Source organism: Solea solea, chromosome 19 (genome assembly GCF_958295425.1).
Source record: "Solea solea chromosome 19, fSolSol10.1, whole genome shotgun sequence".
In the NCBI taxonomy this organism is placed as follows: domain Eukaryota; kingdom Metazoa; phylum Chordata; class Actinopteri; order Pleuronectiformes; family Soleidae; genus Solea; species Solea solea.
Window position 1 is genome coordinate 10,039,280 of NC_081152.1, and position 51,365 is coordinate 10,090,644.

Consider the following 51,365-nt stretch of genomic DNA (forward strand, 5'->3'; position numbering starts at 1 on the left):
TCCTCCTCGCTGCCCCAGAATTCCTTTGTCTCCTTGATCCGGCTCCTCCTCCCCTCAGCTCATCTGTCATTGCTTCTTGTTGAGTCAACAGTTCCTTCTTCTTCCTCCTCCTGGCTTTGTTTCATCATCCCGAAATCCCTAGCATGACTGGGCTATATCAGTCAGCAACAATGAATCTAACCTCCTATCTAATCTCATGTACTGTATCTGCTGCGCTATTGTTCCTCTATTCTTTGTTTCGCTGTATCTTCAAACTGTTTCCCTATTATGTTCTCCAGGCAGTGCTGATAGTCACACCGTAACCGATGGTTTCAGCTCTGGTATTATCTCTCACCTGAAAAAAAAAAAACCCTGACCCTTTTTTGGTGTTAGGTTCTGGGTTGGGTGCTGTGCACGGATACATACAAACACACTTATTAAGGATATTAGGTTTAAATAGGTGCAGGATGGTGTGGGAGAGACCGCCAGCTGTTCTTCGGACCAACTTGGATTTCTCGAACAGTGGCCATCTGTGGCCACGCTGATTGAAATGACCCACAGTGAATTCCCAACATCTACAAATCAAATGCACGGCCACACGTGGACAACACAGCTTCACACACCCTGGAAAATTCAAATCACGGGGGTTAAGAAGCCGGCTTCCTGTGTGTTTTGCCATCTTTCTGTCCACAAGGTGAGCCTCCCTCTACCTCCCCCTTCCCTTCCTTCTTTCTTCCTCTGACGACATTGTAAATGGAATGAGTCTGGTTGCATTGCTGTATTACTGCGGGATAAAGTATCAGTGCTGGTAATCTTCCGTGGATTAATGGCTTCTTCTTTATCTGCTGCGGCTGCTCCGCTCAGATGTCTGGCTGGGCCAGGAGCCTCCTGCTGGAATACTAATGACAGACAGACAGACAGTTCCAGCTCTCCATGTCCCCAGCCTCAGCCCCAGCCCTGCCCACGGAAGCTGTGTATGACTGTGGCTGTGTGTAAGTGGAAGAAAGGGAGCACATGTGTGTGAAGATCGAATGAGCACGCGGTGGAGGACACATAGACAGAGTCTCTCTTTCTCTGTGCACGTGTGTGTGTGTGTGTGTGTGTGTGTGTCTTTAAGTGTGTGTTTTGCCCCCAAGACCCTGTCACCTCCTTTGTGAGGTAGCCGCTGTCCTCCTTGTCCTGGCTGACACCTGCTTTGCATACAGGAGGGGCCAAGTGCAGAGGAGGGGAGGGACAGCGACGGTGAAATGAGGGTCCCCCAGGATGTGAGAGAGAGTGAGACACACAGGAGGGAACGAGGGAAGGAGAGGAGGGGAGAGGAGAGGAGAAAGGAGGAGAGGGAGGAAGATATACAGCAGATTAGCAGAAGAAAACAAAGCGGGCTGATGGAGTGGAAGAGAAAAGATGGAACAATGGGAAATATGGACAGATCCCAGCAACTGGACCACACAACATCATCACTATTCTTCTGAGCAGAACCACTGACAGACTCTCATTTTGTAGTAAATAACCCGCTGTAGGGTGTAGTCATTGTGGTGTGGTAACTCCACTTCCATTCCCTTAGCAAGGTCACATTTACCCCACACAGACCCTGGGCTAAGAATATCCAGTAGGTCCTTTATGAAAAAGAAAAAGACCAACACTAAACACCATCTGCTTCCTCGGTGAAAGAAAAAAAGAAGAGGAGGAGAAGGAAAGGAAGAGGAGGGGGAGTGACAGAAGCACACCATGTACCAACTACTGACCATGCTTCTGTGAACAGAAACACAGAGAACAAAGGAACTCTGTGCAGCCGGAGATCACCACATCTCCAAGGTGGAACTTGAACCAGAATGGGAGCAGAAGCACCGAGTGGAGAATTAAAGAAATCAAATGGGCACCATCAGAGGACACTTCACATTAAACCGTCCACAAGAAATGTCACCAAATTAGCTTCAGTGAGCAACACTGGCAGAAGTTGTAATAAAGAAATAAAAAAAAAAAAATCACGGAAGCAGTAGAATCCTACCGACCTTACATGGATAAAATATGTCAACAGCCTTGGTTCCATTAAAAATAACACTATCACCACTATGCAATAAAAATTATGGCCACAAAAGTGACCATAAAATTTAAATGAAACATCTGTTTGAGTCTCACGGTCACTGCATCATACGGCGATTGAAAATGAAGCGTTTGGCACAGCTTCTAAACAGAGACCATACATTTAATCAATAATTGTCACAGTTCCTAGCACAACATTGACAACCTTTTAAGATGATATAGGGAACTTATTAGCAGACACTTGCTTATCTACAGTTCAGGAGGACGGAAAGCAGAGAAGTACTGTAAAAGGCTGCAGATGTGAGATATTAATCGTTCCAGCGTCCAGGAGTGTTCATGTTTTTGGTGACTATTCATTTTAAAAGGTATAAAGATCATGTCAAATCAAGTCAGGGCCAAGAAGAGAGGGTTAGTCTTGAATTGTAATGCAATTCAATGCAACAGCTGAGCAATAATTCATCATAAAAACACCTTTGTGAAGCGTTTTGTTGGCATTTCAAAAATATTCTTATTTTAGAGTACATTTCCCTGTGTGCTGTGCAGGTAATCTGTAATAAAGTTGGAAGTAATGCTGGATATAGTGAATTTGTGGGAAAACTTCAATCTAAGATGTGCATATTAGACACTATCTGTGCAACTAATTTCAAAGTTCTTGTTCAAAACGATGTTTGTCTTCATGAAGTCCTGCTTTAACTGTGATTCGGTGGCAGGAAATGAAACAAAACCACAATTCTACAAAAGAGCTATTTTATGCTTTATTTTGCCATATAAAATGACATTTGATCCGCCCCATGAACTCATTTCGTGTTTAGCGAGTTTCTAAATTAAAATTCGGCATGATAAGATAACATGTCATATTACTGTAGCTGCTTTTTTTTTGGTGGTAGACATCAGCCCCCTGAATACATGTCCTGAATACAGCACCATAACCTCTGACACGATGTGACTCCTGACTCACGGCCACAGTATTTTTAATACTCCCGTCTTGTTTTTTTCCTCTCCTAACCATCACGACAGAGGCTTTTCCTCTGTGTGTTCCCCATCAGCTCTCTCCTTACTTTCATCTCACTCCAGCAGATAATGAGTTTGATTGCATCATCAGCCCCAAAACTTTGAATTCTCTCACTCACTTTGATCATTTCCAAACACTCACAAGTATCCTCAGTAGTCATCAGTTAAAAAAAATAAGTGAATATGTTGCTGTTATGAAGCACTCATGAAAACACATTACGCTACAATCCACGGTGGACATAAGGATAATCTGTGCACATGGTCTCACTTGAGATTACGTAAAAAATAAATAACGTCCAGCACGTGACATCACACGGAGACACTGCTGAGATGGAGCAGGTGCACGGCCACAAGCCAGAAGATCTGAGCCGAGTTCAGGCAAACATGTCGGTGACACAACGAAAGGAGTTACACAACAACCCACAGCGGCAGCCAAAAATACATTTTGGTTTTGAACGGGATAATGGTGACAACAATTTCCAACAATCCACAGACGTGATTCATGAGCAATAAGAAGAGGGTGTGTATTTGTATCTTTGTGAGGACACCTTTAAAAGGGCTGTTTATGGCTTAAGACCTGGTTTCAGGATTAGGGTTCGAATATAGGCTGTATAGGGTAGGGTGAGAGGTTGGGGAAAGCATTATGTCCATGAGTGTCCTCACTAAGACTACAGTACAACCACGCGTGTGTGTGTGTGTGTGTGTGTGGTGTGCCAGAGTTCTTTGTGCCTTTTGATAGACACAGCCTTTGTTGCCATTCTGTGTCACATCAGTACACAAAAGCACACACATATCCACACGCAAGCTGACGGCTTCTCTCTACTTTTTAACCCCCCTTTTGATTATCGCCATTATTGCAAAAATTAAGACTACAACGAGGCAACATATCTAAATCTTGAAGCTGCTCAGGACGTTTATCTCGAAGCAACAACCTTAGATATAGCTCCCAGGTCCAAAATGACTCTAAATGTCCCCACAAGAGTGGTGCACGGGCTATATTCGGTCCTCACAAGCACAGCTAAACCAGAGCGCACACATGCAGGCAGCAGCCATTGGCTCTGCACAGAGGGTCCCCTCCTGTCCCCATCTCTTCTTGTCTGCAGCTGCTGGCCAGCCTGTCAGTTCCCACGCATCAAGCCATCATCACAGATGACATCTCCTCACGCCACCAAGTGGCAGTCACCTGTCCTGCACCGCTGTTGAGCAGGGGACATATAACAGTATATATACTGTATGTATAGTCCATGCAGTAATACCAGTGGTGTGTTGTTCTATCACACAATATTCTTTTTATGGCACTCGCCCTGAAGTAAACTGGATCTTTTTTGGATGAGGATGAAACAAAGTGCTATAACAAATAAAGCGAAACAAAGTAAGGCGCTCTATAGTTTTTAGAAAACATTCAAATAAAGGAAATCAAAGAAATGTAATAGTGAGAACTATTGTGTGACATAACAACAACAACAACAACAAGTCATTCTCAGAGAGAGAGAGAGGGTCAGATGGTTTGTGGAAGATTTAAAGATTTAAAATAAAAACAAATGTAGTAAAATGAATGTAAATGTGTTACTTACGGATTTATATTCTGAGAAATGGGTCACGAGGGTTTGTCACTTTTAAAACTGGGGAAACTTACTACACACAATGTACTCTGGAGACTTGAACTCTGGCATAGTGTTAGTTGAGATTTATTTATTTTCAATTTTTATGTATGATGTTGTTGTTGTTTCTTCTTTTTCATTGTTTTGTTTGGTCTACACTTAGCCTGTACTATTTTCTCATTATTATTATTATCATCTTCTCATCTTTTTGTTTTTCAATACCCGTGTAATACTTCTTCTGATGAAAACACTGCCTTTCTTCAGGACCAGTAGTCCTTATGTGAGCCAAAACCTGGTCCTAATGGGGCCGAACCTATAACTTCATAAGTTCTGGTCAAAGTTATAATTAAGACGTGAATTGTAGTTACGGTTAGGGTTCGGCATTAACTTGGTTAGGTTGTCCAAATGAACGGAAGTCAATGTGGTGTCCTAGTCTGAGTGTGTGGTGACTTGGAAACAGGAAACTTGGATCATTTTGACCCACAGTTTGCCAAATCCTTGCTATATCTATGACACTCCTGTGGGTGCAGAGTCACGTATACAGGAAGGTGTGCGTGCGATGGATTATCGTCAGTATATCTGAATATACAAGTCAACCTGTGTGCACACCTAAGGATTTGTTTTCTGCACCTGACAACAAGGAAACTAACAGAAGTGTGAGGATAAAAAAGAGGCTGAGTAGATGAGTTGTTGGGCAGGTGAAGCAGCGGGGGTGGGGGTGGGGGTGTTTGGGGTGGGAGGGGGGCCCTCAGTGTGTAATTGTAGTGAGGGTCACACAGGTCTGGACCTCATTAAGTGAAACTGTCTGGGAACCTCCAAGTTCAGACTTGTCACAGGAGGCCGTGTGAGGAAAACAGCTGCTTGTTAATGTGTCTTTCCGTTTTCCAGGTCACACGCAACTCAACGTTAGAGCCAGCAACATCAATGCAGACCAACTCGAGGCAACGTTGCGGCGAACACGCCTCTGATTGACATGCACGCGTGTGAAACCTGAGAACTTTGAGGATAATAAAAGGCAGGTAAGTCATCTCAAGCCCGAAACGCCACTTTTGATCATCTCTGAACATCTCTCCCTCTTTCTTAATTCCTATTCACAGTGGAGGCATTCACCATCTGAGCTTACATAGACGAGAACAGAGGGGATTGGAGGGATATCTCTCCAGCAGCTTTTTAAAGAGGGTGCGGTATCAATCAGGTGCTGATGTTACCCTGATGCAATCTTTCAGCCTATGAAGGAGGTTAATCCTGGACACTGTGCTACTTTCTCTCAGCTCAGAAGCAGCAAATATTCAGTCACTCTTTGCCACAGGATACTGTGTAGAAGTAATGTTTGGATATACATTTAAATATGACGGATGATCTGATGACGTCGGAGGCTTGATATCATAAGCAAACATTTTATAAGGCATTCAAACTTGTTTATTGTCGTGCTTTTGAACGTAATTCGACGCATTCGCAAGAGAAACACAGCAGGAAGTTGTCTTCCTTTTTCTTTTTTTTTAAACATTCTTACGTTCAAGAGTGCAAGTGTTCAGTATAAATAGAATATAACATCTGATTGTCGTAGAATATAATCTCTTTTAAAAATGTCTCAAAGTAGGAAATAAAGCATTTACATAGAAGCAGGATATATATTATATATAAATATATGTAGAAAGAAATATAGAGATAGAGACATTCATAGATCAGCAGGTGCACAGCACTGTTCTGTTCCCAAAACCCGAAATAAAATCATAAGAAACTGGTTCTCATTATAAATATATATATATTAAAAATTAAGCTACACGGTGTACTGCCAGTGTGCAATCAGCCCACGGGTTTCATGATGTTCACATCCAACAGCATAAATACTGCAGTACTTTAAGGATGGGGGTGATTATCCCAGAATAAGGTACAGGGTCACTTCTTCAACAGAAGGCTTGAATTCCGATTCCTGAAAATCAAATCATTATAACAATATTATTAATAATAATAATAATAATAATAAGCGATGATGGAATACAAAATATCTTTGTTTCTGTATGATAGACAGAAGACAAAGTCGTCATGTGAATAATCTGAATCAGAAATGACTCCACGTCCCTGCATAGAGGTGAAATGAAGCTACAGGGCAGACGCTGACTAATTGGTCTTTTTGCAGTTTGGCGTCTCTGCGTTGTCTGATTCCTCTTTGGCTTTAAGTGATTCACTTTCTGTCTTGACAGGACAACCTGGTGTGTGTGTGCCCGCCGCTCCATTCCCACTGGACTCTTTGGCTTTGGCACTGGTGGACGTGCTGCATGTGTTCTGTACATTGTCAGTGAGGGCAGCGTACGGGGAGCGGCCGGCGAAGAGGGTCTTGTAGATGGCCGACTCGATGGCTGCAAATGGCGAGGCGGACGACCGCGTCAGCATCATCCTCGACTGAAAAAAAAAACAGAGTTATTTTAGTGTTTGTTTGCTTGTTTCATTTCATTGACCCAATGTTTTTTCTTCCCCTGTTCTGGACGAAGTGCAATAGAAAAACAAAACAAATATATGTTTTTTTTCCTTAAGCTTTAGCAAAAAAGCACGAGAAATACACAACAGGCAAAGCGCAATAACAGTGAAGCAACTGGCAGCTACAGAGCCAAATATTTCCTCCAGGAGTTGGTGCGCTAAACACAGAATTAAGTGGAAAATGCACCAAAAGAAACAAACCTCACCAGCAGCAAATAGAATCTGGCTCTTTGGCCACATCTGCTTTGTGTGTTCATAATATTAACACTTCACATATGACAAACAGACACACTAAAGGCACCGTGGCTGAAGGATTTTTGAATAAATATCTAATTGCGATTATGGCATGGTAGTTTTTTTACATCACTCTTCTCATTTTCATTAAAAAAAAAACACATTTAAAATCATTACTGTGTGATATTTGTGCAGACCTGCGAGAAAACAAAGACGTCTCCCTCAGTCTGTGGAATAACATGTGTACAGTTCAAGGCAGTAATTCATCTAAAATGATATTTTGACACACGTTTTGGCTTTAACAAATGTTTGTGCAATAGGCCGTATTGCAGTTTCGGGAAGAAAATGGCAAATGCAGTTTTTATCTTAGTTGACAGAAACAACCGTAAAAGTGACCGTAATTTATATTTTTTCCACATAATGACGTCAAGTCTGCACTAATGATCAATTTATACCACTTACTTAAGTATTTATTTCTCCATTTCACGTTGCTGCATCATGTGTGCTGTCCAGTTTAGACATATTATTAAAGCAGGGTAACACTTCAGATTAAGGAACACATATTCATTATTAATTAGGCGCTTACTAACATGCATATAAGTAGCATACCAGCCCTTTATTAGTCATTATTAAGCACGTACTAACACCTTAATCTGGAAAAATCTTAATTCATGTCGTAATAGAGCTAGAATAAGATTATGTAGGATAAGGTGTTAATACGAGCTTAATCATGACTAATAATGGGCTACTTAGGCATGTTAGTAAGCACCTAGTTAATGGCGAATATGTGCTCCTTAATATAAAATGTTACCAAAAGCAGAAACTAAATAATATATAATTATTCACTTTGAATTAGGGATTGAGTCCCAGCATCATGGGGAACACAAAATAATAACAAATATCAGGTTGGACACACATTCCGAATCTGATGAAATGGCGCTGCGTTAATTTGACAGATCAGAGGTAAAGGGAGCAAACAGAATGAGAGTTGAAAGGAAACATGGTAGATTTATCTGTGTCTCAGTCAAGAGCACAAGTTTCCCAGAGATGAGAAGAGGAGGATGATGCAAGCTGATGAAAATGATGCAAACGCTGTAGCCCTATGGGTAATACTCAACTAATGTGAGTCACCACAGCTAAAAGTTAAAAAAAAAAAAAAAAAGAAAAAGGAGGGAAGGTCATTTGGAAGACATGGAGGAAGCCACAGCACCAAATCATGAGTGAAAGCATTGTTGCATGGACTGAGAAGCAAAGAGCGAGTGGCATCATGTATGAGCTGCAAAGACAGACAACAACCACACTGACCTTGTTGACGACGATGAAGATGGTGTAGATGAGCATCAGGTGGTGCTTCTGCACGGGCAGGTAGTGGGTCTGCTGCAGAGCGAAAAGCACCGCCCCTATCAGGGAGATCTTGGTGGGGCTTGACAAACACGCAGTGAGAGATTTGAAGATATTACTAACTATATTTATATTTAATGGGATGTGACGCTTCTTTTACGCCACACACAGAGAAGTTTCTGTACCGTAATCGATATATATATATAAGGAGTGAGAGCAGGTAGTGAGACATGGAGACACATGTCTCACTATGAGTAAGTGAGAAGATGAAGTTGTGTTTACTTTACGTTCCTGTGCCTATTAATCTTGGTTATATTTATTTAGCTTTGTTTTGTTTGTATTATTTACGATAAAACACTTTTCTTTCATCTCGATTTATTGATTTAGTCTCTATATGTTTCCGAGTCTATACTTTTCTCAGTCACATTAATATGTAGTCCAGCACAAACAAATCAAGCACATTAGATATTATTCAAAACAACACTAGTAAAAAATAGAGATTAAGTTGCATCCCCAAACTGTGGCTTTTCTTTGAAAGGTCCAGAGTATAAAAAATAATGACATCTAGTGGTGAGACTGCAGATTGTACCAAAGGAGGACACCTTGGCTCACTCCTCCCTTTCCCAAGCACGTCCGGTAAGTGTGGTGGTTTGGGCATTTTTAGAATGTCATTTTTCTTTGTTTGCACTCGCATTATAAGCTTCTGTTTCAAAACACGCACTCTAGAAAAAGACGGAGGCCACCTTTTACCAACACTCATGTAAAACTACAAAACTCTATCCAAAAATCTAAAGGGTTTATTCTAAGGCCAAAAAAAACCCCAAACAACATTTATATTAAAAGTGATTTTACACCAACCTACTTATGCATGCGCTACAAATACACTCTTATAACACAAGAATGTAAAGTGCTGATAAAATATCAGAAGAATCCTTAAGAAAACTTACTACGACATTTTGAGGAGCTCATTTGTCTCCGGTTTCCAAACACCTCGAACAAGCTGCTCAAAATTACTGATCAGACCACCTCCAGCACCTGGCGTGAGGGGGAAAGAGACACACGGTCAACATAATTATAATACTTTACTCCTTAAAAGCTGAAATGTGACACAGGCACACCGGTCCCTTCTGACCTCTAGCCCAGCCGATGGCAATCATGACAAGCAGGCTGTCCTTATATTTGCTCTGAGCCATCGTGACACCAGTGAGAACCTTCCACGTCCTGGTCACTTCCTTCATCCCTGACAGCACCAGCCTGAGAGGCGGCAGGGCCACACAGCAGTACGCCAGGTCCATGGGACAGTAAAACACCAGGTACCTGTGGAGACACAGACACACGTCGCTCTATTAACTCTATTCTTTACGCTATTTTTTAAACAGGATTCAGGATCATTCTGGATCATTTCATCAGGATACTGTCAGGGTTAAATATAATGACAAGAGCACATTTCAAACAAGCAACAGTTTAAAGGATATGATGGAGGATCAGTATGGATTATTTACCAAGTTATGTTGCATGATAGTAATACCAATATTCAATGACTTTACAATCTAACTAACTACTAACTTCTACATATCTGTGACATTTATCTCAATCCTACAACACCTTTGATTGTCTGTCATTTAACAGGCAAATTTAGAAATCACACCACTAATTCTGGGCCACACGGTGGTGTAGTGGTTAGCACTCTCGCCTTGCAGCGAGAAGACCCGGGTTCGAGCCCCGGTTGGAACAAGGGCCTTTCTGCATGGAGTTTGCATGTTCTCCCCGTGTGTGCATGGGTTCTCTCCGGGTACTCCGGCTTCCTCCCACAGTCCAAAAACCATGCAATGTGGGGATAGGTAAATTGGACACTCCAAATTGACCATAGGAGTGAGTGTGAGAGTGAATGGTTGTTTGTCTCTATCTGTGTGTGGCCCTGCGATGGACTGGCGAACTGTCCAGGGTGTACCCCGCCTATCGCCCGATGTAGCTGAGATTGGCACAGCACCCCCCGCGACCCTCTAGCAGAGGATAAAGCGGTAGATGATGACTGACTGACTGACCACTAATTCTGGAAAAAAAAAAACATTATGTTTTTGTTTAAACTGCATACAGATTTGCCATATCGTCTGGATGTGTTCCAATAAAGTGATTGAGAAATAATAATACTCTATGGTCATTAAAGCACTGCTAAACAGCAAATCTCATGGTGGTTCTCAATTATTTTGATTGAGATTGAATTGAATTGAACTTTATTCCTCCCCCAAGGGGGAAACACACATTCACAACAGCTCAGTTAAGACATGAGAATAGAATAAAATAAAATTAAAATAAGAATAAAAATTAAAAATAAAAATAAAAATAAAAATAAAAAAAATACAATACAATACAATAGTAAGAAAATTACAAAAAATAAAAGTAAAAAAGATAAGATTTTCTGTCATGCCCCCCTAGAGGACAGAAATGTTTTCACGCCACCCACTGAATTAGTATACTATTGAGAACCTGATAATAATTATTTATTAATCTGTATATATAAACCACTGTATGAGTTGACCCGCCCTGCCTCCCACGACCCCCCCAGGTGGACCCGCCCCACTGTTTGAGAGGTACTGGTCTAAGGCCTAATGTGGTTCTGTGCAGAACCATTGCTAGTACTCCCATCACCACTGGGTGCCTCACTCCCCACTCTAGCTGCGCTTTCAACACTTGGTATTTTGAGCTTCTGGTGTTCCTTCTTCCACATGTTGCCGTCACATCTATCACCACTGTCCACTTCCATGTGTGGTTGATTAGCCACCAGCAGCTTTATCCGTCTGGATCTGGAAGCTTTGTAATTCCCAACCACCTTTATAGGCATCTTTCCATCTTGGATATGGTTTTCCACGTAAGCCTTCCCAGCCAGCATCTTACACCCTGCAGTGATGTGCTCCACTGTCTGAGGAGCATCTTTGCACAGCCTAGTGTGGTGGACCCCAGCGTCCACTGAGCATGTGCTTAGGGCCTGCTCCTGTGAGGCTATGACTGGAGCCTCTGTGCTGTCTTTCAGACCATCACTCTCCAGCCTTTAGTATGTTTTTTCTATATATATACATACTTGTATATATATATATATATATATATACACACACATATATACATATACATATGTGTGTATATATACATATATATATACATATATAAACTTCATGAACAAACTATTTCAGCTGAAAATCTTTACGTGACATAAACTGTTGAAATGCTTTGACAACAAAATAATATGACCATTGAGGGTTTGATTCAAAAGTCACACAGAAAAACAAAGACTGTTTTGATTATATGTTCCCTTTATTTATTTTTTTAACTAGTGTATCACATGCATGGTCTCTGTGAGGTGAGGTACCTCAATTCTCCAGCAGAGGGAAGTGTTTTGTTTTTTACAGAGTGCAACTGTATCTGCCACCAGCTGAGGGCACCAAAGGCTTCCTATTTATAGATGAAGGCTCTACAATAACCCCTCTTGTCTCATCTATTCATTCATTCATTCATGTCTCCTGCATGTCATGCTCCCTTCACAGAAAATTTGTTCTACATTTCCTCAATGAGAGAGCTTCATTATTTGGCATTAAGCTGTAGGGAGGCACCATGAAAACCACAGTGTCATGTGTCTGTGAGGGTCTCTAATCTACTGATCCAATCATACTCTACATCCTTTTCCTTCTAGACTATACATTTTTCATTTCTTGGGTATTTACCAGATGATTGAAGCCAGCAGAATGCCGGTGCTGTTGGACAAAGGCGCTACAGGCGGCTCTGCCATCATGATCCCCGACAATACAGCTCCACCAAAACAGAAGAGCATGGAGCTGAACCAGCAGGCCACTGGACTGACTCTGGACACCTCGAGAGCTCCTGCACAAAAACATGCAGACATAAACCTGTCAAAATATTTACTGATTCTTTATTTCTCACAAATAATATAAGACTGTCACTTATAATTCCCTTCACTATCTGTTAATCTGTTGATTATTTTCTTGTTTGGTCCACAAAATGTCAGAAAATGGCCCAAATTTATTCTGTCCATCAACCAAATATATAATATAAAGAAAATATTCACATTTAATGAGCTGAAATCAAAGAACATGCGTTTATTTTTTTCTATTTTTTAAGATTGTTAAAGACGTTCTGATCTAATGTTATAATATTGGTATATTTATTCACTTATTGTAAGTCGCTTTGGATAAAAGCGTCTGCTAAATGACATGTAATGTAATATTGTTGCAGCAGCCATAGTACACTTCACTCAGTGTTCAGTCCTTATTACACTTACTGTTTATATTTAACTACTCGTTAACTACTCGGGCTTCAAATGCCTCAGCATCACATGTTCTACACATTACCACATTTGTCTTTAGGCGTGTGGAAGTGGCTCGTTTAGTGATATATCTGTGACAAAGTGTTTTACAGTTTTACAGACAGAATGAGTAATACAATGTGATTCTTAGTTATATTACAACAAATCCCGCTACTACAATGATGTAAAAAAAAAAGTGCAGTATTGCTGCAGACTGCAATCAAAGTAAAAGGGCGACAGCGACAGCAGCAGCAGCAGGAGCAGCAGACAGTGGAGTTGACACAGTGGGTAGATATGAAATACAACCCCCCCCCCACTCCCTGGCACTGTATAAACATTAACCTGCTCAGAGTCAACCGACACGGGGACGGAGACGAGAGGAAGGAGTGTCGAGCACAGCTCCATTATTTGCCTGTGGGTCTACAGCTCAAAGTGCACAGCAGACGCACCAACTTTTACAGTTACAGCGCTGCAGATACCTATCAGCTGCTTGATACGCCCTCTGTGTCCACACCCTGCTGAAAAGAACACAACATTTACACAATAACTGTGTGACAAGAGCAGTTCCCCCCACACCCCCCGTGAAAGAATTATTTAGTGCAAGCTGTGACACAGGTTTAATTCTTATACTTGACCCAGATAAATGCTGCTACACATATTTGTTTCACTTAAGATGACACAGTTAACTCTTTGTCTGTGTAGTCTATGTAGCTGGACATAGGACCCTACTGGTAATCTGGAGATTACAGGCAGATTATAGACTCTTGTAGGGAGATTTATAGCTTTGGGTTTGTGTCCTCTGCAGACTCATGGGTTCAGTCCGTATGATTTACACGTAACTTCCCACTGAGTTTTCAAAGAATCGGAATCCAAGTCACTGCAACATTTACCAAAAAAGACTGTTTACAGCTATGAATTGTTGTTTTGAGGTTTCTAAATACGGCTGCTGAAATACAGGGTTTCATGTGACCCAATGGATCCTTAAGCAGCACTTTACCTTTGAACTAAGTCAAGGTGGAGCTTGTGATCTAATCAAACTACAGGTACTGTTGTCTAGTGATTTATGCCCTAAGCCTGTTGGAGCTAAAGTGATTCATTTGATTCACGGTTCATTAATTCATGACCCATTTTAGAGTCAAACTATTAAAATAAGTGGATAAAAGTCAGAATTTCACCTTTGCTCCCAGCATTGGTTGTATATTGTGTAACATTCATGAACGTGAACTGCAGCAATAATGAGGCTTTTTCACTTTTTTAACTCTTTCAATATTTCAATATAGAGAAAAGCGGTGACACAACCAGGCAGTTTTTTCTTCATGTGCACAGGGAGGCTGACGAAACAAAAAATGGTGAGGACGTGTGAAGCAGCCAAAACATCAATATGGGAAGAGCAAGTTGAGAAGTGTACTCACTGAATAACACACAGCCTATTTCCCCCTGTGAAAGCCTACATAAAACCAAAGCATTAGCGCTTTGGGTTTTACCTTTTATTTACAGTTCACATGTGCAGTGCTTTGCTTGCACTGTAAACAGTGTTGCTTTGTCATCAGCTTTGGTGCAAAAGCACTGCAGCAGTCAGTGTCTGAGCCCCATCCTGCACAAGCAGCAGCTATGAAAGCAGGGCAAATTATGTTTTGAGGTGGAGAATAGTGCGCAATAAGTGTTACGAGATTTACTTACGAAAGCAAGTAAGTAAATCTTAAAGTTTATTTGCACACATCTGCATTAGAGATGCACAATTGACCTAAGACAGAACACATTAATTACACTCGGATTGCACTGAATGATAAACTAACAACAAACTTGACAAACCAGATTCTTAATCCGGGCTTTCCATTTCAAGGAAATACATTTACAAGTCAAATCTGACAGCACAGGTGTAATATGCCAGTCTGTGTTGATAGTACTTTCTCTTCCTTTTTTGTGTGTTGTTTCTTTCCCTCTATTGCTAAAGCGCATATAAATATTATCTTCTGTATCATCGACGAAAAAGCCAAATAATGTTATTTTAGTGTATACTGTGTGTGACTTTATTTACTTACTGCACACAAATGAAGGAGATTACCGGTCAAATCAATTAAATTTAAGTATCGCACAAAATGCATTATTAAACATCTGCCTGAAACTCAACAACACTCACATTCTCTTGTACTGCATGCCTATAATTTCCTCCCTTTAACCAGCATCATTGCTCTGACTAAATTATCTCAGCCCGCACTTCCTCGCAAGCTGATCTTTACTCATTTTCCTTTTTCAGTTTCATTACAACTTCACGATTCCTCCTCGGCCCTCGCTTCTTCTCTCTGCAGAGCCACGACGAGCAGAGCTGGGTGAGAAATAAAAGTGTCTTGTCTTCGGTTAGTTTTGGCTTTCAAGAGAGGACCACTGACAAATCACCACCGCTTCTCGCCCTGCTTCCTGCACTTGAAATAACTCCACAGTAAAATGATGGTGACACCTTTGCAATAACAATGTATTCTTCAGATTTGTAGTGACACGTGTAGCTCCAACACTGAGGACCCAGATTAGACGCACTGCAGCGCAGGAAGGAGACATTAACACCGGAAAGACAAAAGAAAGGAGGGCTGAATGTGTCACTACATTCCTTTCCTTTTTGGGGAATAAGTGGAGCTGACAGCATGATGTTGTTGTTTTTTTTTGTCTAGACCTTTATTCCAGCTGCATTGAACTCATTTTTAGTGACATATGACATTACAGTACCATAACAATATGATAATAGTTTTATAATAGGGAAGTAATACTGTGGTAAAGATGGAAATTACATTACATATCAGGTGGTATATCCATAATACTACCTCCATGTTGACTTGAAGGGATTACTATGTTGTTAATGTGCTGTAATGAAAGTATTATTCCTTTTCAAATGATCTCCATGTTTAAACACTTCTTTTGCTTTTATCTTGATACACTTTTTTGTGTTAATCTACACTCAGTAAACAAAGTATGGGGAACTACAATGAGCACAAAGCGTGCAGAGACAAACACGTGACCATATGAACCTGATACTGTGCACATGATTCACTCCCTGGTGGTGAATATCTCTCTGTCTCTGTCACCATATGCACAAACACACAGGGGGGAAATATGCACATTTGATGTTGTGTTTGCGAAACCTCTGACACGGGCCATCCATATCTCTACTCCCCGTGTATCTTTCAGCTACAGATACGATGAAGTAGAGGACAAAGGGTTAAAAGGTCAGCGCGGCTCGGATGCTTCACAAGGCAAGTTCGAAAATAGACTGTACAGCGGGACTACAATGGACTGACTATATGTGTGTGCGTGCGTGTGTGTTTAGAGTCCACCTGTCCCTGGAGCCACAACTTAGCATTGACTCCATTCCGGCCTTTGGTCTGAGCAGATACAGTGAGCTGTGAGAGATACAGTGTGTTGATTTAATAAATAGTGTAGATCAGGTCATGGTCCAGGTCACTCCTACATGCTTAATACTGTGAACACCAGTGTTGTTTTTTTGTGGAAATATAGGAATAAAACGAAATTTGAGATCAGCGCACGTGTAAATTCATGCTAACCATGTTGTTTTTATTCTAATCGCCAGCCGAGCATTTTGGGCTCAGCATCGCGTGCGTGGCGCACCGACACATCAAAGCGACACAAAGGGTTGCCATGGCGCCGAATCGTTGCCATGACATCGAAGCGACCCAGACTAAGATAGAAAGTAACACAGACAATGTTTAACTGTAAAGTTTTTTTTACACGTCCTTTCATACGAATCCAAAGGCCTCAGAGAATTACGAGATAAAAGAGAAATGAATTATAAGACCAAAATTAATATTAGCATTACTAAAAATACATCCATAGTCACTAAGAATGTTTTCCAACTTAAAAATACAATAAACGTATGCAGTCACATGATGTCACTGATGTTCAATGCAAGTTTCACACTGTTAAGCATCACATCACATTACATAAGAAAAAATGGTGATGTCGAATCAAACCCACTGATTTAATTGCTGTGAGAGTTGCTACAATTGCTGTAAAAAGGTGCCATATATTCAGTTTATACATATTTATACATACTGTATGTACTTAATACTTAAAAAAGGGCAGAAAATGGGGCAGAAAATTAACCTATGTGAGAAAATGTGACCAATTACTTTTAATTCACTTTTTTTGTTGCTACTGTATTTGCTTGAAAGATAACAAAAAGATTAAGTTGTTAAATGGATTATTGACTGATACAGTATGTTGATCAATCAACTGATTGATTCATTTAAACAAACAGGCTGATTCTGGTAGCTCTAAATCCAGTACATTATATGATCTAAAGTAATAAACTCAGCAACACCAAATAATACAAAATAATAAAACTAAAGGTTACTCATTTAGTTTTCTTCAGTTACACAGATATTGTGATGTATTGCAATAGGATTGTGGCTAATGGCTAATGGATCAATTATGGCTAATGGGTCAATGTGAAAGCTACACGGACTAACCAAAAGTAGGACGACGGGTGTGATATACTGCACCGATATCATGCTTTATGTATGTATTCATTGTGTGTCGTAAAAGTTTGAATTGAATTGAAAAAGTTTGACTTGTTGGCGTTTGACGTCTAAATCTAGACTTTTTGGCAACATAGGACCTAGATTAAAAACAAGATAATCAATATTATTTAGGGATGCACATTATTATCGCCATGTTATTGGCTTTAAAATGTATTATTGATATTGGCAAACACTAAATAGGTCGCCCTCTACAACTATTGTTTTTTTTACATTTATTTATTTTCTCAATGAAGAAAATCTATATCTCCATCTGTCGTAACATAAGTGGGCAAAATATTACATTTATTTGAATACAGAAGAGACGAAAAGACTAAAACATAATATTGGTATCAGTTATCGGCCCAAGCACTCCCGATATATCAGCATATCGGCAAAAATTCCAATATTATTCATCTCTAATATTATTAATAAGTAGCATTAATGTTTGTGTATGTTCTGTAGATAATATCATGTAAATATCGTAATTATAGTCTACAGACAAACTGTAGAAGTAGAGTATAACTTGACATGACTACAACAGAGTTTGACTCATCACGTCGTCTCTGAACGCCACACTGGCTGTGTGGCGTTCAGGTGCATGTCTGCAACTTACACGTGAGCTGTTGTTGGCCCAAAAAAGTGTGAGCTTACCTGGCTGCTCTCTCAGAGACATGACTGACACGACGTAGTGCGCCATGTCAAAGTACGGAAACATGGACAAGTTGGCCAGTCCGTGGGACAGTTGGTCCAAATACAGGAGCCCGAACAAATCCATCATCGTATTTTAAGGCTCTTCGGCGACAGTAAACGGACCTAGTTCATCCCAGAGTGGATCTTAACGACGATGAAAGGCACAGCTTTCAACCCAGAACATCAGGACTAACACTAGGCGTCATCCACCGTGTGTCAGGTGAACACACAGCTGTGTTTGTGTGAGTGGACGTGGAGACAGCGCGCGACACAGTTGCCCCACAGCTGGGGAGTTATTTCACTTCAGGTATCGCTGCCTCTCGCAGGGCAACAGATCTGTAAACCGGGAGGATGGTCATCACCGGTGTTGAGTCGCTGTCACCAGCGCATACGCGGAATTCCTGCTCTGTGTTCCGCCATACTGTAGTAGTGATGTGGCGGGAGGAGCCAGAGCCGCCTCCTGATTGGAGGAGCGAGAGCACAGGGAGCCAATCACGTGACAGCGTGTGACTTTGATGCCTGAGCCTGTTTCGTGCCACATCAGGTACAACAGGTACAACTTTGTCCATATAAACACAATAAACTGGCTTTAAGGAACATTGTGTAAGAAATATATGGTATCGAGTCATAAAATGATCATATGTCATCATATTGTGACTTCACAATGTACAGATTAATCTAAATCTCTAATCTGCTAGACTTTAATGGCATTACATTGTTGGCAGTCTGTGCTATATTACGTTACTGCACAACACTGAGCTAATGTTAGTGTTTTCTGATGACACCTGGTGGAGACTCATCACCTTTAACCCTCATGTTGTCATTTTATTAAATTTGACCCCATTTAATGTTTCATGTATTCAAAAAAAATAAATTACATCATTTAGGTAAAAAGTTATGTATATACTTTTTTTTACTTCATATTTAAAGGGCCACTTCACCCAAAAAAATACAGCTTTTTATACAGAAAAATGTGTCATTTGATCATCAGACAGTGGATCTGAGATACATGTCTCATTCCCACAACAACAGAGGACATTGGAATTGAAAAATTAAAAAAAAAATCAATAAAAGGAATGAATGAATGAATGAATTAATTAATTAATTAAAAAAAAACCTGATCAAATTTAATCCAACAGAATGTGACTCAAACAAACACAGTGCATCATAAATTACTTTAAATGTATTCTTCATTTGACTTGAAGTGGGAAATGAAGAATTAAATGTTGCAAATTAAATGTTATAAATAAACAGTGTTTCAGTTAATACAACTTTATATCTTTATGTTTGCAGGATGTGTGGTGTAAGGCAGTATGGTGTTTATGTAGCATTTAAGATGTAATGTTGAAAAGTGGCCACTAGATGGCAGCAGTTGACTTTCACCTACATTTCTCACACAGTATGGTTCTCATATTTAACTGCTCATCAACTGCAACTGGAATGTCATATTCTTAGATAATTTCATGTCACTAAAGTAAGTAATTCAGAATGTAACATGAACTAAAGATGAAATAAAACAGGCGTGAATGTAAAGGGTAAATCACCCTTTAGTGATTATTTATCCAAGTGCACAAGGCCTTTGACAGCTGCCAGTTACAGCTGTGATGGAAAAACCCATTGAAGGTGATGTGATTTGAAAGCTGCCATGACTACAGACTGATGTATAGCTGGAGGACACAGATTACCTGGTGATGTAAACACAACACTGACACTGACACTCCAGTGGAGACCAGTCATTTGTTTGTGTTGGTTGCCAGCAGAGCAGCAGATGTGTATCAGCTTGTCAAACCATTTCTAAATTGCTCCTCGTGTCGTCATTGGATGATGTACATTATATCCAGAGAGTGCTTTTAAGATATGACTCAGCTACCTGCAATAAATATATAATAGGCCTGTAGGTCTTCCAGGTTCAAGGCTCGGTGATTGAACTCACGCACGCACACACACACACACTTCTCATCAGTATTCTGCCAGCAGTGCAGGATTAAACTGTGTCCAGAACGCTGACAGCACAGGGACAGCCCCTTGTTCCTCAAATATCTGGGGCCCACCAGGAAACCAGGATTTAAAAAAAATTACTGCAATCTTCCTTTAATTGAGCCTGTCACGAGTGTGTCACCCCCACCTCCAGTTCACATGCACCCTTAATTATGTAGTCATGCTGAGGTGAAGGTTAAGGAGAGTTTGTTATGATCATGTCAAACAAGTGAAGGTCAGGGAGAAGGAAAAACAGATCTTTGTTCATTCTTGTGTGTAGAAAAAGTGTTTTCAGGTCACTCACACACCTTTTCATCTTTTTATCATTTTCTATTAAACGTATTCATTGTTATTGACATATTCATAAAGTTGTTATTGCAAATGTGTTGGGGTTTTTTACCCATTCAGCCTAAAAGGGTCAACATAAGAATAGTGTTTTTGTCAGCAGCTACAGGCGGAGGTTGTTGTCTCTCCACCATTTGCTGCAGAGGGGTTTTTTTGTGAGTATGTGTGAAAACAGCTGCTTCCTGTATCTGCAAACAACACTTATCAAAGTGGTGAGCGTGAAAAGAGATGTTGCAGATCCAGCAAAACCAAACAATGAGTTAAAAGATGCTGAGATGCTGCATGAAGCGGAAAACAAGTGACACAAGCATACCTATCTGTTACTCATTGTTCCATTGTTACCAGAAGAATAAATATGTTTTATCATATCAGCTCATTAAAGGACAATATAGTATATAAAAACAAAGCGCACGCCACTTCTTTTGAAGGATCACATAAGACAGGATGAGTAATCATGAACGTGTCATACACTGTTGCTCGGATGATCACGTGCCAAAAATTATATAAAAGCTTCCTGAAAATGTATCACATGACACGGAACTAGACACGAAACGCAGGATATACTCTAATACAGACAAGACGTTGGCATGTTGTTGTGTATATGTGTAGCAAAAGAGCAGATTCCATTAGCAAGATGCAGCATACAGGCCCATTAATCAAACTCAACCACTCTCTCGCTCTCTCTCTCTCTCTCTGGGCTCTGAATTAAATGACTTCATACTAATATAAACTTGAATGGACAGGCATTTTCTCATCAACTCACCCACCACAAGCAGCCGGAGGTGGTCAGGCTCATATGCAGTGATAATTATTCGCAAGATGAAACTAAATTAACAACATTCTGTGCTCAGATATAATGAGGAATTTGCGGCACATGGAAAGTGTTATTACGGGCCACACGTGGGTGTAGTGGTTAGCACTCTTGCCGTTGCAGCAAGAAGACCCGGGTTCATGGCCTGGTTGGAACGGGGGTCTTGGAGTTTCTATGTTCTCCCGCTGTGGGCGCGGGATTTCTCTGGGTTCTCCGGTTTCCTCCCACAGTCCAGAAACATGCAGATTTGGGGATTACGCAAAGTGGACACACCCTTTTTTAACGAGGGCCAGATTTGATGGTTCCTTCTATGTAAAAGTTACATACAAATGCAGTGTTTTATAATTACTTTATTTTCATTGCCACAATTATCATTTTGAAATGGCAATGTAACCTAAAATTCTGCCTTTCCTTCACATCTGGAGTCAGATATCATGAATGTTCCTTACCTTTCCTTAGTGTTTGTCTCTATGTGGCCCTGTGATGGACTGGCGACCTGTCCAGGTTGTACCCCGCCTTTCGCCCTATGTCAGCTAGGATTGGCACTCACGTGGAGAATAAATTGGTAGAAGATGAGTGAAAACTCGGATATTGCCTGACCACTACAGGTGTAAATACACCTGAGACACATTGAGGACCACTTCAGGAGGTGGTCGGAGCCGCTGAAGTCAAACGCCACATCTGTTCCAATGGCTTTACTTCTGTAATTAGTATTTACTAAGCCCACACGATTTAAACAAAGTTGACCAGTGTTTCATTTATGAACACGGGGAAAAAAAATAATACTCCACCTAACATGAAAATGTACAGTCATGGGACTGGTGGTATCATGGGTATCATAAAATGCACCACAACTCTTCGCTTGTGTATAAAACCTTCATGGTGTCCAGACGTCTCTCTGTGTCTCCTTGTTGTAACCACAATTTATTTGACTTGCTCATGGGTGTGATTCTACTTGAGCCGTGACGTTTAGCCCATAAAGACATCAGGCTCAAGGGAAAAATGGTTCATTAATGGCCGCAGAGAAAAGGGCTATTACACCTTTTCCTCATGTAAACACATTAAAAAAGCCACAGGACAAACCTGCTGTTTATAAAGGCTCTGTTCCAACGTATTTACAGAGGTTGACTTGAAGGTTAACTGTAGCTTTTTATAATCTTGATACACAGGTTTTCTGACAACACTATAGATTGTGTCACAGCCTCTATAGCTGCGCTCAAAGCCAAGCTGAGGTCAAGAGATGTGTTTACATCAGCATACTGTATATTTAAGACACGGTGACTCAGAGTCAGATGCGATTCCTTCGCCTGTAAATCCCCAGCAACACTGCCTAAAACGGAAAGTAACCACAAAATTCTCCGGAGCAGCCAGTGACATATTTGAGGTTAGCCTAAATATGTCAAGCGACATTGACATGAGTCGTATACGGTTACAAGTGGTTTGGGGAACACGAGTGGAGCGATTATATTAGACCTGTTACCTTTGCTTGTGTTTGTTGCCACAAAACTTTATTTACACTGAAGCAATTCAAGTTGCGATCGGCTTCCAAAAAGAAGAAGAGGAACAGCAACAGCGACAAACACAAAACACCAACAAGAAAACGGCAAGTTGCTGCTGCAGCAGTGGGAGTTTCTATCCCCAACACCACGTTCATATGAAAGGACAAGGTCAAAAGGATCAGAAGTCCGGGTCCAAACAAATCAATCCACTGTGATCATTATCAGTCAGAGAGGAAGGATCATTGATCTGCGCTTAATCTAGATCAAGTCCTGAGGAATGGCATACAAGGAGAATGTAATTCTCTCTCTTGCACATCAAATTGGTTTAATATTAAACCTCTTTTGACAGTAACAGCACGTTAAATCCAATCAATTTATTGTCCTCTCTGGGAAATTTGATTTGGTCCACAGTGCTACGTTCAGCTGCAGAACAATACCTGGTTGAACAGCACAAAAACATGAACATATGAGATATAATTTAACTATAGACCACAGTCTTGACACACATCTCCTTCTGTTGCGTGTGTGACTTTTAGTTTGCTCACTAATATTTCAACAACCCCTTCACATACTCCAATCACACAGGCTTATTATCTGTGGCTGTGTTGCTGTGGGCTGACTGCAGGAACAGAAGGCTTGATGATACATAATGTATATACTGTATGTGTGTGTGTGAGAGACAACACTGCAGAGTGTCTGCTGAACGTGGTCCATTTGAACAGACCACGCAGCTTTTTTTGGACACAGTGAAAAGGAGGGTGTTGTGAAAAAATCACTGAGGGAATGAATGGTTTGAACTAGAGCTGAAACAATCAATCGATGAATCGATTACTTATCGATTAATTAATTAACTAATTCATCGACAACTAGTTTGATAATCAATGATTAAAACAAGATATCCGATTGTTGAAGCTTCTTAAATGTGAGTATTTTCTTCATTTCTCTGGATAACAAACAAATCATTCAAAGTTAATCATTTTGGTTTGTGGACAAAACAAGACATTTGAGAACATCATCATTTCCAGGTTTGACGAACACCGATCAACATTTATTAAGGTTTTCGGATATTTTATGGACCAAACGATTCATCGATTCATCTAGAAAATAATCGACAGGTTAATCGATTATGAAAATAATCGTGAGTTGCAGCTCTAGTTTAAACTGCAGGGAGTAGTAGGTAATATAACAAGTATGACAATCATTTCACCGCCATGGATAATCAGTATACAATTTTGTGTATGTGCAATTTTGCTTTTGTCAGGCTGGAGAGAATAATGTATTCTACGTCAAAATATACTGTATACTGCATATATAATGTACTGTACTGTACAGTACATTAGAAGAGTCTTTTAGGGGCCATGTCAATTTCATGTCAATTATTATTATTCTGTATTTCAGGCCAGCAGGAGATCCTCGGTCTTATGGCATGGTGACACTGATCAGCTCTGTCTGTTGTGCTTCTCATTAAAACTGCTCTAATCAATAGTTTTGCACATGTTGGATCAAATGGATCCAGTGCCTGTGTAGTAAGAGGTACTGTAGGTTGTAGTGACCAACCTGCAGATGATTATTGCCCGCACCAGGCAGCTTTTAGCTTCAACTCCTGTTTTGGTTTTACATTTCATTTGCTATGTGGTTTTGGTTCACGCTCATCACAAACTTTCATTTCACTAACTGTCAGGCACCAAATGGGACAAAGAAACACCTGATGGAAACCACAGTAATTGGTTGGAAATAAAACAGTAATGGAGCATTTTAGTTATTACAAAGGAGGACGTTTCTATCTGGAGATGGTGGAGACCAAAACTGAGTGTAAATATTGTTTCTACAGCAGCCTGAATGGACAAACCAACAAGAGCATTCCTGTGTTTTGAGGAGGAAGCGCAATAAAAAAAAGAAATGACTGACCTATTTGTATGAGAAGGCCACCATAACACTGGAACTTGAGAATAGACCCAGCAACACAGATCCAAATCTACTCCAAATTGCTCATCTAATATTTGCTTCATATCATTCATATTAAAAGGCACTTGACATTTTTCACCTCAACTACTTTATACAGTTCATCAGGTGATAGTCAACTTCTAGATTCTTTTTTCTTTTTTTTAAACTGTAAAGTGCTTGAACGGAATTGGACAACTCAGAACTGTGACACATGGGACAGTTTGGTCAGCTGCACATTAGATGTACATGAGTCAGCTTGTTGTATTCTGCCTCAGGAAACTGGACATATGTGGGACATTGGCTGCCTCTGGGTCTGGATGGAAAAACTTGTCACCCTCCAGACCTATCCACAGTGCTCTAAGCTCTGAACCACACACACACACGCACAACCGAGACATATCACTACCCTGTATTTTATCTATGGCATCCGCTGCCAACGTGTGCACGTGTCATTCTGACCACACAGTGATGCAGGGAGTCGAGTAGCTGGCGTCACATTGCGGTAAATTAGTAGTCATGTCATAAACAGATCGTTTTAGTCTCTGATTACGTACATATCAAATGATGGCTTAGCCTAAACACCAGTGACTCCTGCCCAAGTGTCCTCTCTTTGATTACACACTAAAGAAAGTCAAGCAGAAGGTCAAAAAAGTAAAGGTCTGTTTTTTTCCACATCGGTGAAATTGTGTCCAAAAAGTTGTTCGCGACACCTCATTTTTTTCAGGATTTCTATTTCTCCACATGCCAACACAGTTTCCACACACAACCAGGAAACGAGGAGTGTTAAAAGTGTACCTGAGTGACGTAAGAATAATGATAACACAAGGACCAGCGCCACTGTTTTTCAGTTGGAGCCCCACCAGCTATTAAAACAAATAAAAACACCACTGTATGCACACAGACCCAGAGGGAGAGGGCTGGAAGGGGGAGCTACATCCTCTTTACAAACCTTAACAATTTCCTCCCTCTCATAAACTTAGGCACATGTGTGTGTTTTCTCTCGATTACCAGGCTTAACCGTATCATTTCAGGATGACCAAATCTGGGTGTAGTCTGTTTCTGGAGAAACCACGCCACCGTGCTGGTGAAAGACATGGCTCTGGCAATGTATTCTGTAAAAAAAAAATATGTTAGTCAGAGTCGACAAAGAATTGGCGACTACAGGGAAAAAAGAAAAGTGCTTCACTAAAATAGAGCACTGGCAAAATAGCGATGACTTCTCATCTTTCAGTGTGCGAAATGAGGGATTCACACTGCAACAAATAAAAAAAGGAATGTTTTTCGAGACGACACGTGGAAGAGTGGACAAACAACTCAATAGAGAGGTCAAACCAGTATTGACCACGTTGAACTTTAAACTTGAGTCAGAGAAGATGACCCACAACATTGCGGACTGGGAATGTGGCGCTATGTTGTTCCCATAACAGAGCCCCTGGAGATATTTTGAATGAACCATAAACACATATTATGTTGATGTCTTGATTTAAAAGAACTATAGTCCTATAATACTGGTTTCATCAGGATCCAAAAACTGCATGCGAGAACGGTTCAAAGGCAGTTAGAAATCAAATCAGACTGATCAGAGATTATTTATTTCCAATAATGTTGAAACATGCCAAAATGTTTATTGAAGTGAAATCCTCACTTGTATTTCATGGCTTCTTCCTCAGCCCTTGGCTCATCCCTCCACCACGTTTGGTGCATTTCGCTTCGCTTGGCGACAAATAAACAAATAAACAGGCAGACACGGGTGGTGGAGGTAAATACAGAGAAATCAATTTTAAAATATACGGGACACAAGTGGAAGGATTTCGCTGAAAAGCATTAATCAGCATTCTGTGATCTCATCTGACAGTGGTTTGAATGTAACTCACGTTTAAAAAAATAAATAAAAATAATAAAGCTTTAAAATAAGTGGAACATTTATTGCCCTCTCCCTTCTTAAATCATCAGAATGTTCAACTGAAGCGGCTAAACCCCCAGAGACGCTGCCAGATCCACTGTTAGTTCTCTGTTTGCTTTTAACTGGTGAGGAAACGCAAGTGTAGTGTTTTGTGTGTCAGTGTGTGCAGCAGCAGCTCACGGTGGGAAAACTGGAAATCTCTGGCACTCAGTGAAAAGATACGGGCTCTGGGCTCTGAATTAATTATGCTTGTTTTAATCCCGAGTGACATAAACACGCTTGTGACTGAAATACAACTGCGACAAATAACACGATATGTTTTACTCGTGGTGATTAAATCATCACCCATTGTGTTATCCACATGATTTCAAGTAATGCCTTTAAATGCTACTTATTATTCCCCTTTCAAATCCCACTAATTTCCTGTGCTGCTCCAGACTTGCAGATTAATCAAGGCTGACTTGAGCGGTTGTTGTGCCGGGGAGGAATGCTCCTCTTCACTCTCTTCACCTTGGAGGATAATTGGTGCAGATTACTGTGTGTGTGTGTGTGTGTGTGTGTGTGTGTGTGTGTGTGTGTGTGTGTGTACTCACTGTTAAGGAATGACTCAAAAACACAGATGCTATACTTTGGAGACACTCTTTGCTGTTTCCAAAAGAACCTGGACGTGCAGAAAAAAATGCAGTTTCCCACATTATCTGCTCCAGTACCTGCAGAGGGGGACGCCTGTTTATTTGAGCTGCTGTGCCTCTTAAAGACATTCCACTGTGTTTTTCTTTCCCACACTGAGTGTCATGCTGGTATCTGGTGAGGGTGGATGGGCTCGGGGGCAACAGCCTCTTGGACTTTGTGTTGATAGTCAGTGCACTAATGTCCGAAAAAAATGCCTCATCTGTCCGTCAACTTCACATAGCACGCATTCCTCTGACTCATGTCCAGACATGTTAGAAAAGACCAAGGGAGGATGAACGCGGGACTTTCTCACAGATATGGCTCTTTAGAAAAGGGAATGTGGGCTGTAATGCAATCAACAGGAAGGCTTTGCATTTGCACAAGGGTGAATTTGATACTGTGGGATTACTGTTGTTGTTTCTCGATATACTTCATCAGATTCTACATGCAGCTTTGGCTAAAAAAAAAAAAAAAAAAATCAAACATAATCATGTTACAAACAAAACAAAACACAAGGAAAACACACAGGTGTGGAATTGCCTTTAGCAGTGTGGCTCCCAAACCGATCTTATCAGTGAGATTCCTAATTCCAGACTGATGAAGCCAGTTAACTGTCTATTTATGCAGGGAAACACACATGTGCAGCATCCCAACAGCTCCTGTACTGTACATTGGCAGCGTTTTAGTGAAACCAGACTCCTCACCCCTCAGTCAAAGAGGGGCAAAAAAAAGAGACCTTCCGTCTTCCTTTTTTCTTCTTTCACCCCCAGCTGGCAGAGAGATAGGCAGATCTGTCCCCCATAAGACATCTGATTTATAACCGACAGGTGTCACACACTACACTACATACACTACACATTACATACATCCATGTATGCAATGAGAACAAACTGGGCTTGTTGGTGTGTTTTACTATAAATATAATGAGTTAAAGCAAAAAAGAAAAAGAAAAACCGAGATAAATGATCCCTTTATTGTTCACTGTCAAATGTTGCCTGCTAGAGAATCTCTTTGTTGTGTAAAGCATGGCTACAAAACATCAGAATTTTGCATAAGTATAACTAATTAGCACAGAGTTTTGGTTTGTTTAATCCATGGGGGGGTGGGGTGGGGGGGTGGAGTAGTGGTTAGCACTGTTGCCTCACAGCAAGAAGGTGCTGGATTAGATTCCCGGTCCGGGACTTTTCTGTGCTGAGTTTGCATGATCTCCTCGTGTCTGTGTGGGTTTCCTCCGGGCTCTCCAGTTTGCTCCCACAATGATAAATCAAGTATGAATGTTAGAGTGTTAGACACATTGAGTCAGGTCGGGCCCTTGTGGCAGCATTTAGTTGCAGCAGCTCTGATCAACCTCATTAAACCTCATCATGACCTGCTTCTTTGGTTGTATAATGACAATAAAGATCCATTCCTTGATGACTGATACATAGCAACTCTCGCAAAAGCAAGGACCCCCTCTCTCCCCACTGGGATTCATAGACCAGCTGTTCTGCAGTGCACATCATCATTTTCAGATAGTTTTATGTCCAACAACATGCTGTGATATTGTGTTTGAGTTTTAACCTAACCACACTTTAAATCTTAGCCCCCAATTTAACCATTTCCTCAGAATTGAGGTTCTGCCTCATTAGGACCAAGTTTTTCTCCATGAGGACGTCTGGTCCTGACAAGGTCAGTGTTTGAGCCAGACAAAGTAATAAAAAGTACAACAGTATATATGAATAGGCATTTGTTGTCCTGCTGCTCTTAAATCCCGAATACATGAAATTACACTGATAAAAATAACATGTCCTCATGGTTTATATTGTATTTATGTCAATTTATAATTATAATTTTCAGAGGATTTTTAGGTAACATGTTGGTATACACATCCTGCTTAGTCACTACAGCAGAAAAGGATTTCCACCCATGTGCACACAGTAAAATCTCACAGGTGGTTTCCCGTCTGCTGAAACCACCTGTTTGACTGCATGTCTGTGATGTTCACAGGAAGTGCGGCAGGAGTGTTTTATGTGGGTTTTCTGTTGGCATGGCACCCACAGATAAACGCGCGCACACACACACACACACACAATGTAAACAGACACCATGCGTTAATGTCTTTTCTTTGCAAGGTGTTGACAAGACCACAAGTGTCAGACTGAGAGTGAAAATGGAATCCTTTTCGGGACGGAGTTTACTTATTTATAATGTCCTAATTTAATGCCCTGCTTATTTCGCCTCATGTGTCTTTCTCTCCACAAGACTGAACCAGTCCTCTCCTCCCTTCTGCAAACACCACTTCAGAGCCAGTCTCTTCTCTTTCAGGTTCCCAGACAGACTTCATATAAAAGGTACACTGTTTCAAAGGCTGAGGGAATGAGATGAGAAGATGAAACAGAGAAGAAATGAGGTAGGTTTTGAGGAGCAGAGGTTAGGACAGTGCAGAATGCTGAACCAACACCCAAACACCCATCAAGGAGTTTCCCCAGGAAGCAGTAATGGTCTCAGCTGACATGGTGGGATACATGGTCAAAAGGCCCCAAATAATAAAATATGAAAGCCAATGTTATTTTTAGATTAACATTATTGAGGGTAAATGCACACTCACTGGCCACTTTATTAGGTACACAGGACACCTAACAAAGTTGTAGGAGTTGCACCAAATGTGGTCCTCTGCTGCTGTTGCCGATTTTAAGGTTTGGCCTGTTGAGAGAGATGGAAATCTGCATATACTTATTTTAGTTATGGTAGAGACAGGCCATGAATCCATTCAATTAAATATGTTAATGTCAGTATTCTATCAAATGCCATGGAGTGATCTTGTGGAATCAAAACATGCTTTTAAGAGTCTTTGGTGTGATGACGTGTATGCAGAGTGAAGACTAGGAAATGTTCTGGTGTCTAAAAATGTCATTCAGGACAATATTGATCACTAGTTTAGGCAAACTATGCCACATATTTAATCACAACTTGTATTCCTCCTTTTTAAACTCTTCTGTGTGTGTGTGTGTGTGTGTTTTTAATTTAATCCTCTGTTGTATGTGTCTACCACACCCTCTCTCATACTTTAGTTTTAATCTGCTTTCTTGTATGTGTGTGTGTGTGAAATAGGTATAATAATAAAAATAAAATAAAAACATTTCTTGTGGCCATTATTCTCTGACCTCTGGCATCAGAGAGCTGCCCCTCACTGGATACTTTCTCTTTCTTTTCTTTTTTTCTCTGAGATGGTTCTGTGTGAAAATCCCAGTAGATCAGCAGTATACTCAGACCAACCTGTCGCACCAACAAACATGCCGCATTCAAAATTACTGAAATCAACTTTCTTCCCCATTTTGATGCTCACTTTGAACTTCAGTACGTTGCCTTCACCATGTCATTGGCTAAACAGATGCACCTAATACAGTGGCTGTGAAAGTGTAAATGATGGCCCTGTGATAGTTTCCATGAGAATGTCTGTGATGTATAGGCTGGTGGGATGTTGTTTTTAGCTGTGTCACCATGCAGTGTTGTTCCACGTGTCCTAGAAGGACTGTGCCAACTAATTCAGTCAAATTCAAAATTTCTAGTGCTTCCCCTTGTTGCCAGCACTTAATTCCACTCAGTGTGTCTTGATATTTAAACAATGGAGAGAAACCCGCAGTAGGTCAAGGCTGTCACTTAGGAGCCAGCTGAACTGACAAAACCACCCAGAAGTTTCTAATTGGCTGCCAGGAAGGAAGCTGATGAATACCAGGAAGTCAGGTTCAGTGAAAAGACCCAGCGGCTGCAGTGGCCTTGGATGGCCAAGTGCCATAAAAAAAATAAAAAAAAATCCTGAGTCTGTCCTAGTCTGGCTGCTTAGCAACCATGATCAGGTTTATCCCGACAAAACCTGTATTGTGGGGCAAATAAGTGAAACAATCGTTCAAATAGTGATAGAAGCACTAAACTTGGTACAAATACCCCTTAGACTTCACCCTTTTGAAAAAGTACTTGAAATTCAAGATGGCCATCCATTTTCCAAGATGGCCACTATGCAGACTTGTAAATGAGGACATTGTCACACATAATCTCACCACTTTAATCAATTTGGATGATCTTGGTGTCTAAAAGTATAGGGAATTTGAATTTTTAACCCTCACACTTGCAGCTACATAGTCTTGTGCAGGTAAGACCATATCGGTAGCATTTGCACCTTCCATGGCATTCTGAATGGCATCCACACTTGGTCAGCTGTTGGCAACTCTCTGCAATGGGTGGAAGTGCCATCCAGAAGACCTTCCATGTATATCCACTTTTTGTCCATCCCCAGTCAGCAAGACTCTGTGTCTCTGATTGGCGCAGTATTGTATTGTCTTGCTCCATATGCAGCCTGCTTGATAGGCAGCACGCTTGACATGCTGAAGTAGTGCTGCACGAGTTGGAAGAATGGCTTCATAAGGCCTCTTTTTCCGAGCAAACATCTGGCATCATCTACACATGCAACTTTGATACATTGTTACCACAAACTTCTCGAGGACCTCCAGATCATCATCACCTACTGATGGTGGGTACTGGCTCAGCTTGGCAAAGACATCAGATGCCTCAACACTTCCCAGGTTTGCCATGCAGACTTTTTCCCTTTGCTGAAAAAACATCGCAACCAGTGAAGGCATGAAAGAAAGAGTATTCCTTTGCTTTTTTTCTAGTCCGATAGAGGTGTAAAGGTCATGTATAGGAAACCATCTCAGGTTGCATCCTTGGCCAAAGGACACCCACAACTGTAGCAGACCAATCCGTTGAAGGAGAGGCAAAACACTGATTGCTATGACGAGGATATCTGTGTCAGTGGCCTTAACCATCAGGACCTTGCTCCCCTCCAACACTGCATGCCTGGCATGTACAAAGATGTGTGTGTCTGCTTCCTTGTGACTACATGGTGGTATCCCATCCAAGCTGATTGTGTCGTTGCAGGCAACATCTTCATCTTTGGTCTTGATGACCAAGTTGGGTGTAGACATATGTGCAATCTTGTCAGCCAGGAACCTGAACAGCTCAGTTTTGTTATCACTGTCTCATAGGAAGTTCCTCCAGTTTGAAGGGATTATTGCTCTTGCTTGTTACTCTGCGTTTTACCCCACATCCACACTTTGACATGGTTTCAGCTTTGAGACTTGATGACTCTGTTCTCTTGTACTTGGTGGAGTATGCCTGTACTTTGGGGAGCAGATCCAACATGGCATAGTCTTCAAAAGTATTTGAGGTTTGTGGTGGCAGGGTGTTCACCAGTGCTGAACCATCAATGATGATTGCATCAGCCTTTGGTTCCACATCAGGTATTGTAACATGGCTCTCAAGAATGGCTGCAAGCTGGGACTTCTGACTGGAGTAAAGCTTCCCACCATCACTCAAGGGAACTGCTGATTGTCATGGCAAAAGAACTTGTGCAGGTCACATTCTTTGCTCTGGCATAAGATGAACAGCTTGGAGAAGAGCTGGCAGTCCTCCTTCAGCACTTTCTGCTTTGAAGCATCAGCAGAAGCTGGTTCCTGTCCAAAGAAGTGTATCCTGTTTTTCTTGATTGGGTCATAGAAGGTGGCTACTTCCTCATTTTGCAGGCCCTCCATGAACTCCTGGAACTGCTGGAAACAAGTTCTGCCACTCTCATAATGTGTGCTGAGAAGTGCAGCTAGGGGCTTTCCCATCTGGTTATAAGATCAACTGAGTGATACACAAAAGTGATGTCCTCATAAAAAACATTATATTCACATGGGTCTCTTCAGGCATCTTTAAGCCAAATACAAACAAACCTACTGTTTGTTTATAGATGGTCTTTCACTCTCCTCTTTTGTCTCCTCCCTATTTCACGTATAATCCTTCCTACTCAACTTTGCAGTCAGTCCTGAAATGGCGCTGTGTTTGGTATTGTTCTTTCTGTTTGCAGGGACTAGTTTGGGGCTGGAGAATACACAGGCCTTGAATGTGTCTCAAAGATGTGAGGAGGACACCAACACCTTTATCTGGGAAATTAACCAGGAGACACCCAAGGAATATGCTGTTTTCAGTAAGTGATGCTTCCTTTTGAGAAGGCTTATTTGTCTTTTTTAGGATAAATAACATGCTTCAGATAACCTGGAAAAAGATACATAGCATTTGCATATTTCATTTTCTTAGAATATAAAAGTGAAAGTATTGGGGCCCTAAACAGAATTTATTATATTATTATTATTATAACAACATTTAAGGCGGCTCACTGAAGGCCCTGCTATACTTTTGGGCACAGCGCATGCAGACCCAACATTCATCGCACGCATGACACTATTTGCGTCATCAACTGAACTGCATTTCCGCCACACTGGTAGGTGGAGTATTAATAATAATTAATCTCAACAAGCAAAAAAAAACATTTAGACAACAGAAGACGTAGTCGCCAAGGTTAGTCATCCGAGCCTTGAACTGTTTGCTGTTGCCACTGCCCCAGTAGGCCACTCCAAAAAAGATAGCTGATCCCACCACAGACTCATTAAAGGTCATGAAGAACCCCCTGCATTCCTCAAGATGTCAAGTCAAGTCCAGTCAATTTTGATTTGTACAGCCCAGCATCACAAACACAATTGCCTTTAAGGGCTTTACAGTCTGTACAGCAAATAACACACTCCATCCTTAATGTAACACCTGTGGGGCTAACAGCTCTATAGGACCAGAGGCTAGTGTGGGAGCAGTAAATGTACTAATTAAGCAGCAAAAGACCACAGACCAGGAAGTACATTTTATATGCCGGCTTGTTTAGTGAAAGTTAGTAATATCAACAAAAAAAAACATATTTAGTACCATGACACATACACATACACTCAGTGTTGAACACCTTCTCCCTTTGTTGAGTTAATTCCATTCATTTAACCTATTTGCTTTCATTAACCCCATGCTTTCATTTTTATTCAAATAATTTTAACTATTTTAATCGATTTGATCTCTTATGACATGACATTTTAGATATTTTAATATGTGATTGTTATGATTATGTGAAGCACATTGGGCTACCGTTCTGTGTATGAAATGGGCTATATCAATAAAACATGACTTGACTTGACTTGACTATTTGTATACATCAAGGATTTTCTCTTTTAATCCTAGTTATTTCTCTCAAATGTAGTCAATTTGTTTACCTTAACCAGAAAAGCAAATATTCCACATTAACACAAAAACTGCTTCACCAATGTCCAAATACACAATTAAAATCAACATTGAATTTCAAACAAAGAAAAATCATCCCTGAAACAGGAAAATATGTTTACAACATCCAAAAAGGTTGTTTTTCCTGAGTTAAATGCCACTTTTGTCCTTTTTTCTTCTGCTCTTGTTCTCTCTGCTGTCTGACTGGCTGCTATATGGAGCTCATACATAACGTAGCATTACACTCACAGTAGCGTAATGTAACGTAACATAACTGTCTGTATAATAAGACCAGTTCACTTTACTGTTCAGGAGAACACCAAGGTACCTGATGACACCATCTTAATGTGTACTCCCTGGACAATGAGGGGGGGTTTCTCCACCTACAGCAATCAGCTCCTTTATAAAGCAATAGCTTCAGTGTCCATTGTAGTCAAGTAGTCTAAAGAATACATCTGATTCACATTTTTTGACTTCCTTCAGTGATGAAATTGTCTGTATGCAATGTATGTACCTTTTTGCTAACACGGCCATTTGCTATTCATATCTATCAGTGCACAATGCATCTGGAAGGATTGGTGGCAATGTTACAGGAGGTGACGTCAACCAAACTGGTTCGCTGGACCACTGTCGATCTGCCCATGGTCCTACTTTCTCTGGACAGTACTGCCAGGCATTTCTTTCACAGGTAAAAATAATAACAATCCAATAATAGAACATAGAATGTAGCCTTGGCATCGGAATAAAAGGTAAGAAAATTGGATTTTGATCTAAATATTTTTACTACCAAAAGGGAACTATCCAGCATGTTGTGGGTGTTTGTGTCCCTGACTCCTGCAGTGAAGAGGACGTACATTTTCTTGTGCTGCATGGTTGGTGATTTTATATTTGCATTGTTCTCAATACACTCAGTCCTATATTTGTTTTGTCTTAATTATGACTTGGGCCATTTTCTTAACAGGGAGACTTCAGTATGGTCAGACAGCGCTTATTTCACCAATACTGGTCAACCAGTCCATTCAGGAGATGACCATGACACGATGTTTGCCCAACAACACCATTGCTCCAGATGCATCTGGTCATGGATATGTGGCCTGTCTGTCAGTATATAAATATTTTTGAACATTGGATATAATTGCAAAACACTTCACTTTTACTCACAAATTCATACTGTGAGCACTTGGATATTCACCAAACATACATTCCTGATGTACTTATACCTCTTCTTTTGCAGGTTTGTGTGTTGCTTAATGGTTGCAAATCCTCTAGCAGCTACCATGTTCACTGCTTTGTTAAGCTGGCAAAAGAACAAGGATGTCAGTCCATCTCCAGAGGCATGCTGTAAAAACACTGCACTAAACCTTTATGGGGGTTTGAAGTCCAATGACTCCTGCAGCAGTGAAATGAACATAAGTACTTCAGAGGAGTTTAGTACGTACAGTATTTATTATAAGTTTGGTGCATGTGATTGTTCTGCAAAATGGTCTGAATTCATCATTTTGTACAAACAAATACCTCTAAATACAAGCACAGACCAGTTGCTACATTTTGTAACTAGATATGAAGGCAATGTACACTTAATGTACATTGTACCAAAATTCAATACTATTGCAGTAGAGACACCTTTTTTTCAGTTGAACACGTTACACTAAGAGATTGCTCTTTTGAATTGTGTCTTTATAGATAAACACAAACCAGTCTGTTTTCCACGACGCTGTCTGGAGCGGTGGCTGCAGGCATTTTCTCTACAGAATACCTGCCGTGGTGTCTTCAGCACAACCTCATCAATCCCAGGAGGAGGATACTCCTCCCTGAATGGAATCCGTGCTCTCTCTCTGTTATGGATCATATGTGGCCACAATAGCACGTTCACTTATACGAACAACATTGGTATGTCAAGGTTTACTAGTAGATGCTTATTTAGACTGCAAGTCATATTCATTATTTCTTTATTAATTTAAGGTAATTATATGCTTTGCAGATAATGCTGAAGAATGGTTTGAATATATAAGGAGCAGCCCTTTTCATATTATCACGGCTGGACCAGGTTTTCTGGCTGTAGACACCTTCTTAGTGCTTGGGTGAGCATAAAACCATGTATGATAATAATAATAATTATTATTATCATTAGCATTGTTATTATTATAATGGTTAGCTCTAACTTGTCAGATTTCACTTTTGTGTTTCAGGGGTATGCTTAGTGCCAAGTCTCTGTTAGGCTCCATCAACAGGGCAGAGGGCAAACTGAGTGTCTCTGTGGTGGGAAACTACTTCTACAGTAGGATCAAAAGGTGTTGTATATTCATTACTTCACAAAGATACATTTTAGCCATTTTCAGACATGAACTCTGGATAATGTCTCGAGAATTTTATCCTGACATTGTCTGTGATTCACCTTTTTTGACATTGGAGGCCCTTAACTTTAAGGCCTGGTATTAAAATCCACCCCGAGGTCTATCCCTCCAATAGTGTGTGTGTGTGTGTCAGGGACAGACATTAGCAATGTAAATTCTAAAACTTCTCTTTGTCTTTACTTCAAAACAGAATTCAGCCACTACATATGTTCTGTGTGTGTCTACTTACTGGTGTGTACTCGCTGGTCAAATGGGGACCCTACAGAACATATTTCAAAGGAGTAGACACTTGTCGGACATATTGGTGGGCTAACGTGCTGTTCATCAACAATCTCATAGATACTCAAAACACAGTAAGTTTCACTGTGATATAGTGGCTCTGGTTATACTTTTGATGTATTTCTTCATATTATAATTATTATTTCCAATTCTCTCTCTAGTGTTTACCTTGGACATGGTACTTAAGTCTAGACTTCCAGTTTTATGCCACCACTCCTGTGTTACTCTATCTTCACAAATTGTAAGTTCAATGTCTTTCATATTGCTCCAAAATTCATTTAAATGTGCCATCATAAAAGAGCTACACACATTGGCAATTGTACACATGTAATCTCACACATCTTATTTGTGTTTATCAGGAACAGAGGTGTGTTTGCAGCTGTGGTAGGAGGTTTGTTGCTACTAACCAATGCTGCTGGTGCCATTTTGACAGCACTAAATCACTTTCAAGTCTATATACCAGGAACATTGTAAGATTCAAGGATTGTGGTCTGGTGCAATTACAGACATTTTAAGAATTAAATACATTATTGTAGTGTGACTCTGATATTTCATTTGTCAAATATGGATAGATAGATACATCTATTGTCACTGGATATTAAAATATAATGAAATGTTTTGCAGGCACTTGGACAAAATAGTATCAAATATGACAATATACTATACTAAACCTTACACAAGATATGGCCCATATTTACTTGGGATCCTGCTTGGAATACACTTTGTGACAAAAAAAGATCAGCTCATAAAGAAAAAGGTAAGAATGATTTCAGACTTTTTAAGAATCATAACATACATCTTAGTCGTTCAGCAAAAATCTGAACCACACAATGAACACATGATGTTTGTGTACAGTACTCACTGTTGCTTTTGCTGGCAGTGGCAGGCAGCACTCGGTTGGTTCTGCACTATTTTCCTCATGGCAGTGGTGTTTGGCTTGGCCTTTGCCCTCAGGGAGACCCCAGACTACCCATCTGTGCCACATGCCCTCTATCAGGGACTGCACAGAACAGTCTGGGCTTTGGCTATCGTCTGGATCATTGTTGCCTGTGAGGAAGGATATGGAGGTAAATTACAGAAATGTTCCAGAGTCGAAACAGCACACCGCTGCTGCCTGTCTTGGCCCTATTGTAAGACATTTTCAATCCCAATGTGGTCTTACTATAGGTCAAAAATAATAAAATATTGTACACACAAAATGCAATTGAATAGAATACCGAACTACATTTTTAATTTTGAGCTCAACTTGCAGTTTAACATTACATTACTACAATATAGCTGAAAAAGTTATACAAATGAGAACAAATACATTGGACGAATGCACATTTCTGAAGTGTTACGTGACTATAGGACAGTGTTACGTGGTAAACATTTTCAGAAGTCTGTGTTTAATTTGATTTTTTTCTATTGTTATTCTGCAGGTTTAATCAAGAGTGTCTTGTCACTGGGTTTCTGGATTCCAATTTCCAACATTAGTTTTGCTGCCTATTTGTTCCATCCTATTGTAATATCCCTGCATAATGGAGTGCAAGAAAACAAATTTCACTTCACAGTCTTCAACTTTGTAAGTGCTTTAAACAGTCAATGTCACTGGGTGATTTAGTGTGTCCATCTGTGGTGTTTTCACTTTGTTTAATGTATTTCTCCATCCTCTCTTGGTAGATGATCCTGTACTTTGGCCGCTTACTGCCGTCACTGTTGATTGGCTACATGTTGACTGTGCTGATTGAGAAGCCCTACTTCCTAAAATACAACCGTAAATAGATACAGTGGACATGAGAAAACACAATTGAAACTGTATCAACACATTGTCATTTCTATATTGGTCTATTTGTGCTTTCCCACTTAAAGGTGTCATCGAATGCTCGTATCGCACATATATGTTAGTTATGGAGGTCTACTTAGATATATTAACTTGTTTTCAAAAACCTCCCAGTCGCTGCAAACAAGCTGATCTAAATATCTCCTCACTGACGCTCTCGTCAGCCGCGCTGTTTCAGACTAAAATCACACCCCCAGAACGCGGACTGTGTTGTGATTGGCCAGCCAACAAGAGCTTCACAGAGAGAGATAATACAGCTCCCCCTGGATTGCACGGTGGATGCTCTGCATCTGAGCAGCTACAACGAGAGTAGTTCTTCTTCTGTGGTTGAATGTACGCAACCGGATGTGCACGGACTAGTGCCCGTACCAGGAGGAGCTACGGTGGTGAGAGGAGTGGTGACGATTTCCTGATGACATCATCAGCAAACGGAAGTGCCTTTCCACCTTGCAGAGCCCAGGAAAACAATAAAACCCTATTTTCTCAGCAGTGGCTGAACTCTTTGTTCTGAAACTTTAGGGTTTCATTAACAAGACGCAGATACACACACACAAAAGCAGCGTTAATTGGAGCTTGCGGTCTATGTCGCCTTTAATTAACGTGGACAATTAAGAGGGTTAAAGGGGAGAAAAAACATTGTGTCATTGACATAGAAATACCCTGTGCATTGTCTTTTTTATTACACAGTCATGTGGTTGAATTTGAGGCACAGAAAAAAAATTACTTTATTTTTTATTTCATATTATCATATTAGCTAAATAAATGACTTGATAAATACCAATGTTGCATTATTTGTCATTAAAACATCAAAAATATGTGACTGGTTGGCACAGTCACATATTTTTGTTGTGTTGTTGTTTTAAGACACAAATGCCGCTGTTCAACACACAGGTGCGAAAAAGTGACAACGAATCACTACCAGGGCAAAACAAATGCAGATGACCAGTTGCAGTGTTTTGTAATATCCTCGACCTGGCTGCATTAAATGCCTCAGTTCTTTATAAAAAAAATGCGTTGATGACACGGAGAAACTTCTTTGTACGTGTCGCAACTGAACTGCATTCTGTCCACATCAGCGCAAAAGCCTGAAACGTCGTAGTGCGCGAGCACCGACAGAAGCGGCAAGAGAGAAGTGAAATGATTTGATATGCATATGTTAATGCATTAATTAATTAAACAGTTTTAAGTTTGAGTTATAAATGAAAAAAAATGTATATGTAATTTCAAGAGCAGATTCAATTTCTGTTTGTCAATTAACAGGCTATACCTGGTCATATTGCTGTTGGTTATGTTTAACGTGATGATTACATGCTGCACGAAAAGAACGGTAAATTACAGGGCTGTGTGGCTCTCTGCCTCACTGCACACACACACAGGGTTTTCATGCCACACATAGCAGGCGAGTGGGTAATTTTTGCAATTAATTATCATTCTGCTCATGGAAGATGTTCAACTGGCCCAATATCTTCTATCATATGGAGACAGAGTTGCTCTGTTCAATTTTTGGAAGCTTAACACAAACTTGTCAAAGAGAAAACATGGTCTTTTTGAGAAACTAACATAGAAACTGAAACTTAGAAAGGAATCAAACCAATGTTATTATTGTTTACTGAATATCTGTGTTGATCATTTGTGATCAAGCAATTGCTGAAGCATTTGGATTTTATTCATTGTACAAAAGTAAGCTAAAAATATTGGATTTCCAATGTCTTTCTTGAGGTCACCTGCAGATCTTTATATGAATACATTTTATTCTGGATGTTTACTTACTTACTTATTCATTCTTTTAAACCTAAAAGGTTAGGAAACTATAGCCCCAGGTTGCCATCACATGGGGGGCTAAAAAAAAGGAAAGCCACAGAGGGGGAGAGGAGCCAGAAACATCCCACCAAGCATGAGGTAGAGCAAAACAGTCCAAAAGAAACATTGAAATAGGACGGATCCCCACTGAGAATGAAGTGACAAAGCAAAACACATGGAGGGACAAGAAAGGTAACAATGAACATTCAGGCAGGTTATGATGAGATCCTGGAAAGGAAAAGGCCCTGTTCTTCCCAGAGGGCACATCTAGCAAAGGTCAAGAATCTGACTTTGAATTTGATATTTGGGAAATCCTCTTCCCAAAGACGTTTTAATTGAAAGCATTTACAACACTGTAAAACTCCCAATTTTGCACTTCTACTTAGTAACTAAACAAAAACTATTGCTGAGTGAGGAGTCTGATGATGAGCTTAGCTTCGCCAGTAATGCTACTGATGTGTCTGAGCCTGCTGTAGTGCCAGCTGATGAAGGGTCAACACTGGTGTTCACAAGGGGCAGAAATCAGTGGGGGTTTGTAAATGAACCTCACAGCTCCCTTCAAGTGGTGTTCTTTATCTCTTTATCTGGAGAAAGCATCGTGTCATCAATAACCAGAGAAAATCCAACAAGCTGCAGTCATGTTGCAAGCACATTTGTAAACATAATCAGTGATCCCATCACTGTGTCATTGGATGCCAACTATCCTGTTTTAGAAGATGATTCTGAAATCGTATTCGGTGCACAGTAAACAGCTGATGATGAGTCTCTCAGTGACACACTGCACCTGAAATAACCTTGGTCTTACACCACACAAACAGCTTCAGTGAAATGATAGAAGCATTTTCTGATCCTGAGATCATGAACAAAATGTTGAAGGTAAAAACATCTACTTTCTGGCTTCTGGGGAGAGTTTTATGAACGGTGCACCCGAGGAACTACTTTGAAAGTGCACTTTCTTAGGTTTTCCAATGTCTTTCTTGAGGTCACTTGCAGATTTTTGTATGAATACATTTTATTCTGGATGTTTACTTACTTGTGAAGTTATTAAAAGATATGTTTGACACAATTATGTTTGAGTCATTTTGATGAAAACAGGCCTCTGCTGAGCATTTTAAAAGTTCACTCATCAGTGATGGAATACAACTGAGTACCTAAACTTAGTTGTTGCACTCAAAGTACTTGAACTTTACATGAGTATTTCACAACTATTCAGGTTTCATTTTACAGTTCAGAGAAAAAATATTGCATCACACATGTAGAGACTATTCGCATTATTATGACCCGTGTACTATGCGCATTAAAATTACATCAACATATCATTTTATATGGAGCCCGTCTGGTGACAAAGGTGGACCATCATATAAAGATCATATGATTCTGATGGGTGGTGTGCTCACTGCTTCTGAACATCTGATTTTACAAAGAATTTCTTTGTTTTCTAATTCATGCTATAGTCTATTTTGATGGACTCAGAACACCGAGAGGGTGCTGTTCTATTCCGGTGGGTCAGAGGGAGAGAGAAGGTCCTGGGTCTTGAAGGAGCCGCTGCCTGTCTCTCTCTTTCCTCACTTCACGTCGTTTACGTCAATAGAGGGAAAATTGAATTCTTTTAAAAAAAGTTTTATTTACAAGATTAAACTGAGTGACACAGTCTCTGTCTATCGATTGCGCTGCACCTGTACACACACAAACAAACAGTGCTGTCCACGGTGCTGTGACACTGAACCGGCTATAAAAGCACTGATGCGCATATCATGCCCACACAACGATGGGACTTACACGTTTTTATTCACCATACACATTTCTTGTGGCCACGCGTTATTAATTCGTGGCCACCTAATAATCATCTCGTTCGCACGCATTTAAGCAAGTCGTGGCCACGGAATAAGATCTCGTTCCCACGCGTTATTAATTTGTGGCCACGGAAATTTTTTTTTCCACCCATGTCACCAGAAGGGCTCCGTAATTTGACCCTCAATGTATGCATTCATCCATTGCTTCAATTGAAAGTTTCTTACATGGGTTGTAAAAATGTAACACGCTCATGTTTCCTGTTCTTCCTATTCTGTTGAATCTTTATTGGTTTTTAAAGCTCTTAAGGGTATTTGGCCTTCCAATTGAACTAAATTGGCTTTTACCCTATTTACACAGGGCTGCCCCAGGATAAATTGGGGCCCTAAGCAGAATTACTGTCAGGTAACACATGAAATGATGTCCTTGGCCCTCAAATGTGGCAATCTGATCAAAGGCTTTTCCATCTGGTTATAATATCAACTGAGTGATACACAAAAGTGATGTCCTCATAAAAAACATTATATTCACATGGGTCTCTTCAGGCATCTTTAAACCAAATACAAACAAACATATTGTTTGTTTATAATGGGTGACAGCAGCTAAAGTAGGTGGTCTTTCACTCTACTCCCCGCTTTTGTCTCCTCCTTCCTATTTCACGTATAATCCTTCCTACTCAACTTTGAAGTCTGTCCTGAAATGGCGCTGTGTTTGGTATTGTTCTTTCTGTTTGCAGGGACTAGTTTGGGGCTGGAGAATACACAGGCCTTGAATGTGTCTCAAAGATGTGAGGAGGACACCAACACCTTTATCTGGGAAATTAACCAGGAGACACCCAAGGAATATGCTGTTTTCAGTAAGTGATGCTTCCTTTTGAGGCAGCTTATTTGTCTTTTTTAGGATAAATAACATGCTTCAGATAACCTGGAAAAAGATACATAGCATTTGCATATTTCATTTTCTTAGAATATAAAAGTGAAAGTATTGGGGCCAGAATTTAGAATTTATTATATTATTATTATTATAACAACATTTAAGGCGGCTCACTGAAGGCCCTGCTATACTTTTGGGCGCAGCGCATGCAGACCCAACATTCATCGCACGCATGACACTATTTGCGTCATCAACTGAACTGCATTTCCGCCACACTGGTCGGTGGAGTATTAATCTCTCAACAAGCAAAAAAAAACATTTAGACAACAGAAGACGTAGTTGCCAAAGTTAGACATCCGAGCCTTGAACTGTTTGCTGTTGCCACTGCCCCAGTCGGCCACTCCAAAAAAGATAGCTGATCCCACCACAGACTCATTAAAGGTCATGAAGAACCCCCTGCATTCCTCAAGATGTCAAGTCAAGTCCAGTCAATTTTGATTTGTACAGCCCAGCATCACAAACACAATTGCCTTTAAGGGCTTTACAGTCTGTACAGCAAATAACACACGCCATCCTTAATGTAACACCTGTGGGGCTAACAGCTCTATAGGACCAGAGGCTAGTGTGGGAGCAGTAAATGTACTAATTAAGCAGCAAAAGACCACAGACCAGGAAGTACATTTTATATGCCGGCTTGTTTAGTGAAAGTTAGTAATATCAACAAAAAAAAACATATTTAGTACCATGACACATACACATACACTAAGTGTTGAACACCTTCTCCCTTGTTGAGTTAATTCCGTTCATTTAACCTATTTGCTTTCATTAACCCCATGCTTTCATTTTTATTCAAATCATTTTAACTATTTTAATCGATTTGATCTCTTATGACATGACATTTTAGATATTTTAATATGTGATTGTTATGATTATGTGAAGCACATTGGGCTACCGTTCTGTGTATGAAATGGGCTATATCAATAAAACATGACTTGACTTGAATATTTGTAAACATAGAGGATGTTCTCTTTTAATCCTAGTTATTTCTCTCAAATGTAGACAATTTGTTTACCTTAACCAGAAAAGCAAATATTCCACATTAACACAAAAACTGCTTCACCAATGTCCAAATACACAATTAAAATCAACATTGAATTTCAAACAAAGAAAAATCATCCCTGAAACAGGAAAATATGTTTACAACATCCAAAAAGGTTGTTTTTCCTGAGTTAAATGCCACTTTTGTCCTTTTTTCTTCTGCTCTCGTTCTCTCTGCTGTCTGACTGGCTGCTATACGGAGCTCATACATAACGTAGCATTACACTCACAGTAGCGTAATGTAACGTAACATAACTGTCTGTATAATAAGACCAGTTCACTTTACTGTTCAGGAGAACACCAAGGTACCTGATGAAGGGGGAGGGGGTTTCTCCACCTACAGCAATCAGCTCCTTTATAAAGCAATAGCTTCAGTGTCCATTGTAGTCAAGTAGTCTAAAGAATACATCTGATTCACATTTTTTGACTTCCTTCAGTGATGAAATTGTCTGTATGCAATGTATGTACCTTTTTGCTAACGCGGCCATTTGCTATTCATATCTATCAGTGCACAATGCATCTGGAAGGATTGGTGGCAATGTTACAGGAGGTGACGTCAACCAAACTGGTTCGCTGGACCACTGTCGATCTGCCCATGGTCCTACTTTCTCTGGACAGTACTGCCAGGCATTTCTTTCACAGGTAAAAATAATAACAATCCAATAATAGAACATAGAATGTAGCCTTGGCATCGGAATAAAAGGTAAGAAAATTGGATTTTGATCTAAATATTTTTACTACCAAAAGGGAACTATCCAGCATGTTGTGGGTGTTTGTGTCCCTGACTCCTGCAGTGAAGAGGACGTACATTTTCTTGTGCTGCATGGTTGGTGATTTTATATTTGCATTGTTCTCAATACACTCAGTCCTATATTTGTTTTGTCTTAATTATGACTTGGGCCATTTTCTTAACAGGGAGACTTCAGTATGGTCAGACAGCGCTTATTTCACCAATACTGGTCAACCAGTCCATTCAGGAGATGACCATGACACGATGTTTGCCCAACAACACCATTGCTCCAGATGCATCTGGTCATGGATATGTGGCCTGTCTGTCAGTATATAAATATTTTTGAACATTGGATATAATTGCAAAACACTTCACTTTTACTCACAAATTCATACTGTGAGCACTTGGATATTCACCAAACATACATTCCTGATGTACTTATACCTCTTCTTTTGCAGGTTTGTGTGTTGCTTAATGGTTGCAATTCCTCTAGCAGCTACCATGTTCACTGCTTTGTTAAGCTGGCAAAAGAACAAGGATGTCAGTCCATCTCCAGAGGCATGCTGTAAAAACACTGCACTAAACCTTTATGGGGGTTTGAAGTCCAATGACTCCTGCAGCAGTGAAATGAACATAAGTACTTCAGAGGAGTTTAGTACGTACAGTATTTATAATTAAAATATTAAAATAATTTATTTATTATTTGTTTGGTGCATGTGATTGTTCTGCAAAATGGTCTGAATTCATCATTTTGTACAAACAAATACCTCTAAATACAAGCACAGACCAGTTGCTACATTTTGTAACTAGATATGAAGGCAATGTACACTTAATGTACATTGTACCAAAATTCAATACTATTGCAGTAGAGACACCTTTTTTTCAGTTGAACACATTACACTAAGAGATTGCTCTTTTGAATTGTGTCTTTATAGATAAACACAAACCAGTCTGTTTTCCACAACGCTGTCTGGAGCGGTGGCTGCAGGCATTTTCTCTACAGAATACCTGCCGTGGTGTCTTCAGCACAACCTCATCAATCCCAGGAGGAGGATACTCCTCCCTGAATGGAATCCGTGCACTCTCTCTGTTATGGATCATATGTTGCCACGATAGCACGTTCACTTATACGAACAACATTGGTATGTCAAGGTTTACTAGTAGATGCTTATTTAGACTGCAAGTCATATTCATTATTTCTTTATTAATGTAAGGTAATTATATGCTTTGCAGATAATGCTGAAGAATGGTTTGAATATATAAGGAGCAGCCCTTTTCATATTATCACGGCTGGACCAGGTTTTCTGGCTGTAGACACCTTCTTAGTGCTTGGGTGAGCGTAAAACCATGTATTATAATAATAATAATTATTATTATTATCATTAGCATTGTTATTATTATAATGGTTAGCTCTAACTTACCAGATTTCACTTTTGTGTTTCAGGGGTATGCTTAGTGCCAAGTCTCTGTTAGGCTCCATCAACAGGGCAGAGGGCAAACTGAGTGTCTCTGTGGTGGGAAACTACTTCTACAGCAGGATCAAAAGGTGTTGTATATTCATTACGTCACAAAGATACATTTTAGCCATTTTCAGACATGAACTCTGGATAATGTCTCGAGAATTTTATCCTGACATTGTCTGTGATTCACCTTTTTTGACATTGGAGGCCCTTAACTTTAAGGCCTGGTATTAAAATCCACCCCGAGGTCTATCCCTCCAATAGTGTGTGTGTGTGTGTCAGGGACAGACATTAGCAATGTAAATTCTAAAACTTCTCTTTGTCTTTACTTCAAAACAGAATTCAGCCACTACATATGTTCTGTGTGTGTCTACTTACTGGTGTGTACTCGCTGGTCAAATGGGGACCCTACAGAACATATTTGATAGGAGTAGACACTTGTCGGACATATTGGTGGGCTAACGTGCTGTTCATCAACAATCTCATAGATACTCAAAACACAGTAAGTTTCACTGTGATATAGTGGCTCTGGTTATATTTTTGATGTATTTCTTCTTATTATAATTATTATTTCCAATTCTCTCTCTAGTGTTTACCTTGGACATGGTACTTAAGTCTAGACTTCCAGTTTTATGCCACCACTCCTGTGTTACTCTATCTTCACAAATTGTAAGTTCAATGTCTTTCATATTGCTCCAAAATTCATTTAAATGTGCCATCATAAAAGAGCTACACACATTGGCAATTGTACACATGTAATCTCACACATCTTATTTGTGTTTATCAGGAACAGAGGTGTGTTTGCAGCTGTGGTAGGAGGTTTGTTGCTACTAACCACTGCTGCTGGTGCCATTTTGACAGCACTAAATCACTTTCAAGTCTATATACCAGGAACATTGTAAGATTCAAGGATTGTGGTCTGGTGCAATTACAGACATTTTAAGAATTAAATACATTATTGTAGTGTGACTCTGATATTTCATTTGTCAAATATGGATAGATAGATACATCTATTGTCACTGGATATTAAAATATAATGAAATGTTTTGCAGGCGCTTGGACAAAATAGTATCATATATGACAATGTACTATACTAAACCTTACACAAGATATGGCCCATATTTACTTGGGATCCTGCTTGGAATACACTTTGTGACAAAAAAAGATCAGCTCATAAAGAAAAAGGTAAGAATGATTTCAGACTTTTTAAGAATCATAACATACATCTTAGGCGTTCAGCAAAAATCTGAACCACACATTGAACACATGATGTTTGTGTACAGTACTCACTGTTGCTTTTGCTGGCAGTGGCAGGCAGCACTCGGTTGGTTCTGCACTATTTTCCTCATGGCAGTGGTGTTTGGCTTGGCCTTTGCCCTCAGGGAGACCCCAGACTACCCATCTGTGCCACATGCCCTCTATCAGGGACTGCACAGAACAGTCTGGGCTTTGGCTATCGTCTGGATCATTGTTGCCTGTGAGGAAGGATATGGAGGTAAATTACAGAAATGTTCCAGAGTCGAAACAGCACACTGCTGCTGCCTGTCTTGGCCCTATTGTAAGACATTTTCAATCCCAATGTGGTCTTACTATGGGTCAAAAATAATAAAATATTGTACACACAAAATGCAATTGAATAGAATACCAAACTACATTTTTAATTTTGAGCTCAACTTGCAGTTTAACATTACATTACTACAATATAGCTGAAAAAATGATACAAATGAGAACAAATACATTGGACAAATGCACATTTCTGAAGTGTTACGTGACTATAGGACAGTGTTACATGGTAAACATTTTCAGAAGTCTGTGTTTAATTTGATTTTTTTCTATTGTTATTCTGCAGGTTTAATCAAGAGTGTCTTGTCACTGGGTTTCTGGATTCCAATTTCCAACATTAGTTTTGCTGCCTATTTGTTCCATCCTATTGTAATATCCCTGCATAATGGAGTGCAAGAAAACACATTTCACTTCACAGTCTTCAACTTTGTAAGTGCTTTAAACAGTCAATGTCACTGGATGATTTAGTGTGTCCATCTGTGGTATTTAAACTTTGTTTAATGTATTTCTCCATCCTCTCTTGGTAGATGATCCTGTACTTTGGCCGCTTACTGCTGTCACTGCTGATTGGCTACATGTTGACTGTGCTGATTGAGAAGCCCTACTTCCTAAAATACAACCGTAAATAGATACAGTGGACATCAGAAAACACAATTGAAACTGTATCAACACATTGTCATTTAATAATTGTAAATTATTGTCATAACATTTTATATTATCATATTATTTTAAATTGATGCTTGTAAGTCCCACAGCATTGTAAGTGGGCATGTGCGTGTTCAGCACTATTTTCTGTATGTGTTCCGGGACCTGTGCCCGTCTCGTCATCTCTGTATGTGTACTTTGCATTCCGGCACCTCATGATTTACAAATGACGCACTGGTTATAGGCTATACCTGGTCATATTGCTGTTGGTTATGTTTAACGTGATGATTACATGCTGCACGAATAGAGTATAGGATAATAAAAAACTATACATACTGTAGGCTAATAATTGTGCCCCCCCATGCATTTCATATGCCCCCCTTAAAACTAAGGTCTGGCGACGGGTCTGGTTTGGACTGTCCTTTGTAGAGTGTGTTCTGTTTTCTCAAACCCTAGATTGTTTTGTATTAAATACAACACACAATTTAATTGAAATAAAAAATGTATCCTGTGTGGTAGAATGTTTTCTAATTTTCTGCCCTGCTCTAATAATAATTTATATAATTTACATTTACAATTATTTACAATTATATAATAATTTAATTTAATTTAATTTAATTTAATTTAATTTAATTTAATTTAATTTAATTTAATTTAATTTAATTATCACTGCCCCCTGTTCTATTGATGCCTAGCCTCATCAATAGAACAGGCAGTGACAATTAAATTAAATTGTTAACTTCTGTATGGCGTCACTCAACTACGGGTACCTCTAACACTCAGTTAGAGACTTCGGGAATAAAGTCGTAAATTTATGAGATTAAAAGTCATACAATTATGAGAATAAAGTCATAACGGAAGTAGGTATAAACAAAACAAGAAAATCAAAAGAAGAACGAAACGAGAAAAGGCGAGAGTGCACCAGTTAGCAGGTAAGGTTTAACATTTATTAAACTGTTCTGCTTACTGAACCCAGGTTTTAGGTCGCCTAAAGGTTAACGTTGTTGTTTATGAAGTCGGGGTATTGCTGTTTGCGTCTATCTCCCGAAAGGAAAATGATAGCGACATTATTATTTTTAATGAAACCGAGAGATGCAGCCTTTATAATCAGACATACTGTAGGTCTATATCTATAGCTCAGCCAGAAGACATGCAGTGAAGCCCTTCAATGACAATTCCTGGCAAATTCAACCTGGGGATATAATGGGAGTGGACCGATCTGTTTAGGCCATTTACATCCCACAACACCGCATTTTTATTTCACAGAGCAAAACGTTGAAGGTAAAACATCTACTTTCTGGCTTCTGGGGAGAGTTTTATGAACGGTGCACCCGAGGAACTACTTTGAAAGTGCACTTTCTTAGGATTTCCAATGTCTTTCTTGAGGTCACTTGCAGATCTTTGTATGAATACATTTTATTCTGGATGTTTACTTACTTGTGAAGTTATTAAAAGATATGTTTGACACAATTATGTTTGAGTCATTTTGATGAAAACAGGCCTCTGCTGAGCATTTTAAAAGTTCACTCATCAGTGATGGAATACAACTGAGTACCTAAACTTAGTTGTTGCACTCAAAGTACTTGAACTTTACATGAGTATTTCACAACTATTCAGGTTTTATTTTACAGTTCAGAGAAAAAATACTATGCGTACTATGCGCGTTAAAATTAGTAATTTTAACGCGCATAGTACGCGGGTCAAATAGTCTCTACATGTGTGATGCAATATTTTTTCTCTGAACTGTAAAATAAAACCTGAATAGTTGTGAAATACTCATGTAAAGTTCAAGTACTTTGAGTGCAACAACTAAGTTTAGGTACTCAGTTGTATTCCATCACTGATGAGTGAACTTTTAAAATGCTCAGCAGAGGCCTGTTTTCATCAACATATCATTTTATATGGAGCCCGTCTGGTGACAAAGGTGGACAAAAAAATATTAATAACGCCACAAATTAATAACGTGTGGCCAGAAGATGATTCAAGTTCCAGATTGATGGGGTGGTGTCATAGGCACCGATTTATATTTTTGCCCGTGGGTGCCCAAATTATATAAATACCATCATATAAAGATCATATGATTCTGATGGGTGGTGTGTTCACTGCTTCTGAGCATCTGATTTTACAAAGAATTTCTTTGTTTTCTAATTCATGCTATAGTCTATTTTGATGGACTCAGAACACCGAGAGGGTGCTGTTCTATTCCGGCGGGTCAGAGGGAGAGAGAAGGTCCTGGGTCTTGAAGGAGCCGCTGCCTGTCTCTCTCTTTCCTCACTTCACGTCATTTACGTCAATAGAGGGAAAATTGAATTTTTTTTTTTAAAGTTTTATTTACAAGATTAAACTGAGTGACACAGTCTCTGTCTATCGATTGCGCTGCACCTGTACACACACAAACAAACAGTGCTGTCCACGGTGCTGTGACACTGAACCGGCTATAAAAGCACTGATGCGCACACAACGAT

The 51,365-nt window shown here is 40.0% G+C and overlaps 3 protein-coding genes across 3 annotated transcripts; 2 read left to right on the forward strand and 1 right to left on the reverse strand.

The window, feature by feature from the left end:
• Positions 1-6,187: 6,187 nt before the first annotated feature.
• Positions 6,188-18,638, reverse strand: tmem38b (transmembrane protein 38B). The gene is made up of 6 exons (XM_058617744.1): positions 18,183-18,638; positions 12,404-12,560; positions 9,820-10,004; positions 9,635-9,722; positions 8,652-8,769; positions 6,188-7,037 (listed from the first exon to the last, which is right to left on the reverse strand). Exons 1-6 carry the CDS (start codon positions 18,307-18,309, stop codon positions 6,756-6,758), a joined length of 957 nt encoding a protein of 318 aa, XP_058473727.1. The 5' UTR covers positions 18,310-18,638; the 3' UTR covers positions 6,188-6,755.
• Positions 18,639-32,711: 14,073 nt separating this feature from the next.
• On the forward strand, positions 32,712-39,617 carry LOC131446333 (O-acyltransferase like protein-like). The gene is made up of 15 exons (XM_058617490.1): positions 32,712-33,376; positions 35,040-35,173; positions 35,279-35,357; positions 35,447-35,585; positions 35,720-35,916; positions 36,169-36,375; positions 36,467-36,566; positions 36,675-36,776; positions 37,030-37,192; positions 37,280-37,359; positions 37,478-37,588; positions 37,743-37,875; positions 37,999-38,185; positions 38,540-38,682; positions 38,781-39,617. Exons 1-15 carry the CDS (start codon positions 33,220-33,222, stop codon positions 38,880-38,882), a joined length of 2,034 nt encoding a protein of 677 aa, XP_058473473.1. The 5' UTR covers positions 32,712-33,219; the 3' UTR covers positions 38,883-39,617.
• A 3,613-nt stretch (positions 39,618-43,230) lies between these two features.
• Positions 43,231-49,209, forward strand: LOC131446335 (O-acyltransferase like protein-like). Its single transcript, XM_058617493.1, has 15 exons — positions 43,231-43,387; positions 45,011-45,144; positions 45,250-45,328; positions 45,418-45,556; positions 45,691-45,887; positions 46,168-46,374; positions 46,466-46,565; positions 46,677-46,778; positions 47,032-47,194; positions 47,282-47,361; positions 47,480-47,590; positions 47,745-47,877; positions 48,001-48,187; positions 48,542-48,684; positions 48,783-49,209. Exons 1-15 carry the CDS (start codon positions 43,231-43,233, stop codon positions 48,882-48,884), a joined length of 2,034 nt encoding a protein of 677 aa, XP_058473476.1. The 3' UTR covers positions 48,885-49,209.
• Positions 49,210-51,365: the final 2,156 nt, after the last annotated feature.

Coding starts and splice junctions, on each gene's coding strand:
- LOC131446335 (XM_058617493.1), top strand. CDS start 43,231: ATGGCGCTGTGTTTGGTATTGTTCTTTCTGTTTGCAGGGACTAGTTTG. Junction 45,329..45,417: donor ACATTTTCTTGTGCTGCATG/GTTGGTGATTTT, acceptor TTTTCTTAACAG/GGAGACTTCAGTATGGTCAG. Junction 47,878..48,000: donor ATCAGCTCATAAAGAAAAAG/GTAAGAATGATT, acceptor TTTTGCTGGCAG/TGGCAGGCAGCACTCGGTTG.
- tmem38b (XM_058617744.1), bottom strand. CDS start 18,309: ATGATGGATTTGTTCGGGCTCCTGTATTTGGACCAACTGTCCCACGGA. Junction 10,005..12,403: donor CTGCTGGCTTCAATCATCTG/GTAAATACCCAA, acceptor GTGTCTCCACAG/GTACCTGGTGTTTTACTGTC. Junction 8,770..9,634: donor GAGCTCCTCAAAATGTCGTA/GTAAGTTTTCTT, acceptor GTGTTTGTCAAG/CCCCACCAAGATCTCCCTGA.
- LOC131446333 (XM_058617490.1), top strand. CDS start 33,220: ATGGCGCTGTGTTTGGTATTGTTCTTTCTGTTTGCAGGGACTAGTTTG. Junction 36,777..37,029: donor TTCTACAGTAGGATCAAAAG/GTGTTGTATATT, acceptor ACTTCAAAACAG/AATTCAGCCACTACATATGT. Junction 37,589..37,742: donor GTCTATATACCAGGAACATT/GTAAGATTCAAG, acceptor AATGTTTTGCAG/GCACTTGGACAAAATAGTAT.